General features: G+C 42.2%; 2 pseudogenes across 2 annotated transcripts; one reads left to right on the top strand and one right to left on the bottom strand.

The window, feature by feature from the left end:
• Window positions 1–8,048: 8,048 nt before the first annotated feature.
• LOC307048613 (dipeptidase 2-like) lies at window positions 8,049–11,966 on the top strand (annotated as a pseudogene). The gene is made up of 8 exons: window positions 8,049–8,188; window positions 8,288–8,471; window positions 8,798–8,924; window positions 9,229–9,358; window positions 9,580–9,721; window positions 10,866–10,934; window positions 11,055–11,228; window positions 11,601–11,966. The product of its transcript is annotated as a dipeptidase 2-like (transcript).
• An 11,713-nt stretch (window positions 11,967–23,679) lies between these two features.
• On the bottom strand, window positions 23,680–52,440 carry LOC307048614 (3-hydroxyisobutyrate dehydrogenase, mitochondrial-like; annotated as a pseudogene). The gene is made up of 4 exons: window positions 52,407–52,440; window positions 51,886–52,018; window positions 40,179–40,242; window positions 23,680–24,721 (listed from the first exon to the last, which is right to left on the bottom strand). The product of its transcript is annotated as a 3-hydroxyisobutyrate dehydrogenase, mitochondrial-like (transcript).
• Between the last annotated feature and the right edge of the window lie 19,649 nt (window positions 52,441–72,089).

Here is a 72,089-nt window from a genome sequence, read left to right on the forward strand (position 1 = left end):
CTTAGAGTGGTAGGCCAGGAACCCAAGGTGGAGTTTTTTCCCTCTAAGTTACTTTCATTGATGCCACCCTGAAAAAATTTGGAGGCAGTATTTTTTGAAATAGCTTTATCTCAGTAACCCTTTAGAAATGCTTCAGGGTATGGGGAACATAACTGTCAAAATGTTCAAGCAACTCCTGTTGATTTAAGTATAATTGATCAGGAGCAATACAGGAAAGAGCTGGGTACAAAGACAAAAGGCGTGAGGCTACTTCATGTATTGTTTTTGGCTTATTGTACAAAACAGAGAAAGTCTCATACACTCACGCAGCCAAGGTCCCCTACTGTTCTCTCATTTTAGTAGAAATAAAAGAGAGCTAGTTTCTCAGTAGCATCATTCTATCCTTAAGTGGGTACACAGTGATATTCTAATGGTCTCTGGAGCAGAGAGTAATTCCGTGGCAGCTCTGACCTCCAGTCACTGGGTTCTCTGTAACTTAGTCTTTCATGGCCAATGACTATAATCATTATTTTGATTTATATTTAGCATCTCAAAATTGAAAGGATTCCATGGACAACAAAACAGGAAGTGATTTCATGAAGTGTTTTAGTATGGATAAAATAATAAACTATAAAAATACAAATCATCACTAAAGCTTTTTCCTTCCGGAGAAGTATATTCAGAAATTAATGTAAGCATCTAAGGTGCGCATGTGTGTTTTTTCACCCTTGATCGTGTGTGTGTGTGTGCATTCCACTGCTACAGGAGACATGCAAAATAATATCAGATTTGCTACTATATGAAATACTGCTTTCTCCCAAGAACTGTGTGCTCGCAGGGTTCGTTCGGGAAGGTGAGTGCCCTACCACCACATCACAGTCATATCTCATCACCTTCGGTGGGAATAGTTTACACTTTAACCTCACATACAAGCTTATTAAATTAGTATTACTCATCAGAACTTGCTTATTAATAAAACAAGCTGAATTAGCCACTACAGAATCATATTTGGAAATTCAATGACAATTTTACATTTTTAATAAAGGCTCAGAAATATTATTGCAGAGCAGGTGGTACAGAAAACTGTGGTCAAATTTGACATTCATTAATCATTGAAGTGTGGAATGTGACAGGTGAAAATTGATATTGATTTCTTTCCTCTAATATTTGGAAGAGTTCTAAAAGGTAAATCAAATGAGATAACAAGACATATCAAGTCTCACTGATTTCTTTGATCACCTCCTCCCCACATATCACTCCTTCGCCTGCCATGTTTTGAATAATTCAATGCCCATAGTCTTTCCAGTCCAGTGCATTATAAGACACACTCAAGCAGTTTCAATCATATTAGACTGAAAGCTGAACTTTTTATGAAGGATTATTTAAAACCAAATGCGTCTTGAGCCCAACAGCCTTTGAAACCAAACAATCCTGGGAGTTCAGTAAGGAAATGTCAACACTGTGGAGAACTTTTGGATTCAGAAAATTCAGTAATCCTATTTGATGTATGTTAACCATATCAATATTAACAACCTTCTGCTGGATTTCAGCACTGATTTGAGAGCTGAGTTACTACTGGTCTTGTATTTTACCTAGTTGTGAAAGCACTGAGAGAGTTGTTCTTGGGTTGAACTTGACCTGCCTCTGGGAATGCTCTCTGTTCTATCCATCTTGAAAAGCTTTATTCAAGTGCATTTCTCTGCCTTCCTTATTCTCATCTGTACCCCTTGGGAAAACGAAAGATGCTCAAATATAGATGTGAACACTGCAGATGCTCTGTTTGGCAATGGTGTCTTTCAGCTTCCCAATAAAAAATTATATTGCTGACCACCCATTTGACTGAAAAGTGACTCATTTTACTGACAGATATCTGGATTGAGATGCCAAAAGAAATAGGTCATTTCACATTTCCTTTTGAAGTCATAGCTTTGTGCTGCAACACTACTTGTTCAAAAGTTAGATCATCAAGGTTCCTTCCTATGACCTCCAAATAATTAATCAAAATGTTCTTCAATAGGCTATATAAAAAGCAAGCAGAATATTCCTAATTATCAATCTTTCTCTTGAGTCATATAGTTCTTGTAATTTCAAGGAAGAGAAACTCAAATGGAAAGTGTTACAATAGCCAAGCATACCAGCACTGTTATCTAACCATTCAGCAATTTTCTCTGCCAAGTAACTGTGAATCTTAGACTACAGAGAATGTCTTTTTAATTAATTAAGATTCTCTTTTGAGTTAAAAAATGGTCACAATTTTAAAAGTAAAATTAAAGAAAAAACACAAAGTAGACCCTCTGAGATATTTCCATTAGGCATTATATATATATATATATATATATATATATATATATATATATATATATATACACACACATATATAAATGCATTGGGATAAATCTCCATCTTCTGTGTCAGTCGGACATAGGTCCATTTTCTTAGGAATAGGGAACTCCTTTCACAATGGAAGTGGGGAAATTTGTTAAACCATCCTTCTTGAAAATAATTCCATGAAGCCGCCATTTAAGGTTGTCTGGATCTTGGTTCCTTCTAGCAATCTACTACTCCAACAGTGTGTAGTTCATCAAATTCAGATCTTTCTGAAGCCAGGCTAGAAAAACAGAGTGAGCTGGATGACTGAGGTAACTGACCAAAAAGGAGGAGGAAGAGGAGCAAAACAATTTCCCAATTTCATTTTTTTCCCATATTCTCTGTGCTTTACAACGGGAAAAATATTGGGGTCTGAGTTCCTTTGATTCTTAGTCATTGTTGGTTCAAAGTCAGAGAAAAAAAAGAGGTAAAAATGAAAATAAGGAGTCCAGAATTCCGTTAGCTCTGTTGCATGCAATATCACAACATCAAAGCCCTTCCCAAATGAAGGGATAAACTTTAAAAATATAGCCCAGGGCTTCCCTGGTGGCGCAGTGGTTGAGAGTCCGCCTGCCAATGCAGGGGACACGGGTTCGTGCCCTGGTCCGGGAAAATCCCACATGCCGCGGAGCGGCTGTGCCCATGAACCATGGCCACTGAGCCTGTGCGTCTGGAGCCTGTGCTCCGCAAGGGAGAGGCCACAACAGTGAGAGGCCCGCGTACCGAAAAACAATATATATATATATATATATATATATATATATATATATATATATATATATATATATAGACCAATGATTTCAATCTAAAAAAGTAAACACTAAAAATATATTTAAGAAATCCAGCAAACACACTAACCACACTCAAAGCAAAGGAAGGCTTATAGCTTACCAAATGACAGTTGCTGTCTACGAGAGAGAGAAAGAGAATACTCCAAAATTCTACCTGACCTCGCAAAGCTCAGCACAGCAACTATTCTTCTTTCCTAACATGAAGGCATAATTTGAATAAAACTTGCCAAAATGTCATCCGCTGCCTCCAGAAGCAGATTAAAGAACGGAGTGTCCAGAAATCCGGATGAAGAAAAGAGTTTAGAGAAGACCCTTCTCCTGTCAGTGGACAACCAGGGTTTATCTGGGTAATAAAATGATAATAGGCCTTTTTGTCTTCTTCTTTTTATAATTTATACATTTAAATTTCAGTTAACATTTAAAAAATATCCAATCAGAATGACAGGCATTTCCAGAAGTATGAGTTTTTTTCATCCATTAAACGAATGTCCCATCTTTGCTTTTTCAGGGTCGGCAACAGGGAGTCCCCTCTTCCCTCCTAAAGAAGGTTCTCTTTCATTGCCACACTATCAAAGCTGCACCAAATGTGGTTCCTTCCTGTGGGCCTGATCAGGCTAAGGGCAGAGTTGTCTCTTTCCTTCTCTGAGCTGGACCAAATCATCTTAGTAACACCTCTCTACACTGTTTACCATGATTTTCACAGGGGCTGCTGCTGAGCCTTTATCTCATCCTTTCATGGTGGAGAGAGAGAGGATTCTAATGACTTTTACTTCTAGGGGAGAGGGGACTGTAGTGATTATGTTGTCATTTTGTATTATGTCCTTTTGTCATGAATTTGTTTTCCATTTCATGTTAAAATGGGCCCACCATTCCCACTTTGTGAGGTCATTCAGCACCCGCATTTTGCACCTTTAACATCTCAGTATCACTCGGAAACGTTTGAAATGGCATGAGCTTGTCCTCACATTCCTATCAGCTGTAAACCCGGAGCCCCGACATGAACCTAACCATTGAGCAGAACACCTCTCCACTACCTGTGTAACACTGCGAAGGCCCCTTAACCTCTTGGTTTTTTTAAGTCCTCAGTTGTAAAAATTTCAGGGTGCTAGGAATTTATATTTGGGGCAGGACAAGGTCGAGAAGAGTGTGTCTTTGCTTTTATTCTTCCAAACTGGAATGTCTTCCCTCTCTTCCCCATGGGTCCAAATCTCACTTGTCCTTCAGGCCCACTGCAAAGGAGCCTTCCCTGATTCCCCAGTCCACACAAATCTCTGCCTCTTAGGGTAAGTGCCATACAACCTAGCTTTCTCTTGCGTTAATCTTGCCTCTCAAGCCAATCACAGAATGTGGGTCTCTCTTGCCCTCCTGTGGCCCCTGGGGCTGTGCCAGACCACCAGCACGCCCCACCTGGGGTGTCTACTAGACTAGGGCATTGGTGGGGAGGCCCAGGTGTGAGGGGCCAGGCAGAGTACCTCTGCCTCTACCCTGTTCTCCTCCAAAAAACTGCCCCTCCTCCTGACGCCTGCCCCTCAAGTCACAGGTTCCATATATGACCTCACTGGGAAGTGATGCCCTCACAGGCCTTCTCACAGTATCCATGGCAGGGTAACTATGCAAAAGTGCTGCCCTCAGAGAAACTTCCCTACCCTGGAGAGAACTTCTTTCCTTGGAGAAAGTTCTCCACCAGAGAACTTGGTTGTCTGAGAATGTCTGATCAGATCTTCTATATTTACTCTAACCTGTCCTCTGTTTCCTGGGAGGGCAGTGCAGCAGGTACACCAAGACCAGGCATCTGTACAAGAGGCATGGTGTACACACAACCTCCCCTGGCTGCCACATGTTCCTGAGGGGCTTGAACACCACATACACCTCAGCACACCACATACACCTCAGCACTCTCCCAGCTCTAAGGAATACCAGTGACCTGGGACACCTTCAGGGACCCACAGGGCTCACTGCTGAGGACAAGTGAAAGGTCATCCCTGGACAAGTGTGCAGGAAGTTTCTGATCTTTATAAATGTAGCTTTCCCCTTTGGGCTACAGGATGCTTCCATTCAGACCCTTTCCTGAATGGCCTCTTAGCAAAAGACAAGTGCATTTTTGTTGGCAAATGGTAAATGGAGCAGTTTGAGGAAGAGGGCCACAATTAGAAGCACACCTTCAAACCCAGGCACCTCTGTGCTGTCATGCAGACATCTCTATCGGTCCCCTCAGACACATCCCGTACTGAGTTGCTGAGTACTCGGGGACAGGGTGGTGCCATATTGATGGGAAGACCAGAAGAATGAAGGGGGGGGTGATGAAGTGCTAATGAGACTGGAGGGCTGAGGAGATGGTGTCCCAGGAGGCTGGGTTGATGTGAGCCTAGACTTGGTACCCAGACCCCGGTTCTGAGTCTCCTGATCACTCTGCCTCAGTATTTGGTCTTGTTCTAATCTAGATAAAAGTATCAGAGGGCTAGAGTTCAGTGTGGCTGAAACAGGCCGTATAAATGGGGCCCAAGAGGGGTTGCCAAAGTGGGAGGGGTTCTTAACCAATTTATATTAGATTATTCCTTTCCAAAACTTGAAAGACATTTCCATTAAAGCCTCAGAAGTGACAGACTGCAAGAAATGTTTTCTCTGTTGTGGAAGGGAGAGATGGAGAGGTTCATGATTGCATTTCGTTTGGGTTCTACTGTTTTCCCTGGAAACGGTGAAGAGACTTCCTCATCTGCTGCAGCCGTAGGCTCTAGGGATTGCTTTTGCAGCCAGTGTCCCTTCTCTAGGGACTCATAGAGGTGATGGGCCAAGGTTGTGTTCTGGATATCAAGTAGATGAAAGGTCTTCAGCCAGAAACTGAGAGAGACATGAGAGAGGGAAACTCTGGCAGGAGACTGTGCACAGCAGAAGAGACTGATCAGTTCTGATTTTCTCCTTTGGCCCCGCCAGCAAAGGTGGAAGCAGAGAAGCCCGTCCCCAGATGTGTTCTGAAAAGAAAGTGCTCTCCGGAAATGTCGGACAAAGACCTGGGTAGCCCCAGATCACAAATCCGGCGATAGTAGCATGGTACCAGGAGGCAGACCCCACAGAATCTTGCAGGTGAGACATCCTGAAAAGAGGGCAATGGTTTAACTGCGTAAGGTAGTGAATGCCTCTTACTGCAATGACCCCCAACCCCACCCAATTGCCCAATGCCACAGATTAGAACATGCATCGTTCTCTCTGAGCCTTCCCCAGCCAGGAGCCTCCTTCTACACTAAATGGCCATAAGCCAAGAGCCTCAGAAACTGAGGTTTGTAATGAGAGTCTGCTCTGAACATCCCAGGGCAGAAGCTGGCCTGGAAGAAAACCTGAGGCTCCTCTGCTCAATCCTCAGGGGCCCCTTTGTGAGCTGAAGAAAGAAAAGTCTACACTCGGTGAGCCAAGGAGGATGCAGGAGCAGAGACAGGGTGCAGAGAAGCCTTAGCAGTCTACCACGTGGGCTCCTGCCCTGAGCCATTCTCAGCGGCCACAAGCACAAACCAAGGGGGAGCTGGGCTTTTTGAAACGGAAAGCAGCAATCTCTGGCTTCCCAAAGAGCCTCCTGCCTGGGGTCTGAGGAGGCAGGATACAGAGACCCAGGTAGACCTGCTCCCTGAAGCAACAACAGGATGGAGAGTCAAGCAGCACGCACCCTGCCCCGAGGTTCACATGCTCCTTTATTGCCAGCCCTTTCTGTCACCAGTGGGGTCCCTTACTGCTCAATAAAATGTTTATGTATAACAGATTTCTAGGGTGGCCAGTGCTCAGATTTAGGTCACTACCCCTGTGCTAGGCACTAATACCACCCGGGAAAGGTTCCAAAGGTGGAACAGCTCCAGGGGGTTCCAGGGATCAGAGCAAAAACTTGACAGGGTGGGGATGAAGGAGTTTGGGCACAGTCCCTAAAGCATCTCTGTGGTTGAGCTTCTGTGAGAAGGCACATCCCCAGTGTGTGTGTGTGTGTGTGTGTGTGTGTGTTGAGGAGAGGGGGTCTCTAGAGGAGGCAGCTAGGGGGAGGGCCTGAGGCTGGAAATGGGGAATGGCGTGCGGCCTCTGAGTAAGCACAGGCACTTAAGCCCTTGAGCTTTCTGGGAAAGCTAGAGCCACAAGGGCCACGAGATAAGGCAAGTGTAGCAGCAGAACCCAGGTGCCAGGTCTTTCCTCAGAACCTATACTTCTCCACGAGACCGGGCCTTCCACGCTGAGGTAGGAGGGATCCTGGCCAGAAGGTCAGCCAGCAGCTCTGGGAGGAAGGTTGCTGCGGTGGGGGCTCTGCTGCCATGGAAATCACTTCATTTCCTTCCACTCAAATAGCCTGCTGACTGGGTTCCTGCTCTGTTGAGTAAAAGGGTCGCTGACTCTCCCCAGAAGGTCGTTCAGTTCACATCCCCAAAGTCCTTCTATTCAGGCCCTGGGGAGGTGTAGAGACTCCTGAGGGCGCTCTTTCCTGAGGCTGGCTGACAGAAGTGGGGGAGGTTCCTGATAGTTCCCAGGCGCTGGTTGAAGTCCCCAGAGAATGGTCATGCAGGTTGGGGAGTCAAGTAGGTGGAGAGAGAAGGTCGGGGGCAGAGGACCCCTTCCTGAATCCAGAGCTCACATGGTTACCCACCCCCATTTCCAGAAACTATCTCTTCCCCCACACAAGCCCTCATGGCCCAGTCCCGGGAAACCGGGAGCCCAGAGCACTTGTGGCCACAGAGACACTGGCACGCAGCCCTCAGGGTGGGCGGGGCCGGCTGCAGGCAGATGGGGACAAGGTGTGCTCCCGGGAGGCCTCGGGCTGAAGGTGGCCCTCTGAGAGAAGCACCCCAGCTTGGACAGGAAGGTTACAGGCGGGGGAGAGCAACCTAGGGCGCCCCCTCGGAGCAGTGGGAGTGGGAAGAGGGGCAGGGGTGGAGGGAACCCGCGATGGGAGGTGAGTGGGCTCTCCACAGAGGCCAGCTTAGCCCGCGGGAGCTGCCTCTGAGCAGGGAGCCGGAGGGCATTGCTGCTCTGTGGCTGCTGGGCTTCCCGGATCGTGGCTCTCTGCACACAGGTCGCAGGGTCCTGTGACTCTGTATCCCCTCCCTCAACCCGTCCCCCTCGCGAGGCCGCGCCACTGGGTGCCCTGTGTCGACAGGCAGAACCCCATTGCCCGCCCCTCTCAGACCCGCCTCTGCCCACCTCGAAGGTCCCCGCGCACTCAGCCAGCGGCCTCTGCTGTGTCTGCTGCTCCTGCTGTGTCTGCTGCTGTGGCTGGTAACCCGTGAAGACCACGCCGGGCACCTCCAGCACCCCAAGTCCACGGGAGCGCACGCGGGCCCTGATGCGGGACTTCCCGCTTGTGGACGGGTGGCTGCAGTGTGTGCGGGCTGCTGGGGGCCGCTGGGGGCCTAGCCTGGCCCCGGGCAGGGCAGGAGGTCCGGAGCATGCAGAGCTAGTGGGGAGGCTTCCTCACACCACCCCTGGATGTCCTCTCCATCATCTATGGATGCCCTTCCCCTTCTCTGTCATCCCCTCCCTGGTGGGAACCCCTCAGCCCACGCCTCAGCTGCTCCTAGTATAGTCTGTGTGACAGTGTGAGGTGGGGGACCCACAGGCTGGCCCAGGCCAGGCAATGTGTCCTGCCTGATCCCAAGACCTAAGGAGCCCACCCATTTGCCTTGACCTCCCTCCAGCCACAACGACATGCCCCTGGTCCTGAGGCAGTTTTACCACCACGGGCTACAGGATGTTAATCTGCACAATTTCAGCCATGGCCAGACCAGCTTGGACAGGCTGAAAAATGATCTCGTGGGTGCCCAGGTACCAAAGGGACACACAAGGTGCCACCATGGCTGCTGGGGAATGGGGGGCAGTTTGGGGGCCTCAGAGACCACAGGTTAGTCACATTGGAACTAAGTTACCATAGTGACCTAGAAAGTGCCATGCCATGGATGCTGGGGGCTACAGGGGTCACAGTGAGCCAACCTGATGGGCATCCAAGTACCACAGAAAAAGCAACGCATTACATGTGACTTCTGGGCACAGTGAGTGTTGTGCCAGCTGAGGAGGCTATGAGAAGCCCAAGGAGCTCCAAAGCCCAAACTAAGCCCTTGCCTTCCCTCAGTTCTGGTGAGCCTATGTCCCATGCCGGACCCACGAACGCGATGCTGTGCGCCTCACTCTGGAGCAAGTTCACCTCATCTGCCTCATGTGTGTCTCCTATTCTGAGCTGGAGCTTGTGAACTCAGTTAAAGGTAGACGGGGACTTCCCTGGTAGTCCAGAGGTGAAGACTCCACGCTTCCACTGCAGGGGGCTCGGTTTTGATCCCCGGTGGGGAAACTAAGAGCCCTCATGCTGCGCGGCACGGCCAAGAAAACAAAAAAAAAGGTAAACAGACTGGTGGTGGTAGGTGTTAGGGACTTCAGTTAGCTACCCCTGCCTCTGAAAATGATCCTCTGACCTACCTGCCCCCAGCTCTCAACAATACCCGGGAGTTGGCTAGCCTCATTGGTGTGGAGGGCGGCCACTCACTGGACAGTAGGCTCTCCACCTTGCGTACCTTCTATGCGCTGGGTGTGCGCTACATGACACTCACCCGCACCTGCAACACGCCCTGGTGAGCACAGTGCAGATGGTAAGGGCCCAGTGAGGCAGTGATCTGCCCAAGATCACGCTGGGGCCCAAAGCAAGTTTACCCCTGAGATACGGCCCTGAACCTGGGGACGGGAGGGGAATGGAGGTTTGCAGAACAAGACTGAATCCACAGAAGGGCCCTCCTACTGCCAGACACAGCCCAGTCAGGGGGGGATGGCCAAGGGACCGCGGGCCCCGGGCCCTGAAGCCTCCGGGGCGGTGTCCCTGTGAGCATCGTGTGGGATCTGGGGTGGGGCGCTAAGCGCCGAAGGGATTGCTGGGTCCCGCCCACCCTAGGCTGTGAGGTCGCCGCCCCCTCCGCCATGCCCCGGTACCCGAGGCCTCCGTTACCCTGCCAGGGCGGGCGGCGGGGCGCTGCCGGGGCGGGTTGGCTGCGGGGCTGGCGGTAAGGCACAAGCGCCAGCGAAGCTGGGCCTCAAGAGGCAGCCCGCGGCCCCCGCCCCCGTCTACGGCCATACCACCCTGAACGCGCCCGATCTCGTCTGATCTCGGAAGCTAAGCAGGGTCGGGCCTGGTTAGTACTTGGATGGGAGACGGCCTGGGAATACCGGGTGCTGTGGGCAATTTGCCTCCCGCTGCGGCTCCGCCTTCTCCTTTAGTCGCCCGCGGCGGTGGCCGCCAGCTCCGCCCCCCGCCGGGCACCGCTGCAGGCCCCACCTCCTCCGGCCCCTCCCACCACAGCGCGCCAGAGGGGGCGCTCCATGCGGCCAGAAGGCGGCCCTGCAAGGCGGCCGCACCCCAGACGCTCCGCGGGTGGCTGGCCTGGACACAAACTCCACCGCGGGCCCGGGTGCCATCCGTGCGGACCGCGAGCCCCTCGACCTGCATCTGACCGCCCCCACCAGCGCCCAGCCCGGCGCCGCCACCTGTCCGCCGGTGTGGTTCTCCACAGCTCCCTCCGGATAAAGGCCCCCATCCGCCGTTTCGCCACGGCCGGGGGCGGGAGCGGGAGTGGGGGCCGGGGCCGCTTCCCCGGGCCTGCCGGCCACTAGGGCGGGTGGTAGGTGTAGACGGTTGCAGGTGTAGACGGTTCGACAGAACCTCTTTCTACGCTCCTGTAGCCAAGTCATGGCCACCAGTCAAACTGCATCCTGGCTATCCTGCAGGGCAGAGAGCTCAGCAAAGGTATCCACCCCTTCTACAGCAATGTCAGTCGGCTCACCGGCTTTGGCGAGGTAAGGACCTGGCTTCCATACCCTGCCCCACATGAATGTACAGCCCCGCCTGTTCCCTACAGATAAATACACACAAGATAAATGCAGCCCTCATGCCCTCTCCCCATCCTGTCCCTGCAGAAGGTGGTGGCAGTAATGAACCACCTGGGCATGATGGTGGACTTGGCCCATATCTCGGATGCTGTGGCACGGCGAGCCCTAGAAGTGTCACAGGCACCTGTCATCTCCCACTCAGCTGCCCGGGGTATGTGCAAGAACACTCGCAATGTTCCTGATGATATCCTGCAGCTTCTGGTGAGAGACTGCCCTGGCCCTCAAACCTAAAGCAAGAGATTCAAACCAGGAGCCCTTGAACCTGAGCCTCTTCTCCCTCCATTTCCTCAAACACCAGGTTAAATATCTTCTGCCCCCAAAACCCACGGTCCACAGCCCCTGAACTCTTGAGCCCCAGGTGGGGGTCTAGGTGGTAAGATACTCCTCCAAACCCGGAAACCCAGGGCCAAAACACCACCCAGACCAGGGCTGCGGCTCCTCCATTCACACAAACCCAGAGAGGAGATGACTCTGACCTCAAAGCCAGGGCTGAACACCTTCCTCACAGGGGCCGAGAGAGTGAACAGGCTGTGCTGGGGGCCAAGCTGACTGTCCACCGGTCCGCCCCTGCAGAAGAAGAACGGTGGCATCGTGATGGTGCCCTTGTCTGAGCGGGTGCTGCAGTGCAACCCGTTAGCCAACGTGTCTACTGTGGCAGGTGAGCCTCACCCTGGGCTCTCTGAAAACTCGGATTTGGAGCTGAAGCTGGGTCCAAATTTAGGGAGGACTTCAGAAGAGCCCCAGTGGTTTGACCCACCTGTTGGCGATAGGTACAGCACCCAAAAACCCAAGAATGGACAGTACACAGCACCTTGGTGCCATGTGGAACTGGGGCCACAGAATCAAAACTGCGATACGGATGGGTATCAGGGAGGCTGTCAGACACTGCTTTATGTCAAAAACATAAAGAAAATATCCACTATCAGAACCATTGTTTGACTGACTTTTTTTCACATCTTTCTGACAAAATTCGTGAAGTTGTGAGTACCACAAGCGTCATTACACTTCTGTTCAAGATGTAATCTCTGGCTCACAATCATTGTTTAGCTTCTGTATATTGCAGTGTACATGAAGGTCTGTATTCGTCTGGTTGGGCTGTTATAGTGAAATACTATAGACTGAATGACTTAAACAGCAGAAATTTATTTTCTCACAGTTCTGGAGGTTGGAAGTCCAAGATTAAGGTATTGAATACCATAAGAATTGGTTTCTGGTGAGAACAATCTTCCTGGCTTGCTGATGGCTGTCTTCTTGCAGTGTCCTCACACGGTCTTTCCTCTACGAGCAGAGGGAGAGAGATCTCTGGAATCTATTCCCCTCCTTATAAGGACACCATCAGTCCCTGTCAGATTATTACCCCACCCTTATGACTTCAGTTAACTTCAGTTACCTCCCTAAAGGACCTATCTCCTATCTTCTACAGTCAAATTAGGAGGGGCTTCAACATATAATTTTTGGGGGGACACAATTCAGTCCATAACAACAACTTAAGATAGCTTTCTCTGATTTTCAGTCTTTCACTAATACCTCCCTCTTTGTCTACGAATTATTCAAGATTCCTTAATTAAATGTTTTTTAATTTTCTTAAATTATCCCTTCCCTTTAAATGCTGTCTTCACTTCTTAATTGGCATTTCTTGCAAATGAAGGCACCTTTCCTCACAATATATTGATTACTCTCCCCACTGTAACACAGCGTCTTCTCCCATGACTTTCCTGAAATGGTTTCACTTTTGTTCATAAAAGTTTAGTCATCCAATCAGACGGTTTATTTTCAGTTCCCATAGCATTTTGCCTTTGGGAAACAACTGACTCCATTAAATGGTGCTTCTTTTAAAACTACCTTCCTTTATGTTTTATAGCAATCTTAGGATTTCTGTTGGCACACCACCTAGCTTCTTTCTGATCATTCTTTTTATTTCAATTTTTCAGTTGTTTCTCTCCTCACTCCTTAGCGTTAGATACTACATACAGTTGGCCTTCTTCTCATCTCTTATATACTCTCTCTCTTACTCCAGCAGCTTTGTTTACCATTTAATATATTATCTGCCAGGCGCCTTCCATCTGTTACCAACATCCCTCCCTCTGTCTTTGTCATTTCAGCCTTCGCTATGCTCTCTGAGCTCTCACAGGCAGATCTACTGAACACAGGAATCTCAGTGGAAAATACGAGTACGTTATTTCTCTACTAAGTAAAGCCTTTACAGATCACATGGTCCTGATCCATCTTGCAGCCACGTCATCTGGACTATTTGACCTCCCATGTCACAATAGCAGAGGACCAGACAAGAGGGACACTGGCTCCTAATGACCTCAGCTCAGAAGTGATACACTTGATTCTGCTTCTTTGCCACTGGCCACAACGAATCAAAGGAAAACAGTTGAACTACAAAGGAGGATGAAAAATGTAGATAAGCACATAGGATATTTGATGAGCGCTATCTCGAGGTGACATCACCTCCCATCAAACTTTTATTTCACAGAGCAAACACAGACTATAAAGCAAAAACACCCCTAACTAACTTTTTCTCTTTACGTACAAGAATAGCTTTTCGACATAGTTTATGAATACCTATTCTCACTTCCTCAGTATCTTCCATTCATTTTCCCACCTCATTGGGATTGTTAAGGTTTTCCTCTTTAGCGATTTTATTTTGGCCCCCTCCCATTAAAAAGCTGCCCCCTCCCATTAAAAATTACTCTTGCTTGATGCCAAGTAATTCTCTAGTTACCTTTTCTCTCTTCCTAATTTCACAGTGCAGTTTATCAAAAATTGTATTTATTCTCATTGTCTGTATTTTCTTATCTTTATGTACCTCGTGACTCACACAATTTTGCTCTTTTCTTCTTACTTATCTGCACTGGAATTGCATTCACCAACATTTAATTTGTGATTAAATTGAGTGAATGTTGTTTGGTCATTCTGTCACCTTTCAGCAATATTTGATTTTGTTGATCAAACTTGTCATCTCAGAAACATCTTTCACCTTAACAACAGTAGCATCTTAACCTGCTACTTCTTCCTCCTGCCTCTGGACATCCTTATCTCTTTCACTGGGCACTCTCACTTTGCCCTCTGCCAAGAGATGTGTATTTCTCAGAAGCTCTCCTCTGCCCTTGACAGATGGTCTCATCTACTCTTGTGATTCCAGCCACCATATATATCACAGATCTTGACCTAAAACTTACATATCTCTCTCCTGAGTCTCTTACAAACTTAACTAATTGCCAACTGAACAACTCTGCCCAAATATAACATGGACACTTAAAATTAATTATGTGATGTTACTGAACGATTAATTTTACCTTCAATACTTACTTCCACTATTCATCTCTCTACATCATTTATACCACCACTATTTGTACACTTGTCCAAGTTGGATACTGGGGGAACACTGAAGACTCTGGACTCTGACAACCCTCAGAATGGGGGAAAATAGTTGCAAACGAAGCAACTGACAAGGGATTCATCTCCAAAAAATATAAACATAAATAAATTTGTCAAATATATAATCAACTCAAGCAGATCAATATCAAAAAAACAAATACCGTATAATATCACTTATATGTGGAACCTGGAAATATGGTACAGATGAACTTAATCGCAAAGCAGAAATAGAGACACAGATGTAGAGAAGAAACACATGGATACCAAGGCGGGGGGAAGGGGGGATCAATCTGGAGATTTGGATTGACATATATACACCAGTATGTGTAAAATAGATAACTAATGATAAACTATGGTATAGCACAGGGAACGCTACTCAATGCTCTCTGGTGACCTAAATGGTTAGAAATATTAAAAAGAGGGAATATATGTATAGGTATAACTGATACACTTTGCTGTACAGCAGAAACTACCACAACATTGTAAAGCAACTATACTCTAATAAAAATTAATTTAAAGGAATAATAAAACTCTGGACTCTGTATAATCATCCCTCACCTTCACAATTAATTCAGTAACCAAGTACTCTCTAACCTAAATTCCTACTATCTCTCAATATTGTCTACTTTTATTCAAGCCTCTTGCAACTACTTGGTTCTGAGCTACATTTTCTCTTATTTATGGAACATAAACAGTCTCTTAACTTTTAACAGAATAAATCTTTTAACAGAATAAATATTCATTGAGTACCTACAACACTGGTAAATAAGGACATTGTTCACATGCAGTTTACAATGTAGTAGGGGCAATGAACTATAAAATAGAACTATACCTCTCATAGGTAACTGGACAGACAAGTTTTATAAGAACACGTAGAAAGGGAATTTAATCTCTAATGGAAGTCATGAAAAGCCAGAGATTCAATGTATATTTTGAAACTTATATGATGAGAGTGCATTAACCGAGGATTGAATGAGTAAAGTATGATACAAATTGATGACATTACCTGGAGAAAGTTCAGCATTAAGAGAAGTCTAACCCTGAAGTCTACTGAGTATTGCTGAAAATTTATGGAAGAAGGAGATGCTAAGTAAGGATAGAGAAAGCAGATGAGGGTGGACTAGTAGGCAAGAGCACAGTGCTTGAAGCCTTTTCCCCAAAATTAAAGAGAAGCTATCCAAGAGCTCTAAGCCGTTGAGTGAAATTTAGGTTGCAATGCAGAGAATAAACAAGGCAGAAATAATACTGGAGTCAGGGAAAAAGTGAACTGGGATGTTACATCCGAGTAAGAAATGTAAAAGATATGACAATGGACATAGAGAAGAATGGACATATGTGTGTGTGTGTGTGTGTGTGTGTATATATACATATATATATATATATATATATATATAGTATAATTATGACAACTCTTAGGGATTGTTCCAGAGTTTAAGGGAGGGGAGAAGAGTAAAGAATGACTATCAGTTTCTTGCTTGGTTAATTGGGTTAAAACAGTTTGCAATAAAAAAGATTTAGCTTAAGTCATTTAATCATTTTAAGTGCATTCTGAATCCTATACAAATAAGTTTCAGAAATTTAAGAAAATTGTGTTTCCTTAAGTTTTGCATATCTTTTGTTATTCCATGTAAATTCCCTTCTTTTTCATATGATTAAAGAAAAGTTATGAAAAAAATAAGAGAGAAATGAGAGAAAATAAGATCTTATGAAAAATTATGAATGATCTTTATCTGTTTTGTGCTTACTGTAATTTCTTATTGTTTATCTCTCTATATACATATTCTGAGATATCTTCTCAGACCTGCTGAATCAATCTGTGAGGAGTAAGTTTAACTAATCACTCAGATGAACCTAAAATTGGTTCATCTACAGGAATAACCAACATAAGAGAGTAGTCATGGTAGTCTCAAAATTAGAGAAGACTTCCCAATTATTCTCATTATGTCAAAGAGAGAATATGAGCAGGTACTTCAAGTATCCGAACTTCATATGATTAGATTCTGCAAAAGCATTTTAAATAGAAAAAATACATAGAAGAAAGGTTAAGACAAAACTTCCCCAGGATAAAATGGATCCCATATTTTCACCAGATGCCTTTACTTAGGAAAAAGAAATGTTAAAGAATTGTAACAGTATCCAACCTGGAAAACAAAATACAGAAATTTTCACCACTAAGCCTGAGCTCTGTACAACTCTGATTTAGTGTTTTTTCAAGCCTTACACAGCAGTCTCTATTTTTAAAATATTTATAAGTAACCCATTTTGTAGGAAAACACCTAACTTTCATCATAAGAATTATGACACTTTATACTTTTATTCCAGCCTAACTTTTATACTCTATTTTCTACCATTTGGCAACTTATACCCTACGCTCTAGTCAAAAAAATCTCATTTACAATCACTTAAACATATTGTGTTGGTTCTCAAGTCCAGGATGTTCCTTCTGCCTGGTATGCCCCTGACCTTCTCTCCACGTGGAACATTCCTACTGACATTCAAAACCTAATTCCAAACCCCCTCATTGTTGGCATTCTCTTTAATATCCCCTAGCAGGGTTAGTGACTCCAAGTTCTGTTTTACAAAGTTACATTTTTATGATCTATTTATTTAATAGCCTCTCCCTATTTGATTGTAATGAGTTGTTTATGCATCTCTCACACTCTCTTTTGAGTTCCTCTGGCCTTTATTTTTTCTTTTATCTCTTACCCATAAGCACAGTGCTTGCCCCATAGTACGTGCTCAACGTGTTGGCTGAGTGAAAAAAGACACCTTTTAGCTCTAATCATTTGTGAAATTTCATTTAAAATGACATCAGATTACCCTTTGTTTCCTAACTTAATTTCTAGTACTATAGAATATACACTCAGAACACTGTCAGTGGCCTACAGAAACAGTGTTCTCACTGGACTTCATGCATATAGTCAACCCCCTTATAACTTCCTCTGGCATACAACAGCCAGACACGTTATTAAAAAAAAAAGATGTACCAACCCCTCACCTATTGGAAAACTTCCAGAAGCTCTCCATTCCTTATTGTATCTTTTCTACTTGATTTTTCAAATACCTCTGTCTTACTTCATCTATTCAGAACTGGCTTTTCTACCTTTGCTTTCATTTTCAATTTCATTCATATCATTATCTGCACTTACCCATAGAACCTAAGCATATTTAAGTTTCTTATGCAAGTTTCCTCACTAGAGGTCAAAGGGGCAAGGACTATTGTGATAAAATATTAAATAAATAGATGACAGGACTTTGTTCTATTGGTCTGGGAAAATTACTACCTGAAACAAAAGCATTCTGGAAACTGAAGGGATCAGACCAGTCAGCTTTGTTTACTTCAGACTCAAATCAATGTCTTGTCTTTACCTGAGCTCTGGTTACATTTAGAAAAAAGTACTGTAAATACAGTGAATGAGCAGGGCCACTATCTGAGACGTGTCTGGGTCCTTAGTATAGTTACTGGGGGAATGGTAAGCATTGGTCAATGTTTGCTGATTGATAACTCAACAGATCTGGTTAAGCCTCACCATCAGAATTCCAGATTTTTTAACAAGCTTCTCAGTCTTTTCAACCCAAAGAAAAAACTAAAGAAAACCAGATGACAAGAATTTCAAATTGTAAAATATCCCGATTGTCAAATTTAAATAGGGATAGCCTGTGCAATGGAGAGGCTGGCTGGTGCCAATTTCACATTTTGTTCTCTAGTGTCTGGACGAAGCCTGCTCTGCCAGTGAGCTGACAGGTCAAGAGCACTCCAGCTTCCACAGACACCCGAGAACTTTCTATTTTTCATGGTCTTCCTACCTTACCTAAGGGAAGGACTATATTCACAATGAAAAGAGTTATGATTCATCACCAGTAGAGAGATTCTTCCACTTTCTGGGTGCCCACATTAAAAGTCTGGTATAGTCAACACTCCCTCTAACATAGATCATGTATTGAAATGAGAAAACTATCACCTAATATGGCCAGAGAGGTGAAGGGACTTGGCCCAGCTGAGCCCAGGAGACACCTCTAATTCAAAACCTCAACCATTTAACGTAGTGATTGTGATCAAGGAGACTTACAGCACATAAGAGATTCAAAAAGCATATTAATCCACCTCTGGCAACACTGCCAGTTTAAAAGAATGATTAACCTGCTCTCCCACTTGATTCAACCTGGCTATGTATTATACCACTCTAAATGCTAGCAGACTCTATGCTTATGGCTTCCATTAGGTAGCACTTAGTATACATGAAAACTTTCTTCAAGAAGTAATTACTTTTGAAACCATAAACATTTCAGTTGGGAAAAGTGAAAAACAAAGGAGGTGCAAGTAAAGGGAAGTAGGAAAAAATAAGAAAATACCCTCAAATATAAACATGTTGATTCAAAAAGTAATTTAATGGGGATTTAAATGATACTAGGTGAGCATTTATTCTGTTTCTGCTTTAAATAAAGCATTCTGTTCTATTTGTTAGGTGTTGTACTTGTTTAGTATCTAATGTCTGTTAAAAACCTCTCGAAAGAGATGTATTCATTCTGGTATCCTAAGCACCTATCTGGATGAAAAGCACAAGCAATGGGAAGTCATGGGGCATAATGGACCTTGCAAAGGCTCTGAAATCCATCTCTTACTTATGGTCTTTGAGACTCAGCCTCCTCCTCTATGTAGTGTTCATAAAACTTAGTGGAGATAGAACACTAGGGACACAGAAGGTCAAAGGAGGTATTTACTACGACTTTCCAAATATCTTCCTTTAGGAAAACAAATATATTTTATTTGCAATGAGGCTTTCTTGTGAATTTTATTCTTCTAAAGAAGAATATTTTTAGTGAACAATTGATTCATTTGCTTCCCTGTGCTACTTTATTGACAACACTCAGGTAGGGGTGGTTTTCTCTCAAGCAGTTACCTCCATGTGATTTGTATATCAGACCTTCCTAAAAGCATGTTTTCCTGCTCTTTCGTTCCACCCCATCCCAGCTCTACTTCAAATATTGTGATCCTCTATTAAAATGCACAGAACCCTGGGAAAATAAGGAGAAGCAAAATGTTTGTCACTGCCAGCTCTGGTATGCATATATCAGAGGCTAAATTATAACTGATGAAGACAGAAATGGGACCCATATCTGTCTGACTTCAGAAACCAGAAGTGTAGCTACTACAAGCTGATCAATTGGAATTTAGATCAAGGCCTAGAGTGGAGAGGAGTCTTCTGATCAGAAGGGGAAAGTAAACAAAGGGCAGCATTTAATTATTTAATAATAAGTAAGAGAATGACTAGGGTGTTTTTACAGAACAGGATATAATATTGAAATAAAATCCCCCAAAGTGACACAGAAACATAATGCAATCCTCTTAAGCTACAACCCTTCCTAAACCAAACCATACCATTCTCTTCACAAAGCCTGGAAAGTCAAAAGAAAGGGTATACTGATCTGCATCACACTGGCATTAGAAGCAGATCTAGTTTTAATGAAGTTTTACTTCATGGATTGAAGTTTCCCCCAAAAAAGGGTAAGCTTTTTTCTCAAGAAACATCACTGTGTAATAATCAAGGAGCCAGGGATGGTGGTATTAATTGTTCTAAATACAGGGATTTGTTTTGCAGAAAGGAGTACCAATCAGAAAGAGAACTGACCAATAATTACTTAACAAAACTGCTTCAGAAGTAGATTTCTAAATCTACTTTTAGATTGATAGTTAGAAAAATCTTACTAAGCTTATTCATTTAGAGGAAATCTGTGCAAGCCTCTGAAACCAAGAGGTATTGTATCAAAAGAGATAAGGTCACTAGACACTTATGTAAGACTTCTTCCTCAAATGGCCACCATATAGTCATTTCTGACTATTACATTACCAAGAAGTAACAATGCACCTTTAGGAAACTAGTATGAAAGAAAAACATAATAAATTTTTTTGCAGGTGACTCTTTGATCTCATAGGTGTGTGTTAATTTTCCAAAGTTGGGACTGGATCCTGCCTTTACAAAATGCTCCTTGAAATATCACATTGAAAATCTTCTCTTTTACTCCTTATTGTAAACACTGTATATGTTTTTAAGAAGACCAATAAAAAATATGGACTATGGGGCTTCCCTGGTGGCACAGTGGTTGAGAGTCCGCCTGCTGATGCAGGGGACATGGGTTCGTGCCCTGGTCTGGGAAGATCCCACATGCCACGGAGCAGCTGGGCCCGTGAGCAAGGGCCTCTGAGACTGAGTGTGCGGAGCCTGTGCTCCACAAGGGGAGAGGCCACAGCAGTGAGAGGCTCGTGTACTGCAAAAAAAAAAAAAAAAAAAAAAAAAATATATATATATATATATATATATATAGAGAGAGAGAGAGAGAGAGAGAGAGACAGAGAGAGACAGAGAGAGACAGAGAGAGACAGAGAGAGAGAGAGACTATGAAATTATTTTTCCAGTAGTGAAATTGTGGAGAATACATCTTGCATTTCTACTGTATTCCCGCAAAAAGAGGAAGTTCTTTTCCACAAAGGCTCTCATCAATGTTAACTCTGGGAGAGAAGTATTTGTAGTTGTCTCATGCTTTGTGGTGAGAGACTCACACTTTTTCCCCTGTCTCTATTGTGGGAAACAGGGCACACTTTGGGCTGAGAATTCATGCTGTGGTCGGAAAAGAAAGAAACAAAAAATACCCTCATTAACACTGTTCTTTAACAAGTTCAGCGAATGGGCTTCAGGCATTCTAAACAGCAGCAATTAAAAAATAACTTTAGATTTCATACATTTCTTCCAGTAGGATGAAAAGCTGAGGTATGTTAACTTTAATTTTATGGTTTGGGTGAATACCGAGTTCGATTACTCCCTGTCAAAGCAGAAATCGGCCTCTTACAGGGAATAAGTGCTAATTAAGCAAAACAGAGTAAGCATGTTATATGAAGTATATTTGATTCTTTCCTGTGCACTTTGGCTGCACAAGCTCTAACCACAGTTTCCGGAGGGACCATCAGTGCTCCCTAAGAATGCCAATGCAGTGATCCGTCCAGTTAGTGGGGTGCAGAGACCAGTCAGAATGCTGATGCTTTCCACAAAGGAGATGGGGCTAGGGAGGCAAATGCAATCAGGGAGTATTAGCTCTGTCTTGTGTGCCTGCTACAAAACCGTGTCCTCTCAAGACTGCTCTATCCCTTCTTTGCTTTATACGTGTAAGTTTGTATATGTAAGCTTTACAAGTCTCTCCTAAGAGAAAACTGAAAATGCCCAGGAAAAAGACAAAACTGCTTCAACAGAGAAAGGTCTCTCTGTTCCAGTTGAAGAGGATATGGAGTTAATAACAGGAAACATCCATCCCCTGAAACTGTATGAAACATGGATGCTTCCACAATTTACTCAAGGTCTCACTGACCAGGCTATAAGTAATTTTAATTATTATTTATGATTATGGTTGATAAAAAGTCTCAGTGGTATGCTAAAAATCTTTAACACTTGTTGACCTTTTTTCTTGATAGCTTTCCTCCTCCCAGGCTCCAGCCAACAGTAGCAGTAACAGATATCCAGATCTTAAGAGGATAGAAGTATAATGGTGCGCTGAATATGGAAAGGAAGAACCAGTAATGGTTCCTATACATTCATAACGCGAATCAGCATCAAACTAAGCTTCCCCAACAAGAAGCTGACAGCAAATAGTTTCTCCTCTTAATGAATTGAGGAAACAACTTTGAAGTTATCCGTAGCCACCGCTTCTGAAGCGACCAGTAGCTTTGCAACTATTAGTTTACTTGTATTAGATTAATTTATATTAGAGTTTATTTAATGCAATTGCTCACAAATTTTAAACCATTTTGTAGAGTAGTGTTCTGTATCTGTTTAAATGAAATGCTTTCCTAAGCTCAAAATCAGTGTTTTTATGTTGTGTAAATTATGAAATTACTGTGGAATATCTGGTAAACTTGATAGGAAACCCCAGATGTCAGCACTTTGCTGGGCAAGATTTAAAGTGGCCCACACCATTAGCCCTCATCAGGAGCAGTAGCAGTGGGCTAAGTCATAAGGGCACGCCCATCCATTACACTCACCCAGGATACTGTGAGTGAGAAACAAAGGGCAGTCAGACAGGGACCTCTCTGCTCAGATTCCACTGCCAAGAAATGGCCTAAGTCAGCTCTTGTTGTTGAAGAAAATAACCCTTAAGGAATCAGACTGAATCCTATTTTAAGTTTTAGAGGAAGAAGGGTACTATTTAAACATTGATGAAATGTGCCTCTCTTTTTTTATCAGCATAGAAATTTATTTGAATTCAAAAGAATATGGTTATATTTAGCATAGTGTAATAATTATCTAAAGCACATATCATCGTTGGCTCTGAAACAGTTCTAAAGATGTCATTCTTTTGAAGTCAAAAAATATGCAGTAAAAATGGAGAAGGAAGCAAAAATATGAAAAAAACAAGTTTGCTGAGTATGGGAAGTTGTTACAAGAGGGGCACAACAAGATAATGTAACAGAGTCCAAATTACATAACATGCAGCAAGGAGTTCTCTTGCTTTAACAACTCCTAGAAAATAAACCAGTAATCTCAATGCAAGAATATCACCACTGGGTTATTTAACAGGACAAATTTTCTGAGGGACACAGGTAGTAATTCACTATACTTCCCCTTTCTCTAATATCTTTTCTCACACCAATTTCTTTTCTTTCCTCGAGGATAGATTTTATCCTGTTGAAAACAATTTTAGTTTTATTTGTAAAGTGGAGTAAATAATATCCTGAGTGAAGTAGGCAGCGTTTTAGCTGAAGATGCTCAGGAATCAAACTTTTGAAAAAGGCCAATCAGCTAGCTAGCTAGCAGTTACCATCAGTGGCTTGCAGAAAAAAAAAATTACAGATGATATGTTTGCTAAATCGATAAAAAGAATAAGCAGTTTAGAATGGGTGAAAAATCCCAGGATCTATTGTGACCTAGACCAGAGGTGCCTAACCTTTTTGGAACCAGGGACCGGTTTCCTGGAAGCAAATTTTTCCAGGGAGGGGGGGCGGGGTGTGTGAGGTTCAGGCGGTAATGTGAGCCATAGGGAGCAGCAGATGAAGCTTAGCTGGCTTGCTTGCGACTCACCTCCTGCTGTGCAGCCCGGTTCCTAAGAGGCTGTGGACTGGTACCCGTCCAAGGCCAAGCGGTTGGGGACCCCTGACCTAGACACTCAAAAGCAGACAGTTGACCTCTGATTAAGCCTATTTTCCTGTGGAGTGAGCCATAAGAGGCTGCAAGACACAGTTTGGTTTCAATGTTTCAGTGTTCACAGCCAGAGGGCAAACTCAGAATGTCTCCTCCTCTTGCAAAAACTGAACCACGGATGAGAAGTCTTTTTTTTTTGAGTAGCCCTTCACGCACAACATCCCTGCAGATCTGATGGGCTTGACTGCCCAGAAGGACTGGGCTCTTCGTGCTGGTAGCAGAGTCTCATGCTAATCCCAGATCCTTAGCCATGAGTGTTGCTCCGAATCCGCCCTGATAGTAATTAGCCAAGGGAACTCCATCCATCACCCCAGGTACAGGATTATAAGTGTCACTTGACCAACATTGTCCTGAGCTCGTATTTAGGATTTTAGCCAAGAGTTTTGGGTCAAACCCTAACCTGAGTCCCAGATTCATAGCTTCAGCAGTTCCAATCCTACTAATAGCTAACAGCAAGTTTTTGCAGATCTTCGAAGCCTGGCCAGTCCCAACAGCTCCACGATGTACCACATGGGAGCCCATGCACCACAGCAGCTCAACCCCTCCCATCCTAAGTGTGAGGTTGCCAGATCGAGCCATTCCCACACTACCAGAAACAGGGGCATCCGTGAAAACCGCTCCCATTTTCTCAACTTCTTTGGCCAATTCTCTGAAAACCATAGGATCAACAGTACTGGAATCTATTAATAGTGAGTCTTTCTTCACTTTTTTTTGAATTCCATTTGCTCCACAATAAGCTTCTAGTGCATTGATGCATTGTAATAATTCTGTCACCTTTTTCGGCTACATCCCCTGCAGAAGACACTACCGGGTTCATCTGCATCTAGAAGCTCTTTGCATGAATCAGGGAACACATCAACAACAGTGAGTGGCTAGCCATGTTTCATGAGCTCTTTTGCCACTGGACTCCCCACGTTGCCCACTCCAATGAATCCAACTGGAGTCTTGGAAGCTACTGACCTAGAACACAGTGCTGCAAGGCTGGCCACCACTGGCTGCTGCAGACGACTCCCTGTACCGGAGGCCGGAGGTGACTCCACGGAGATGGAAGGAGGCTGCCACGCTGCCCGCGCCCCTCCTTCCCACGGTGACCTCCTCGACTCCCGGCTCACCCACTGGCTGCTATAGGGTGCGTGATGCGGAGGGCCGGCTCGGCTGTGGCGATTCTTAATACCTCTTTGGTACTAGGTTACACATACAATTTCACCTAGTGAGCGATTTAACAGAAGGAATTTTTTTCTACGGCATTTTTGTGGCACAGCAGATAGAAGCGAGGTCACTATTTCTTTGAAAAACTGAATTAAAAATTTATAGAAAGTCATGATTCATTCTACAAATATGCTGAGTCAAAGAAACGTGAAAATTGATGCGATGGAGGAAGAGCGCTAGACTTCCCTGATGCTCAACTGGCACCTTTCTTCTGGTGTCAGAACATGGTTGTGTAACTCCTTTAATCCCAGTGGATTTTCCAAAAATTCCAGAATCTTCAGATTTTGGTAGCCCCTGTTTACTGCCTTTGCCCCCCCCATGCCAAACCCCACCCCACCCCGCACACATTTATTTTTTACCAGTTGTCCTCCGGGGTGTTTTTCTTTATATAGTTATTGCAGCAGTTTGTTAGACTACTGACCCCCAGTGCAAATGCCCCTCCCCCCGTTTTCTCACCCTGTGTAGTTTTGTTCACCTTGACCTGGGCTTGGTCACGTGACTTGCTTTGGCCCAGTGGCATATCAAGAGCTGAAGCTTGGAGAGTACTCGTGCTTTAGGGCTTGTCCTCATGGAAACCTGACATGTTAGGAAGCCTGGCTAACCTAGTGGAGACCAGGCACAGGCCACAGCCAGCACCAATGGCCAGACATGTGAAAGCAACCAGCCCCAGTCCAGCAACCAGATGATGGCAGCCTCAGTAGTCACCTCAGGTGAAAGCAAGATAGATCCACCCAGGAGATCCCAGCCCATTCTGCTGATTCACAAATTGTGAGGAGATAAAGTGCCTGCTGTTTTAAACCACCAAGCTTAGAAGTAGTTCATCACACAGGAAGCGATATAACTATCTTCACTGTTAGATTATCTTCCCATTTTATACCATGTTTCCCCTCAAACGACTGTTCCTTTATCCAAGATTCTAGAAAAGAAATAACAACTGATGAGGCTGATAGAGCCTTAACATTTTTTATAAGTTTTGCAAACTTTTAAAATAACTAGGTTAATAAGATCAATATTTATTTGATCACAAAATTATTTTCTTCAGTTGCCTTAAGAAGTAATGCAGAATTGTACTAAGTTTATACATTTGGAGGCTCTAAAAATGTGTTATTCCTTGGATTCAAGTCCTAGTGTACTTTATGTGGGCATTCACGTTTGCAAAATGATTCCAGGAAAGTTGCGATTTCATTTTACAACTTTGGCCTAAGGAGTCTTATGATATTTTACCTGAGAAAAATAACACATTAATTCCACTTTCAGCTATTAAACCCATGGCTTCCTGTATTTTCTAAATTCCCTATCAGTGAAGAAGACTATGTATAGCATACAAGACTGTCATGATTAGGAGGAAGGTAGTACAGAAAGAGCCCATCAAATTAGGCATTGCCCAGTCATGTCAGTATACTAACGTGGCGAGCCACAGGCAGCCTGAAGCCTGGAAAAAAGACAGATACAATGTAATGATTATCCTAAGGATCTGGATAATGATTCCTATGATTTTGTTTTAAATATTAATGGCAGAGGATTCTGGGGAAATGGTGGTGGCTACAGAGAAGATTTTTATCCCTGAATATGCCACCCCTCCCCTAAATACACAACCCCCCACCCCCACAAAGAAGAAAGAAAAGCATCGAGGATAGCAAGATCAAAAACCCACAGAGAACATCTACAACAAGGTGTCCACATGAACTGCAACATACAGCCAGGTAGGAACAAATCAACAACAGGAAAAAGACCTACATATGTGTATCCCAAGGTGTGTGGGAGGAAGATGAGGGAAGGACTCTCTCTCTCTTTCAGGAGAGCCAAAGGTTACTATGGTTCACGAACTCACTGAGATTGAAAAACTCACTGAGAACAGCGGCAGACACCGGGATTGAATGTTGCAGGCTCCACTTTGCAGCTGAGTGCAAGAACTTTGCAATGTTCTGAGGATGCCAAGTGTTCTGGGGTCTGTGAAACCTTGACACCTATCAAACCAAAGCACCATTCCAGAACAAATCCCCATACTCAACAAGGACAGGAAAGAGGAGGCCTGGGTAAATGGGCATAGGAGGGCCGAGGAGGAAGACTTTAGAAATTTTAAGGTCATTTTTAAAAATTATGTTGTGGGGCTTCCCTGGTGGCACAGTGGTTGAGAGTCCACCTGCCGATGCAGGGGATACGGGGTTCGTGCCCCGGTCTGGGAAGATCCCACATGCCACGGAGCGGCTGGGTCCGTGCGCCATGGCCGCTGAGCCTGCGCACCCAGAGCCTGTGCTCCGCAACGGGAGAGGCCACAGCAGTGAGAAGCCCGCATACTGCAAAAAATAAATAAATAAATAAATAAATAAAATTATGTTGTGAAAATAATAGAAGATAGTGAGCCCTGGAGTTCTGAAGCTAGTAATTATATTCTGATCTATGTTTCCCTCCTAAAGTGGAAACTTATTTCATTTAAAAATGAGTGACAGAAGAGTATTCCATTCACATCCTGTAGAAAATCAGTGAGAAAAAAAAAGAAAAAAGAAGGGTGAAAAGAAAGTTTCAGCAAATCCTGAAAATGTGACAGAAAGACACGTCCACAGAACAAATGAAATTTATTGCCTGATATTGTGGAAAAAGTAAAAGAAATTTTAAAAGGAATAGAAACTGGTTTTAAGAAAAACATAAAAGAAATTAGAAAAATTCAGAAATGAAGTGATTGGAGAATAGCTAGATTTGAAAAGGTGAAAAATTCAGTAAGTTATTTGTTTAAAAAAATCATGTCTCGAGAGAAGGTTAAACTAGAAGGAACACAAGTTTGAATAAACACAGTGGATAATGTCTCCTTGGAGAAACAGCTGATTTCAAATCCAGCATAAGAAACGAACAAGATGTTCCTGTTACATCTTGTCATACAAGACAGCTGGGAAGACTTCAAAGACTACTGTGGTTGTGTGGAAAGGACTCAGGAGCCAACTTGAACAGGATCCGTGAACCTAAGAGGGGACAATCTCTGCATCGATATTTATAAAAACCTCACTGAAAACAACAACAAAGAAAGAAAATACCTCATTAGTCATCTTTGGAAGAGTCAACCTTTCTCTCTCTTGTTTTTTCTTTTTTTGTAAAACTGGTAAATAAAATAAAAGAAACATTTATTCTTCCTTTCCTAATTAAACTGTAACTCAGGGCAACCAAGTAGTTGATGAAATAATGTTCTAGCTAGTAAATGAATAATAATCTAGTTAGTAGAATATCACCAATTTGGTACCCTTAATAAATTAATGGATCTAGACATTGATCATTAATGGCTGCAACGTCACAGTAAGACAGACACTTTATAGTTCCTTTTGGAATTCATCAATATTATCTATGAAGTAAACTTGACAAAAAAATCACACCTGAATTATGTCAGTGCTCTAGATCTATCTACCAACTGACAGTAAATACATGGGCCAAAGGAGCATGATAAATATATAAGCAGAAAGGGGATGCAATCAGCATAATCCAGACAGTTGGGAACCCTACTGGATGAATGCTTTGAATTCAATGACAAATACTTGCAAGAAAAATGAGCAAATTGAGCTCTTTTAAACCTATACTTTAAAAGAAATTGTGTTTGGATCAGCAATCAAATAAATAATGGTTATTAAAATAAAAATACATTTATAGGACAATCAAGGAAACATGAACTGACTGGCTATTTGTTGATATTAAGGAATCATTATTATTTGCGGATGTGTGATAATGACATAGTTGAGCTTAAAAAGGGCAGTTCTTGCATTTTAGAAATATGTATACTGACGTTTTCACTGAGAAAAAGAAATCTGGGATTTGCTTTAAAATTGCTGGGGATTATGGTGGTAGTAGTAAGAGAGGGTATAGAGAAAATATATTGGCCTGAAATTGATATTTGATGAGAACAATTGATGAAAGTTTCTACTTCTTTCTTTTTACTTCTGTAGATGTTTGAAATTTTCCATACTAAAACATGTTTTATAAATGTAGATGGCTTGCAATTTGCTCTTCTGAGCTCTCAGAAGGCAAAAAGCCATTCTTAAATTAGGAGCTTTCTTCTCTAGCCAAGAATTCTAATGATAATTTTGTCCCAACTGGCCAGTGCACTCAGATTGCTCTGAGATCTGTTGGTGGAAAAAAAAATCAGCACAAACAATAAAGAGGCTCTTTAGTCTTAGAAGAAAACAACAAAGAGTAAAGGCTGCTGCTAGGTCTGGGGCAATAGTGTAGTTACCAGTATAAGACAAAATATTAGTTTCTTCCAAAATCCACTTGTTACTACTGTGTATACTTTTGCAGCAAAGTATCTTTTCTACATTGTCAGCATTAAAATAAATTTACTATTTAGGTAGCATTTAAATTATCATATACTCAAAGCCTAGAAAGAATCCCCTAGGCTGAAATGACATTAAATCTTATTTTGGCCATTGCAGTGTATTCTCCAGTCTTACTTGCTTTGTCTATCACTGTCGTAAAAAGGTGTGAGGAGATCTGCCAATATTAATGCCAGGATTCAAAATGAGTTCTTTGTAGCTTGCTTCCTTCAGGATCTTCTGCCCTCAGACCCATGTATTTACTTAATGCCTCAGATTATTGTATATGTCACATCTTTCCAACTAGAAGACAAGCTCCTTTAAGGGCAGTGACTAGTCTCATCAACATCGAATTTACTCCAACACCAGTGCTTTCAAAATGTGTGTTGCTTAGTATATGTCTGATCGTAAGAAGTTATAGAAACAATTCTACTCTAACTAAATAATAATGATACTATTACTACTATTTCTACTACTACTGCTAATAAAATGTATGAAATAGAGTATAAATGGGAAAATAAAGATCACACTGGAAATCCCAGACTATAAAATCAATGAGCCCAAAGCCACTGGCCAATCCATCGACTGTAAAGAGTTACTTGTGAATTGGTCAACATTTAAATGCATAATTGAGAGAAGGGTTAAAACAAATTTTATTACCAAAAAACACAATTTTTATACCTACAATTTTTGAGCTCAACTAACCTGTAGTTTTAACAGAAATAGATGAGATTCAAAGTATTCATTCAGTTTCCTAAGTGATCCATTCCCTATCTTTCCTTATGAAACAATCAGTTATAACTCTAATAATTTGTCAAGGATTCACCAATCTCTACTTCCTTTATTTTCCAAGGTTTGGTATCCTTACAGAATCAAGTCCTTTGGCGGAATTTAATAGTTTCAAAATCCCTCATCAATATTATTCACTGGGATAAAATAATATGAAAATTTAACAAACACTGACTATGTGCTGAGAAATGATCCTTCAGTGATTCACTCAAGGTGGAGACTAGCATTCAGGCTACACCTGAGGTAGAATTTGAATTCCAAAGTGGACCTTTAAACCACAGCTCATCTGCTCTTTTTAAAACCATCAGAAAGAAGCCTGTTGCCTGACCTCTGAGATTCTGCAAAGAGACCATATTTAGATCTTTTGTCTCTTTTAACTTCCCTAGTCCCCTTCTCTACTTTCAGAATAGTGATTCCCAGATAAGTACAATGAGTTCAAACAGTGTGGTTAAAGGGGTAATTAGTCTGCTCTGCAGCCAAGTTACTCACAGAATAAATAAGTTGGCTTTCACAGTTGTTAGCTTCTTCCTGGGCTTTGTTTAGAGGGGTCTCAGCTCAAGCAAGCAACCTGTCAGCAGCCTGAAATAACTCTGTGGAAATCTAATGGCATATATGTAAAATATGTCTATGAAACCTTTTATTCAATCTTAGGTGCATAATTTTACTACTTCTTTAGGCCTGGAAAAGGATATTCAGCTACAAAAGGACAGAAAAGAAAATGTGTATAATACCTCATGCCCTCCTCACACCCTAGAACCTTATTTTACCCCTGTTTCATCAGAAAATGATGTATACTGTAAGAAACATTTTTAAAATTATTTGATCAAATATTTAAGTGCACTAAGTCTCTGTATTTATTAAAGCAAATATAGTTACCTTTCTGTCCCTTTCTAAAAGAAAGCAAAGGATACAGTTCTTTTTTCTTAAGACTCAGGGTTTATGGATATTAATTATTACACTATATTGACACCCAGACATGTTTATAGGAGGCTTTTGAGACATACAGACCTATTTATTCCCATACCAAATGGCACTTCTTTTTCCTCTGCCTTCTGCTTGTATTTTTTCTGTTGCGATTATATCCTACTGAGGCTGCTACATGTCTTTGTTTGATTTGAGGTTCTGAAGGTAAGACTGTATAGTCTCCTTTTTACAGAATAATAATGGGTTTTATGACTGTTTGCCTTCAGAAGCCTCTTTTTCCACTCATTCTCATTTCATATCTATGGTGAGGTGTCTAAAACAGATGAGTTAGTTCTGAACTGGTGATATATAAATCAATTATTATTTGATTCATATTCAAAGCAGCTCCTCCTAAAATAGCGGCCTTCCTGCCTGTGGGATGTAGTCTAACCTACTGCCTGGATCTACACCCACCAACATCCATATTTTGTCTATTGTTACCTTGGACACTTGTAGGAACTGAGTGAGTTTCTGTTTCTATACTGTCCATTGACAGACAAATGAATAAAGAAAATATGGCACATATGTAGAATGGAATGTTATTCAGCCTTAAAAAAATAAGGGAGTCTTGCCATTTGCAACAACTTGGATGAACCTTGAGGGCATTATGCTAAGTGAAATAAATCAGAGAGAAAGACAGACACTGCATAATCTCACTGTTACGTTTAATCTAAAAAAGCTGCACTCACAGAAACCGAGTAGAATGGTGGCCATCAAGGGCTGGGGAGTGGAGGAAATGGGGAGTTGTTGGTCGAAGGGTATAACCTTCCGGTTATAAGATGAATAAATCCTGGGAGTCTGATGTACAGCATGGTGACTATAGTTAACAACACTCTACTGCATACTCAAAAGTTTCTGAGATAGTAGATCTTACATGTTCTCATCACACACACACACACACACACACACACACACAAAAGGTAATTGATTGTGTAAGGTCATAGATGTGTTAACTAACCTTATTGTGGTAATCACTTTGCAATATATACATGTATCAAATTATGATGTTGTACACCTTAAACTTATACAGTGTTATATGTCAATTATATCTCAATAAAACTGGAAAGAAGAAAAACATTCACATGGAGAAGGGTGAGGCTGGTAGAAAAAAGCCACTGCCTTGAGCAGTACCGAGGTGGGCGGAAAGCCATGGGCCTCTATTAGCACTGCTGGGTAGGTTCTGTTCCCACGTGTGGGGAGGGGGTAGGACAGCACAGCTGTGATCCTTATTGCAGACCCTAGGCAGCCTCAGGCAACTTTTCAAAGTTAGATGCTGAAAACCAATAAATGAAATTATAAGGAAGAATTACATAAATGCCTTTATTCTACTTCTGGTCCTCTTGGCAACTTTTTCCATCTAAAAGCTGCACCCTGCAGTTCTCAAAGCAGGAACATTAACATGGATCAGAAATTTCCAAACTTTTCATCATCAACCCCTACACCAAAAGAAAAGTTGAAATTTTATGACCCCTAGTATATGAAGTATCTTGTGTGTTTTTAATATTTATCAAGAGAACATTTAACAGTTACCTACTATGTGCCAAGAGAAAATAAAAATAAGACACAGACTTTCAATGCAGACTTTGTTCCGGTATTATTCTTCGTTTTGACTTCAGTATAAGAACTATTGAGCTATTTGCTGTCCCAGTAAGGGGATAAGCAGACGATTACAGAATCCTGTGATCTCTTCCCAAGTTTGCAACTATAGGGTTGGTCCTAGAATTGCTCAATAACTTTGTATTTTGATTTAAGGGGAAACTAAAAGACCTTCCTGTCCCAAAGTAACTCTGCTTTGTGGAGACTGGAGGTGCCCTGCAATTGACTCAAGATACTGTTTATTTGTTTAAACAGTTCAATGAGTAGTTTCTATTTAACAAGTGAGCACAACTTTTCACAACAGTACCTACCCCATGACATAGCTCAGACGAAAACTCTGAGGGAAAGGAAAACTATATGGGCAAAAAGTCCAGGTTCCATCCACTGTACATGGGATATTGATAGGCCTGTAAAACTTACAGAGGTACCTGGAGGTACCCAGGAGCCCTGGGTATTTAGTATACAGATCAGCAAAGGATGGTGGAAAATAAGACGACACCAGGTCAGGGGACAAATTAAGCAGGTGAAGCTGGTCCTTTATACTCTTTTCCCTTCTGATACACCACTGCTCTGTCATGTCCAGAATATGTTCTGTATCCTCAGTAGACCTACACACACACACACACACGCGCGCGTAGCACACAAACATGCACGCATGCATGCATGTACACATACATGGACTTCCCAGTCTTCTCAGTTAAAATTCAGCTTGTAGTAACTAAAGAAAATTTATAATGCTCTATATTTTATAGATTTTAAAAATACTTGCACTTTAAGAGAAAACTTTTAATGTCTGAAAATCCCTTCTCACGAAGGAAGTTATTTCTGATATTGGAGGTTGACAGTTTCACAGAGAAAACTTCAGGAGCACAGAGATATGCCTGACCCTCTCCCCACGCACCATCTGGGGAGAATTCACCAACACAGAGGCTCAACCCCTCTGCTAAGTCAAAATCAAGTATACCAACATCATTATTTCACAGAGACTACCCTACCTCATGTTAGGCATTCATATGTATTTTATTTGTTGAAGAGAGGAAGAAGATATAAAGGAGGGAATCATCCGAAATTACAGAGGACAGCATTTATGTCAATATAGATATTTAAATTTAAGGTAAAATTAAATGATAATTTGAAATTATATGTGGAGTTTTATTTACTAAAGAATATTTTGGAAAGTTCAACTCCTATTTTCACTTATATTTTCAGGGAAGGTATTTGGTCCAAATGAAGAATACCTTCAATTATTGTTCTTTTATTGCAAGCAAAAAAGGATTTATACTTCTTTTCATGAAATATGGTTGTTTGACAACAGAAGGATAAATATTTTATATTTTTAGAAACAACAGTCAGGCTACTGATATTCTTAATTAGTTTTAATAAATCTGAATGCTTCTTATCATCTACTCTTTAGCTTGTACCTGAGGAGTTGAATACCTCTGGGAAGATACGTGCTCCAGACCCGTAAATATGCAGTTCACAGAGCCCACCACCACAGGGCAATAAAGAAGTCAAATCTTGAAACCATGGAGTGAAAATAGTGGGAGTTTAAATAAAAGCAACATTTCACAGTATGCTTTTCTGACCAACGTTATATCTAATAACTTAATGGATTGTATGTACATGGATTCTGAAAAGTCAGCAGCACACTTCACTGGTCAATTTCTATGATAAGGGGAACGTAATTGGAGTGTAGAAAAACAGTATACTTACATCTTAAAATTCCACCCCTACAGAATCTACTACTCACTATTGAAACATGGTAAGAAGAATAGCTTTCTGTGTCTCAGTCACCAGTTAACATTTTCAAGAGTAGAATTTATCTTCCTATCATGCTCAAATACACAGGAAAAATGCATATCTAGGACAATGGATAAACTCTATATGACATGTGAAAATAATTATTCAAATGGAAAAAGTAAAAGATCTACAAGGAACAGTTTTATATGCATTAGTGTGGATATATACATAAAGAGGCTCTAAGAAACATAAAAATCACTTCCAGGAAGTAATTTTAGGTAGAAGAGAATTAACATGGATGAGGAAGAAAAGAGAGTTGGTTTTAAGATAGTTTCATTTACTTGTTTTTTTGTGTTTATTTATTTGTTTTATTTATTTGGTCTTTGGAATATAAGGAAACAGTGGCTTTCACATCTGTATCCCAGTGGAACAAAGGGACCGAGGTCTATACTGGAGCCCAGCCACTGTTTGACTATCTTGTAATAATACTGGTGAAATACAGCCAAATCATTTGAACTACAAGCATCCTCTCTGACAATAATCTTACGACATCAACATTATAAATTAAAGAAAGGAAAGAGAGAATACTGTTTTCTTTAGAGAGAAAATACAGATTCTGGATCAAATCAATAATGTCAGCAAACCTCATGGGTATAAAACATTCTGCTGCCTATCATTTAGATCATGCCTCTAGAAGAGGGAAACTGGGTGATAATTTCCCCAGATTTTATATTTAATTCAAATATTTTAGGTAAGAGGCATCTCTAGTAAAGCACTGTATCATTGATTTTTTCCAACAGGATAGCTCACAGGAGTTCCTCTTTCCTTCTCAAATACATATGGGGAAATGGAACTGGGTGTGCGTTAGAGGAACTATCTAAATAGAGCATAGTAATCAACAGTTTTTTTAAAAATAGAAATTTCTATTTAAATTGTTTCCAGAGACAGAAACACACAGAGACAATTCCATGTGACAACAGTGGAAGAGACCAGAGTGATGCAGCTGCATATCAAAAAATGCCAACACCACTGATTGATGGCCACCACCAGAATCTGGTTAAGACAAAGAAGGATCCTCCCCTCGAGGCGTCAGAAAGAACATGGCCCTCTCAACACTCTGAGTTTGATCTTCTGGCCTCTAGAGCTGTGATAAAATAAATTTCTGTTCTTTTAAGCTAACAAGTTTGTGGTATCTTGTTATGGTAGCCCTAGAGATAACAGTATTTGATTCCTGAGATGGCAACTGTATTCTGACTATGTAACGACTATTCCAAGATGATCAACAGACACAAAGATAAAGAAAGGCAAAACTGAGACTAAGCCCAGTTCTTTTTATTCCCAGAATAATAAATGATTTTTTAATTAATTTAGATCTCTTTGTCTAACCCCTCTGCTTTTCAAAAGACTATGTGAGACCAATCAAGTATTAATATGTTATACTTTCATTCTAATTCATCTCAAATTATTTCTAATTCCCCTTATGAGTTCTTACTTGACCCATGAATTATTTAGGAATATACTGTTTCATTTCCATTTGTGATTTTCAACAAATTTCTTTCTGTTAACGATTTCTTATTGCATTCTGTTGTCATCTGAGAGCACTCTTTGTATTGTTTATATCCTTTAAAATGTACTGAAATTTGTTTTATGGCCTAGCGTATAGTATATCCATGTGCATTTGAAAAGAATGTATATTCTGATGCTGTTGGGTGGAATGTTTTATAGATGGCTGTTAGGTCTAGTTGATTGATAATGTTGTGCAAGTTTTTTTTTTATTTTCTTGTTGATTTTCTGTCTGTTCTGCTATTGAAAGAAAGGTATTAAAGCATCCAACTATTATTGTAGAACTGTCTGTTTCTCTTTTCCGTTGTGTTGATTTTGCTTCATTGTATTTTGAAGTTCTGTTGTTAGGTGCATATAAGTTTATAATTATTATACATTCTAGATGGTATAATCATTTTATCAGTTTAAAATATCTTTGTCTCTAGTAAAAATTTTCATCTTAAAATATATTTTTTTCTGATATTTTCTTAGCCACTCCAGTTTTGTTGTTGTTGTCTTGTTTTGTTGTGTTGTTACTGTTATGGTATATCTATTCCAACCCTTTTACACTTCACCTATATATTTTCTTGACTCTAAAGTGGGTCACTTTCTTGTTGATGTTATATACATATATAACTGTATATTACATTCAAAAACTACATATATAATAACAAATTATGGCAGACTTTGAACTGGACCTTTTATTTTTTTCGGTACACGGGCCTCTCACTGTTGTGGGCTCTCCCGTTGCAGAGCACAGGCTCCGGACACGCAGGCTCAGCGGCCATGGCTCACGGGCCTAGCCGCTCCGCGGCATGTGGGATCTTCCCAAACCGGGGCACGAACCCGTGTCCTCTGCATCGGCAGGCGGACTCTCAACCACTGCGCCACCAGGGAAGCCCTGAACTTCACCTTTAAATGAGTATGATTTAGACAGTAGAGCTTCCCTACCAAATGCAAATAACTCACTTGAACTCTCTTTTTTGTAAAGGACAGACCAATTCTTCCAAGGGGAATTCTTGAACTCATTAGATATGTGATATTCATTATAATTAGTTGCATTTAACACCACAGAAAGGACTTGATCAAAGGCTATTTTACTCTTTTCTTCCTCACTGGATGATTAGCTAGGTTCATTTTTAAATGGAAGATATACTCTAGATATTTCAATGTAGGGCATCTCTTCCTTTCAAATCTCAGAAAGAAAGGTGTGCTTCAGTTTCCCTGCAGAAAGCTCTAGTATCTTGCCCCCCTTTTGAAAGAGGAACGAATCCTTCTTTCTCTATTCTTCTTTGTCTTCTTCCCTTCATCAGCAATGAGCCTCTTTATCATTTTTGTCAGCCCAAAGAATAATTTTTCTCTTTCCAGGCCATTCAAAAATTGTACACTACAAAGTAAACGGAAAGAGCTTTATTTATAAAAAGAAAACAGCTATGACATTAGTTCTTAAAGAGTATAAAATTTTGATCCCTCATTCCAACAAAAAGTCTTGTTAGCATTTAGGGTTCAATGAGAGGCAATACACAAAAATGTTTTGGTGACTCATTTGACATCTTTACTAATAGGTTTGAATTCATACTGGTGAATATCAGACATATTTGTGTTAGGCAATTAAAATTAAATTATATCTAGACGTCTTTTAAATTACCATATTAACATTAACAAGTAATCTTAGAACTCATCTTGAAAGTAAAAGGTACTTTTATACTTTATAATGAAAACATCAATAAAATGTGCCTTTATGCAGAGAAAATGTAATTATAATACCAATTAATGTTAACTGGTCACTTTTTTATTGAAGTAGAGTTGACATACAATATTATGTTAGCTTCAAGTGTTCAACATAGTGATCCAACATCTAAATACATTTGAATTGGTCACCATGATAAGTCTAGTAACCATATATCACCATACAAAATTATTACAGTATTATTGACTATATTCCTTATGCGGTAGATTGCATCCCCAAGACATTTATTTTATAACTGGAGATTTGTACCACTTAATCCCCTTCACCTATTTCTCTCAGTCCCCTATCCCTCTTCCCCTCTAGTAATCACCAGTTTGTTCTCTGTATCTACAAGTTTGTTTCTGTTTTGTTTTCTTTGCTTTATTTTTTTAGATTTCACATATAAGTGAAATCATACAGTATTTGTTCTCCTCTGTCTGACTTATTTCACTTAGCGCACCTAGTACTCTAGGTCAATCCATGTTGTTGCAAGTGAAGATATTTCATTCTTTTTTAGGACTAAGTAATATTTCATTATATATATGTGTATATATACACCACATCTTCTTTATCCATTCATCTATTTATGGACACTAGTTTCTTCCATATCTTGGCTATTATAAGTAATGCTCCAATGAACAGAGGGGTGCATACATCCTTTCTTATTAGTGTTTTTGTTTTCTTTGGATAGATACTCAGAAGCTGAATTGTTTCATCATATGGTAATTCTATTTTTAACATTTGGGGGAACCTCTGTACTGTTTTCCATAGTGGCTGCACCAATTTACATTCCCACTAACAGTGCACAAGGGTTCCCTTTTTGATGATGGCCATTCGGACAGGTGTAAGGTGATATCTCACTGTGGTTTTGATTTGCATTTCCCAGATGATTAGTGATATTGAGCATCTTTTCATGTGTCTTTTGGTCATTTGTATGTATTCCCAAAGCAATGTAACCCCGATCAAAATACCAATGGTATTTTTCACAGAATTAGAACAAATAATCCTAAAATTTGTATAGAATCATCCAAACAAACAAACAAAAAACCTCCAATAACCAAAGCTATATTGAGAAAGAAAAACAAAGCTGGTGGTATGACATGCACTGATCTCAGACTATACTGCAAAGCTATAGTAATCAAAACAGTATGGTATTAGCATAACAACAGACACACAGATCAGTGGAATAGAATAGAGAGCCCAGAAATGAACCCACAGTTATGTGATCAATTAATCTACAACAAAGGAGGCAAGAACATACAATGAAATAAAGACAATAAATGGTGTTAGGAAAATTGGACAACTACTTGCAAAAGAGTGAAACTGAATTATTTCCTTACACTATACATAAACATAAATTTAAAATGGATTGAAGACTCACATTTAAGACCTGAAACCATAAAACCCCTAGGAAAAATACACTGATATTGGTCTTAGCAATATTTTTTTGGGGTCTATCTCCTCAGGCATGGCCAACAGAAGTAAAATTAAACAAGTGTGATTATATCAAACTGAAAACCTTTTGCAGAGAGGAGAAAACCATCACAAAATGAAAAGGTAACTTACTGAATGAAAGATTTTTTCAAATGATATATCTGATAAGGAGTTAATATCCAAATTATCTAAAGAAATCATATAATTTAATATCAAACCCCCCCAGATATTCCAATTTAAAAATGGGCAGAGAACCTGAACTGGTTACTTTTTAAAGTGTGTGATACAGTACTTAGATGCATTCTTTTTTCATTAGCCTTGAATATCAATACTCTTAACGTCTCCGTTTATAAATGAAGAAATCAAGGAATGGAGAGATAAATGACTTGTCTAAGGTACAAAGCTTATTACAAAAAAGATTATACTAAACCAGACCTCTGATTCAGATTCCTATACTTTAATCATTATGGCTTACTGCAGAAGATTAGAGACAGAATTTGACATTGAAAGCTTAGATTCCAGTTTTTAATGAGACTTCTTCACCATGCCTTTATGTCTAAGGGAAAAAATTCTGGTCTGTACTGCCATTAATGATAATACTGCTTTAGAGAAATGTTCTGGAGGGAAAGGATGTTATTCAAATTTATTTTTAAAGTTTTTTTTTGGTTTGACTTTGTTTCTTAATTTTCTCATGCTAGGATGGGAGGGCAAACCAAACCTAAACTAACAATACCAACTATACGTGTGTGCGTGTGAGTGTGCCTGTACTTATAAGTATGAAAATACAACTTACAAGAAAAGGCAAGGCCAGAATCTATAAGGCTAAGGATTTCGACTTTATCTTAGATGCAAGAGAAAGCAATTAAATGAAAAGACAGTTGTGTAGATACTAGGCTGTTCAAGTAGAGCAAAGGAGAAATGGTAGTGGCTAAGATGGTGGCAATGAAGATGAAGAGAAACATTATATATGTGATGAGAGAGAGAGAGAGAGAGAGAGAGAGAGAGATGAGATTCCAGAGAACCTAATGATGCAGTCTATGCAGAAAGCGAAGAAAAGGAAGGAACTGAGGATCATTCCCAGGTTTTTGCATTGAGTTACTTTTTGTGTGAATCATGGCACCATTCACTGAGGAAGAAAAGATTTGCAGGATGGGACAGTTTGGAAGAAGGAATAATTGAAGTTTCATTTTAGACATCTTAGTTGTAGAGACGTCAAGCAGTGTTCCTCATATTTCTCCAAAGAAAAGAATCACCTGGGGATCTTATTGCACATATGGATTATCACCTTTTCTGCTACAACTTCTGGTTTGCTAGTCTGAGTTGAACACAAAGTACTGGATTTTCTCACACTGCAGAAGAAAAAAAACACACTGAAGGAGGTGGGAAAGAGCTAACCTAAGTAACTTTGGAAAACAGTATTTTAATATACTGTAATTAACCATGCACAATATATACTGAAAAGCTAAAGACAAAGAGAAATGTACACAAATATTGAACTTGTTAGTAAATTTATTTTTCACACGTGTACAGGTTAATGATTTTTAAATATTTTATGTGTATTCCAGAACTGAGCAAATGACTAAATAGACTGCAAATAATGAGAATCAGGTTTCTAACTGTTAAAGAGTGACAAATAAGGAAAGGGTAAGGGAGGCTAGAATAAACCCTGTGGTGTTGGATTGGAATCAAGGTATCAATTTGAATTCATATATCAATTTGAAGTTATATATATATATGTAGATAGACAGATGATAGATAATGTGTGTGTGCACACGTGTGTGTGTATACACACACACCCAGATAGATAATATGAAAATAGAGATACTTGTATATTTTTATGTATTCATATATAGATTTTTAGCTCTCTCTGCTGAAAACACAATGAGGTAGCTTGGATAGTGATAAATCCACCTCATACCAAGATTCTGGTTTCTGAATACCATTATTAATGCAAGGAACAAGAACTCCATGGAGAAATGACTGATTCAAGGCTGAGACAGAGGAAAGTAAAAGATGGGTCTGGAGCATTTTGTGGTGTCAGAAAGTAAGATATTACTCCAAAAATTGTATGGCCATGTAGGAAAAATATAGGAGACAGCTGGAAGGAGTACCACTGACCAAATATGGAACACTTTGAGAAACAAAACTATTAATGATAGTAATAAATTTTAACCCGTAGAATAAAATAAATATCCACAAGTTCACACTAATGTATGTATACATATGAACAAATAACCAGATACATACATAAATGAACAAGAAGAACAGCTCTTTCTTATACTCAAATTATAGTTAATAAATGTAGAGGGAATGATGGGAATAGAAAATGAACAATCATCAAACACCACAGTAACTGGTGGAGTCAAAAATTATTGATGGATGCTAAAATTAGTATGGGAAAATTAAACAAGAAGCAGAATATTTGAACAATCTCAAATAATTACAAAGGGAAAAATAGTGATTTCGCAGCTATCATTATAACTAAGTCATCAAAGTTAGCATCCCCAGTAGTGAGACATACAGATTTGTTTGTACCTCTAATATGTACTGAAAATGGCATAATATCTCTCCTGAAGTGTTCTTGTCAAGAAATTCATATCCTCAGTCTAACTATGAGAAAATATCAAACAAACCCTATTTGAGAAAAATTCTACAAAATGACTGGATAAGATTTTCCATTAGTTCAAGGTCATAACAGACAAAAAAAGACTGAGGAACTATCCTAGATTAGAGAAGAATGGGGAGATATGACAAGCAAATGCAATAAGGGATCCTAGATTTGAATCTGGACCACAAGACGATAGGCAATATTTGAATACGAGTCTATAAATTGTTAGTAGCATTGTGACAATGTAAACTTTCTGCTTTCAATAATTATACTCTAGTAATATAAAATGTTAACATTTGGGGAAGCTGAGTAAAGGGTATATGGGAACTCATACTGCTATGTTTGAAGTTTTTTGATAAAGAAGATTTGATAACACAGTTTTATAAAAACTTAGTTTGGACATTTCTGAACCTCTTTTTTGTTTCCTTATGGAAGAAAGTTGCTTGTTTAGGGCTAATACTAATTCAATGGGGGTAAGATTTACACAGGACCAACCCTAACATTCATAGTGTGTGGCACAGGAAACAACTTTGAATGGCCATTTCAAGGAACAATATACTTAAGTGTATACAGTGAGTAAAATGGATGAACTACACAAATTAATGAGTTGAAAAACCATAGAATCATAGAATTTTCTCACTGTAAAGGCTCTTACTTTCATAACTTTTCATAACTTTTCAGTTCCTATGGGTAAATACCAAAGAGCATGATTACTAGATCACTGTATGGTAAAAGTACGTTTATTTTGTAGGCAACTGCTAAGTATCCTGCTAGCCACAAATGAGAATTCCAATTGTTCTGCATTATCACCAACTTCGGTATTTCAGTTTTGGGATTTTAGCCATTTAAATAGGTGTGTAGTGGTATCTCATTATTGTTCTAATTCAAAATTCACTGATGACATGGAATGTGTAGCATCTTTTCATATGCTTATTTGCCATGTGTCTATTTTCTTTGTTTAACCATAGTAGTTTTGTTGTTTTTTTTTAACCAAGGCCTGCTAACTCTTGTCCTCCTGTGTCTATTTATGTTGTCTTTTTTCTTTCTTTCTTCTTTTTTTGAACTTTTGATCATTTAGTCTTTTTCCTGGTTATGTCCAATTATTTTTTATACTAAAATTGGGCTTAACTTATTTTAGGAAACTATAAAGATACCTCCACATTCTGCATGTTGTTATCTTTCTCTTGAAAAGATTTACTTTGGCCCATGGCAGACAGTTACTATAGGGACTGGAAACCTTAGTCCATTCTCAGTTTGAGCTCATTCAAAGCCGTTTTTCAGTCTGTGTGAAGGTTGGTCTATTTCTGTCTTGTCCTTCCTCTATGGGTGTTGCCCTTTGGGATTACCATGTGAAAGTTTGGATTCTCCCTATTCCCAACTACCCTTGTATTTGTTAGGCTTTAAATGTAATGGTTCCCGCAGCCCTGTGAGACTAAAGATACACTTAGCTTGTCATTCCATTAGTTGTTGCCTTTAGCTTGAGCTGTTGCCCATTGGCTTCTGTGGTTACAGTCTTTTGAAATCTTTGGCTTTTCAGCTCCTAGGCTGTATGAGCTGAATCAGCAAATGCCCCAAGGACAAAAGCTGCACCAAGTGTCAAGCTTGCGTCTGTGTTTCCCTTCTCTCCACAACTTGGCCCACATGTCTTGGTGTCTCTCTAACATTCAGATGCCAGTGAACAGATGTTTCCTTACTTTATCCAGCTTTTCTAAAATTTCTTTAGACTTCACCTGATCTTATGTTATTATTGAACTATCATCTCAATTACCCCTAGGAAGAAAATTTGCAATTTTATGTTTTATTTTTTTATTTTCTATATTACCTCAGTTTCTGTAGAGATCTTTTACCTCACTGTTCGGTCTAGTTCCTGTGTTAGCAGTAAGATGGAGATAAGGTGGAGGCTAAGAATACTGGGGGGAAATCACTGATGAATGATATGTCTCGTTCTTTTTGTTTTTTCCTCTCCTTATTTATTACTCTGGCAGCCTACACCTGCCTTTCTTCATTTGACCCAGTTGCCCAAATAAGAAACCCACTCTGGTAAAGACCTGACTTTACTCTCATCAATGTCTGCATGTTAGGATTAGCTCGATGATGAACACCATGCCAGAGTTCTTTGTGTGAGACTTTTGCAGACTTTTGTTAGCCCTTTAGTTTGCCTCTTGCAAACGCTGCTCAGATTGTTGAGGTTTTCTAAGATTCTGTAGGTCAAACCTCTCTACCTGCATACCAGATGAGCCCTTCTCTCTTTCCTGACTTCACTTGTGGGAGGTTAGCCCTCGGTTCTTCTTTTTCCCCATCCAATCATAATTGTTCATGAATTCCAAAAGGCCCTCAAAATATCTGTCATCCCTTTCTCTCTTCTCTTTTTTATCAACACTCTTAAATATTAACCATATATTTGCATACCTCTTTCTTACTTACAGTGGAATATTGGAAGGCTCAATCGTTAAGTGTGAGCCCCACCAAATTAGGACTCATACAACACTCTCCTCCAGGCCAAAACTTTTGATAGCCACTGGGTTTTTTTATACTATCTTATATGTATCTAAATTTGTAATGATTTAGTTAATTCCTGAGTTACGTGACAATAAGAAATCAGTCAAATTAGCACTACAGAAGTGCAGCTTAGACCTAGGGACCAGAACCAAGGACCACAAAAACCTGTTAACCAATAAGTTTCACTTGTACTTCATGTTTAACAACTGCTGAGGGTGAATGGGAAGTGAGGGAAAAAGAGTTTAACTTCATATCACAGAAACTTGCACTAAAATGAAGAGGAAAATGACCCAGTTCCTGGTTCAAGTCACTGTAATCTGCTTCAATAAATAATAACAGCACACAAGGAAAACAAACACTATATGATAGGAACAATGGATAATTAATTACCAGATCAGGGAGGACAGATTACACTTGCTATGGGATTTCATTAAAGAAGGATTCCAAAAAGTACTGGCTTCTTCTAAGAAGACTTCTCAGAACAGGTAGCATTTAAACTGAGTCTTGAACAAGTATATAGAGGGTAGGGAACAGGCCTTCCGGGCAGGGAACAGGCACAGTGTCAGGAATGGCACAAAGGCCTTATGGAATAGGGGACAAAACTGGCTGAACACAGGAGTGCTACGTGTTGGGGAATATGGCGGAAGGCTGGCTGAGGTTGGTTAAATGAAACATAATTAGACGGAAGAGAAAGTAGGTGGAAAGACACATGGAAGACTGTGGAAAGCCCCTGAAGATGGAGGTCAGCATAATAATATGAAGAACTCAGTGGTACTTTGACACTGTATGAATGTCTAGGTTTAAAAAATCAGGAAAACACAATAAAAGAATAAACTACTGATATAATGATATGTAACCAGAGGCCAGATACCAAAGAATACACACTGTGTCTTTCCATGTATGTCATATATGGTGATAGATAGAGGTCAGCTTAGGTGTTGCCCTGGGAGAGTATGGAACAGAAAGAAGTAACAGAGAACCGTGTAGGGTGTAGAAATATTTTATAATATCTTGGTCTGGTGTTGGATACATGGGTGCATAGAGATGTAAAAATTCAGTTATTAGCAATGCAGTTAACCTACTAGAGTTTTTTTTAATGTATGCGTACATAAAAAAAACTCTAGTAGGTTAATTAGGCTGTCAGTTGTATGAAGTAAATTTTGGTCAAGGAATAGCCAAGATAGTAATGCAGTAATAAGTTATAAATGCACTCACTGTGCTCTAGAATGTCACAATTGGAATACAAGAAATATGTGTAAGAAAAAAGACAAATATTCAATATTGATGGTTGGATGAGCTGAATAAGTTAGATCACTCTACTTTCAATTTAAGAACTTGGCCAGTGTTTGGATACCTTTGAACAAAGAAAAAAAAGAAATACAATTTTTATTACGCACATGCTATGTATCAATCCCTGACTTATATTTTGACACATATAAACATGGGAAATATTGCACCTTGTAACTGAGACAATGAAGATGAGTGAGGTAGCTGGTTTTGACACTAGAGGCTGAGAAAACCATCAGCCCATAATCGTAAGTAGTCTGAAGTCGGAGGAAAAGAATCAAGAGGAAATAGGGGTAAGTGCCAGGAGCTTCTGGAAACTACATCAGAGATGAAGACTCCAGGATTGTTGAGCTTTCTAGGAGTCCCAATGACTCAGGTAAAAACAGAGGGCTTAAAACTGAATCCTGGGGATATATGTATGCATATAGCTGATTCACTTTGTTATACAGCAGAAACTAACACAACACTGTAAAGCAATTATACTCCAATAAAAGATGTAAAAAAAAAAAACAAAAAAACTGACTCCTGCAAAGTAACAATTGTTAGGCCAAACAGTAAAGAATTATAAGAAAAATAATCACATGCCTGTCCCAACAGAGAAATATCCTAAGCTCCATCTCACCATTTCTCTGATTGGCCTTTCACAAAATACAGTCCCATCAGCTGAATATAGGTTTGTCAAGTAACTGTGAGTAAGACTGAATTAAACAAAAATAAATCAATTCCTTCCTCCAAAACTTTTCAGAGTATGTAATGTAACAAAGTGCAACTTGAATTTCAGGTCGGGATGTAGAGTACGGCTCTTCCCAAATGCTTCTGTCTCGTAACTACATTAACATCATCTAAAACCAGTGTTCTGCAGGACAGAGATTGTGAAACGCTGCTCTCATCATGTAAGATATCAAGTCCTTCTGAAAATCCATTCTTCCTTCTGCCCTTTCTCGTGTTGTCCCTGTCACCCGGAATGTCTGTCCTAAGCTCCACCTGCCAAAACCCTACCCATTTTTAGGATCCAAGAGATAATAAGAGGCTTAAATTACTGAAAGGCAGAGAAAGAAATCCCTTCCTAGGGATCTACATTTCCTTCCTAGGGAAAAGAAAAATTGTAAAGTATACCACAGTGACCTTAAGTCTGTGAATGTAAGTATGTTGTGTTACTTTGAGTTCTGTAAAAGTCAATGTGCTACAATATACATGGATATGAATGTTTGATCTCTTACAAGTAGAACTTGCTGATAACTTTCATCATGAGCGAGGTTAATGATTAAGGGAGCCATTGTATTTGGCTCAGCCCTTATAACTAGGGAATATTAAAATTGGAAAGGTCCCTAGATATTAGCAAATCTATCCACCTCATATTCTAAGTAAGGAAACTGAGACCTTCATAGATTGGATATTTATATTAACAAAGGAAAAGGATATAAGATCGGCAGAACTACCTTTTAGATTAAGAATTTTGAGATTTTTATACACTACTAGGACATTATGTCCACTGATATTGAGACAATGTGTTTCTTAGTCATCATTTTCTATTGCAGTGACCAAGCGAGGTGGCAGTCAGTAGTTGTACAAAGGGAAAAAGAAAACTTTGGAAACTCCCAATTTATATACAAAGGGATATTCATCATTCATGTTATTTAAGCTAACTGGATGCAGTTTATCAGCTACATTGAGGAATGGTGAAGTGAAGTGTCTATACAATTAACATGTTAGTTTGTGTCATGACCTCCCTGTTGTTCAAGTGAGTTAACGGTTAGCACTCAACTAGGCACTTAAGAGTCCATTATAAATCTGGACTAAACGTTTATCTGTGGCATCTTTATTCTTCTTTGGTGCCCTTAGGCAGAATTAGCCCCCTTATGTTTTGATAAATTCAAGTATTAAACAGGGCTAAGGTTTCACAAGTTCTTTGGCCTAAACATGGGGGTAAGGGAGACCCATGAGCTGGAGTACTTCTAGATTTAAGAATGGTCAGATTGAGGAAGAAGAGTCTTATGCCAGAGGTGAAAGAAGACTGAGTATAATTACCTATTTTTAAAAATTCTAACCCTTTTCAATGTTCTAAAGTGATCAGGAAGTACATGGGTATGCTAGGAAGTAAGGGAGTCAAGCAACAATATTCTCTAAGAGTTTGTGGATGGCAATGAAGAGGAAAGTAAGATAGAGACAATCCTAGAAAAGGTTTTGGTTGGCCATAATAATGAAGTCAGAAGGAGAAGAAGAAGAAGAAGAAGAAGAATGACACATGCAATGGGAAAGAGAAAGCGAGAATAGAGAAGCAAAAGGGAGAGTAGAAAAATGAGACAAATTTGGAGGAGGAAATGAGGAAGAAAACTGGGTGAAAGAAGGAAGCACTGATGGTAGACCACTTGACACTCAAACATTAACACGATGCACATTTAAGATGTGTCATCCATGGCCATGGTCATTACCCTCAAATAGTTTACAGTACGTGTTTCAGAGACATTTATAAATTGAAAATGCCATTAAAATAAGTGCCAGGGTATAAGTATTCATGGAATTGTATGGGAGAATAAAAAGTCCCCCGTCAAAGAGCCTTCTGAGACATCGGAAAAAAAGGAAAAACCTAAAAAGCATAAGACTCTTCCTATTTTCATTTCCAATATACATCCCAATCTTGATGATCAATCAGCGATTTAAATATCAACTATAAACACAGTATTTTATGAGCTGCTATGCAGTATACTATACTAGAGCAATAGAACAGAGAGGACCTCAAACCCTCTGTTCCCTCAAATTCAAAGGCACGCTTCCTGACCCCTCCAGACCACTACTGGACACAGGGAACACACACTAATGTTTCAGGACCCCAACCAGCAGTCACCTGCTTTGTGATTACTTCCATGACACACCCTCACTAACACCACTGACTTTCCTGCTCCTACGGGACATAACATATATTTCCTATTTTAACACATACCACAGTGCATTATGATTGCAGGTAGATGTTGTAACAACTTGAAAGAGAATGACGACTTTTTTTCTCTTTACATCTCATTATTTCCCTACTCATAATATTTCTTGAAGAGAAACCATAAAAATATAAACAAACACAAAAAACAGATAATATACAAAACGTGTGCTTTGCACCTTAACACAAACTTAAGTAAAATTAATTCTGACAGTATCCGGCATGACAAACTTCCATGGTACAAATGAGAATGGACCAAGGTTTGAGCAGGTACAGGAGACCATCCAGGCATGAACAACACCAAAGAAAGGTAGACAGGAAGTAACATGGTGTGTAGGAAATCACGAGACCAGTCTGATGGGAAGAGACTTAAACAAGACTGAAACTCACTTTCTAAACCTCCATCTCCAATTGGACGATTCGCAAGACACAGGTGCACCAAAGTGGCCCAATATTCAATCCCTTTAATGGCGAGGAACACTTTAAAATTTTATGGCTTTAGTTTGCCCAAAAGCAACTATCAAATGTTGGCAGGACACAATGAAGGCTTACCTTTGTTAACATAGTTAAGTCTCTCTCTCTCACAACTAGCCCACTTGGATCCACGTTCCTTAGCGCACCCGAAGCACTTACACAGCATTGATGAGCTTTACACAACTGGAAGGCCACATCTTTATTTCTTATTGCAGGAACACAACATCTGGAAACTTTATTTCTATCGGAAGCTAAAGCAAAATTATTGTAAAATGAGTCATTTAAACCATACATTTTATCACCGTTAAAAAGCATCTGCTCTGTGCTAAGGATTAGAAATGACTCCTGTTCTTAAAGCCTCATTAAGGACGAAGATCTATAAACTCAAAATTTCAATCACATGAGATAAAGAACCATAACCTTTAAGCACAGAAGTGCCTATGGAGGCCAAAAGTTATATCTAAGTGACGGCTTCATGATAACCCTGAAGCAGAATCTAGAAAGATGAGGCTATGCAGAGTTGGAGCAGGAGGTGCATTAACTGCACAGGGAGCACCTGTGCAAAGACACTCGCGCCTGACACCTGCTGGGCACTGTAAATACTGCAGGTGGGGATGACTAAAGACCAGGAGTCCAAGTGTGAGAAGAGACAGAAATGAAAATAGAGATGTTGGCCCAAGCAAGCCTGGGAGAGAGCATGGCTTGTATCCCACAGGTGATGAGGCCTGGGGCTACAACTGGCTGAGTAAGGGTGCCTCCGCTGATTAGAAAAAGGCTCCCCGCCGCTGAAGGACCAATTAGACAAAGGGAGTGATCACAAAAAGCTCCCCTTCCTCAGGGCCAAAGAGCCCCAGGAGGCTTGGCAAAGCACAGTTCAGATTACAGGCCTCTGTGCAGAGCACATGCTGGGCGGCTAGTATGCACTAACTCTGTGTGGGCAAGCCATTAGCAGCATTATTTTAGGCATATCTTGTCATGTTAGAAGATCACTCAACCCGAGTAGGCAGATGAACTTAGAGGAACTGAGACCAGGGGCCGCAAAACCACCCAGGAGTTTCTACCATAGTCGGGGCAAAATGTAATGTGGATGAAGAAGCAAATTTAGGAGGAGGCCAAAATTTACAAGCTAGACCCACTGGATGAAAGTCATAAAGAAAGTTCAGTGAAGGAATTCTGAAGAGAATGGGCTCTGCATTTTTCTTACAATCAATGTAAAATATTAGGCAAAATTAAGTACAGTGGCCTTTAAGGTCCCTTCCAGCTCTAATTTCTTTTGACTTCTAACTTATTACTCTGGTTAAGTAAAGTCCCTTCAGAGGTACAGAACAGTTCCTACACCTGAATGGGATGCAAAGAATAATCTGACTTCTCTTCACCAGGGGATGAGTTGAACTGTCCTTGCAGAAGAGGTAACACATGGTGAGAACCCCAGATCCTAGAAAAGGGCCAGGCACACGATAAGTATTCAGCTTTTTGAAAACAAATGAACAATCATTTCCTCTCCTACATCTTCACACCCTTTCTCTGCTGGCTGCTTTCTTTCAGCTTATAAACTTCCTCAATATACCCACTTAAAAAGCCCTCAGACCTATGATTCTTTGGATCTTGTTGTGGGTAACCTAAGTCTCTACCATGCCTTCAAACACCTGTCCTCCCAAAAAGCCCAGATCTGAACCTTGGGCCCAGACCCGTCTACCAGGCCCCTCTAAAGCACTGAAGATGAAGTAAGATCCTCTCCCCACCCCCAATCCCTTCCTACTGTGCTCTGTATCTCTCAAAAAGATGCAGCTGTAAACTGTCACCCACGCTTGCTGCCCTCCCTTTTCTAACTGGTCACCAGGCCCCACCCATTCTCTCTCAGATCTGCAAAATCCAGTCCAACCTTTTATAACTTAAGTCGGAACCTTAGATGACAATTCACCCTGCACTCAATCAAGTGCCTTGCACATGGAGGTCCGAGTGAGTCTCTAAACCACAAGTCCATCTCACTCTTCTTTAGGGTTTCCCACAGCCTTCAGGATAAACATCTAAACTTCTGACAGGACAAACAAGGCCCCCTTCTCTTGGGCCCCACTAAGTTTCCAGTATCAACTCTCATTTCTTTCCCAAACCCTGAGTTCCAGTCCTATACCTTAGTTTTGCCATATTTTCTTATATTTCTCAAACTTTGACACACACTGCTCCCTCCTGCCACCCCAGTAGCTTCTACATATCCTTAGAAAGGATGGCACCTCCTCCAAGAAGCCTACCCTGAACTTTCCCTTCCACGATTCTGTGCTCTGCAAAGGGGAAAGGTGGGGGGGGGAGGGATACATTGGGAGTTTGGGATTAACATAGACACACGACTCTATATCAAATAGATCATCAACAAGGACCTACTGCATAGCACAGGGAACTCTACTCCATATCCTGTAACAAACTGTGCGGGAAAAGAATCTGAAAAAGAATGGATATATGAATAACTAAATCACTTTGCTGTACACCTGAAACTAACACAATATTGTACATCAAATAACCTCCAATATAAAATAATAATTAAATTTTAAAAAAAGATTCTGTGCTCTGTAGCACCAGAACTCACTTCTTCCACAGCACTGACTACTGTGCTTGTGTTTACCTGCCGCCCAGTAGAAGGGGAGATTACCTAGGGCAGAAACATCGTCTCCAGCAGCCCTTGGTTCTGACAACTCATTCAAGTGCCAGGCTACTTTACACACATAACCTGCTTAATTAATTCTAAGAACCCACAGAAAGAGTGGTTTTTAATGTCATTTTACAAGTGTGGGGATTGCAGTTCAAAAGTAACCTGCCCAGGCCACAGACAGCATAAGCCCTGGAATTCAAACTCTAAGCTGCCTTCACACCAGTGCTCTTTCCACTATATGATACGACTACTGAAAAGCAGATTTTTTTTTTCCTGAGCCCTGTTTTAATGGAAAGGAAATGAAGCTGGGATATACCAATTTCCTAATCGCTTTGGCGTGTACTAGGTAAAGTCGTTCAACAGACCAGGTAACATCTGTGGAACAATTAACGATGCTCCAAACTGTCCTAAGTGTTCTACATTGTAGGGTCTACAAGCATTAACACAGTGCGACCTTGTAACCTCCAGAGAGAGTGAGTCCTGTTCAGCCCATGCTACAGATGAGAACACTGAGACCTAGAAACCTTAAGGCACTCGGCCGGGGTCACCGAGCCGGCAGGAGTCCTAGGCCGCACGCCGCATCTAGCGCACGCACACCCGGGCACTGGGCACCGGTTCTAGTGCCCACCCTCCACCTTGCACCATCTAAAACCCCGCTTCGCAGCGCCCACACGAGAGCCCCTGGAAGCGGGAAGTACAAAGCTGTCTCAGCTATCTCAAACAGATGAACCAGTTTGCAGGGCAGAAGTTGAGACACAGATGTAGAGAACAAACATATGGACACCAAGGGAGGAAAGCCGGGGGGGGGTGGGGATGGTGGTGTGCTGAACTGGGCGAGTCGGATTGACATGTATACACTGATGTGTATAAAATTGATGACTAATAAGAACATGCTGTATAAAAAAATAAAATAAAATTCAAAAATCATAAAAAAAAGAATACTGTCTACTGTCCTCCACGCCCCCTGGAACACTCACTGTAAATATCCAGGAGGTGCTTGCAGAATGAATGAATCAATGAACAAACAAGCTCACTCATTTCAAACGTGCAGTCACATGCATAATCTGACCTTCTGAGAAGTTAAGCTTCTGGAAGGAGCCCATTTTCTTAATGTATTCAGCATCGAGTCATCACAAAATATGAACTCTTATAAAGTACTGCCCCCTCACTTCCCATGAGAAAGCAAAATTCCTCAGCAGGGAAATGGGAGGGTAGCAGACATTACCCGCAAACTTTAGGAAGGCTGCGGCTCGCTGAGCACTTCACTAGGGCCCCTGACCGCCTGCCTGGTAGTAGGACAGACACACCAGGAATGGCTGCTGACCGGCACAAAGAGCGCCCGGCCACGCAGGCAGCACACCCCGCACCCTGCCAAGCGAGGTCTGACCAGCAAGGGAAAGACGCTCTCCACTGCAGAACCGCCCACCACTAGAAAGCCAGGTCCTGCCAGGGCCTGGACACACGAGGCCTTCCTTACAAGGGTTACAAATCTGTGGCCTTGCTCTGCCTCGAATAAAAGACAGTGACGGGGACAACGTGACCATCTCCAGATGAACTTCCAACTTCGTTTCAAGTGCCTGGGTGCTGGGTCACAGTGGATTTCTAAACTCTTCCAATATTCAAAAATACCAATTTCTAAGATGCAGAAGGGTTGTTAAACATACACTTAGCACAGACCCCAGTCCCACTCCTGAGTATTTTCTCAAGTGAGGTAAAAACCCAAGTTCACATGGAAAACTGCCCTGGGATGTTTACAGCAGCTTTATTCCTGATCCCCTCCAAACTGGAAACATCCCACAAGTCCTGCCACCCGCAGGCGAATGGACAAACGGAAAATGGAATACAACACAGCCAGAAAAAGGAGTGGCTTCTCATACCCGCAACAACAGGGATGACGGACTTCCCCGGTGGTCCAGTGGTTAAGACTCCACGCTCCCAATGCAGGGGGCCCGGGGTCCATCCCTGCTCAGGGAACTAGATCCCCCACGCCGCAACTGAAACATACTGCACGCGGCAATGAAGATCCCATGTGCCGCAACTAAGACCCAGCACAGCCAAGTAAATAACTAACTAAATAAATATTTAAAACAACAACAACAAAAAGACAAACCCGGGAGGAATCTCGCATAGGTTTTGCTGAGCCAAAGCAGCCAGAATCAAAAAGCTACATGCTGTTGTTCCGTTTATCTGACTTTCTGGAAAAGCCAAAACCTTAGGGACAGAGAGGAGATTAGTGGCCAAGAGGCTACAGGCACCCTGGCGCCAAAGGGCAGCAAATGGGATGACAGGATTGCTCTGCCGCCTGATGGCGATCAAAACTCCTACAACTGTGCACTACAAGTGAACTACGCTTCACAGCTACTAAGGACACACAAATTATTACATTTTGAAAAATGCGCCGGCCAGCCATCCCGTGCATGACAAGTGCAGTAAGAGGGGCGGGGAGGCGAGGCAAGTGGATCAGCTGGAGTTCTGAAGGTTCTCCCCACTTTCAGTTTCCCTCCCCTGGCATGTCTCCCCGCCCTGCCCACTGCTGCTCAGGCCGCCCACCCGGGCCACCTGGAGTTACCCAACCGGAAAAGCCAGAGCCCAGGCTCAGCCACGCCTCCGGGCACAGGAAGAACAAAAATAGAAAGCGCCAGTGCGCAGTGGAGGGCTGGAAACCCTCGGACCTCAGATAACTGTGGAGAACCGGGGCTCGGAGTCAACATCGGCTCCCAGGCGGGCCCAGCGTCCCGACCCCGACCCCGGCCGCGACACAGTTTCCACAAAACTGACACACACGGAGCCCGCGCGAGGGGCGGGTCGCGCGGGCTTCCCCGCCGGGTCGCCTGGAGGCCGGTCCCCAGCAAGCCCAGCGCACGAAAGGGCGCCCCAAAGGCGCCGGCCCAAGGCGCCCGCTGCGCTTTCCCTCTGGAAGGTGGGCTGCGGGGCCCAAGCGTAAACCCTGACACAAGGTACACGCGCACCACGCCGCCACGGGGGACGAGAGGCCGGGCGCCCACCTGGCCGGACACCCTCCGTTTCTGGAATCACCGGACGCCTGTGTAAATTTCCCTTTGGCGTGTCATTTTCCAAAGGCCACTCAAGATCAGGGGACAGAATGCCTCCTCTCCAAGTGTCCTGCCTGCCCACCCACTCAAGATCAGAGGGACAAAATGCCTAACTAAAACAAAACAAAACAGAAACACAAAAAACTGGAGAGAGGGAGGAAAGGGTGCCCTCAAAAATAAAAAAAAACTAAGCACGTTGACAGCGCTAAGAATAAACTACCAGGAAAAAGAATCCCTACATGTCAGATCCTAAAGTACAGAAGGGCAAGCCCGCCGACAGTCCAGGCCCGGGGGGACCGGGGTCCCCAGCCCTGCAGAGCCAACCGCAGACCGGCTCGGGCGCCCCTCGGAAGCGCGGGGTCCCCGCGGCCGAGTCTGCGCCCCGGCCGGCGCCGGCTCCCCTCTGCCCACCCTGCGCGCGGGGGCTGGAAACGGCCGTCGAAAACCACGGCGGGGCGGGAAGGGGCGCTCCAAAGAAGGTCTGGCGACTCGAGTCGCTCCGTTTCTCGGTGGGCTCAGCGCGCGCCGTGGGGAAGAGGGGCGGGGGTCCGGGAGGAGGAGACGGGTGGCACTTACGTAGACCGGCAGCGGCCACGGGCAGACGGCGGGCTCGGCCCCCACGAGCGACTCCAGCCTCAGCTCCAGCTTCTCTCCCGTGTCTTCGCGCACGGCCCCCGCACCGTGCTAGTCTGGCGGTTGGGGGAGGGGCGCGGCGCAGCCGGCGGGGGCGGGGCAGGCGGGCAGGCCTGCGGCTGAGGGGAGGGGGCCTGGCCTGGGCCTCAGCCTCCGCCGCCACGCTCCCGTCCGGCCCCCGGCTCCCTCTTTGTGGTCACAGGCCCGGAGCCTCCAGCGCTGCTGCGAACTCGGGCCGGCGTGAGACGAGCACAATGAGCCGGGGACCCAGCCGAAACACTCGCGGCGCACGCGGCCCAGCCCGTGGACTCGCCCGCTCTCTCTCACGCACGCACGCACGCACGCACGTCTTCGGCTGCCCCCGGCCACCCCCACGGGCCCGAAGTGGGGACCCGAGGAGAGCCCTCGGGGCCTGGGGTGGAGGGTTCGACTCCCGCCCTTGACGTACCGTGACACACCCCTCCCCCCAATAAGACTATAATTCCTCATTAAATATGACAGCCGGAATCCCGGCTTCTGTTCACAAAAATGCCGTGTATTTAGCCTATGCTAGGCACCAGACCGCGGACGCTCAGTACTGGCAAAAAAGGAAATGCCCTGCCCTCATGGCACTGCCATTTTAATTGGAATAGTAGTGACAATGGTCAAGGGAGAAAATAAAGTGTCATCGTCGCCACGGGGATGGTTAATCTCATGTGCGCACTGCGTGGGGCCCCGGCAACCACAAACATTATTCCAGATGTGGTCCGGAAGGTATTTTTCAGAAGAGATTAACACTGAAATTTGTCCACTTTGCGTAAAGGAGATTGTCAATGCCGCGGCGTGGGTGGGCCTCGTCCATCAGTTGAAGGACTGGAGAGAAAAATGAGGTTCCCTAGAAAGAGGGAACTGTTCCTCCAATGGCCTTGGGACATCAGCTCTTCCTTGTGTCTCCAGCCCAGAGTCCTGCCCTGACTTGCCTGCCTCACGGTCACATGAGTCAACTCCTTAAAACAAAACTATATATGTAAAAATACTGAATATATACAAGCCTATTAATTTGTATATGTGTGTATACATATTTTATATATATATATACACGTTTATATGTGCGTGCGTTTGTAGTATATATGTACTATATACAGTATACATACAAGCCTATATATGTTTGTGTATATATTGTATACATGTATGTATGTATATATATAGTATACATATTATAAATGTGAACATGCTGTATATATACACACACCATATATTGATATATGGTGTGTGTATATATACAGTATATGTACACTGTATGTATGTATGTATACAGTGTCTATTTATATATAGGTGGGTATATATGTTGTATACCTGTATGTGTATATGTTGTATAGGTATTATATGTATATATGTATATACTATATATAGACACACTTGCATATGTTTTTATGTGTGTATGTACATGTGCATATTTACATATAGGTGTGTATGTGTGTGTATACATTGTGTATATATCTTATATGATATATGTATGTATATATACGATGAACTTATATATACAGTACATATGTATTTTTATGCTACATGCTTTTATATGTAGGTGTATATGTGTGCCTATATGTATGTACGTGTATGTATTGCATATATTATATATGTATGTATACTGTATATATACACACCTAAATATCTTTGTATGTGTGTATATATGTATGATATATATGTACCTAGGTGTGTCTATTGCATATGTTATATGTATGTGTACATACTGTATATATACAAACTATGCATTTTATATGTGTGTATGTATAGTGTATATCTATATGTGTATTGTATGTGTGTATATGTGTGTATACATACTGTATACATATGTGGGTATACATACAAACGATGTATTTTATATATGTGTGTATATATGTATGTGTGTATTGTATATACTATATGTGTATATGTCTGTATGCATACTGCATATATACACAGCTGTATATTTTTGTATGCGCATACATATATACATGTGTGTGTATATACACACACACACACCCTATGGATTCTGTTTGTCTGGAGAACCCTCACTGATACGGACACTTATGACAATTGAGCACCTGCCCTTTGCCAGCCAGGGAGCCAAACACTTGTCTTTTCGGTGTCTGCCTTAAGTGTCACAAGTCCCGGGAGGGAAGGTGATGCCGCTCCTACCAGTTGAGGTGCCTCAGGGTCAGAGAGGTGCACAGCGCGGGGGGCTGGAGCCTGGTGGAGCCCAGGTGGAGTTCTAGCAGCAGTACAGCCTAGCAGTCCCACTTCCCCGGGTGCTTCTCACAAAGACGCCGAGGGAGAGACAGGGTCTGAAAGAGGGGATGAGGAAGCTTCCATGGGTCCGCAAGCCCAGACCAAGGCTGACTCGTCAAGGGTGTTAGAGGTCAGCACTGTGGTTTCCCTGGGGGTGGGGTTACACAGAGCCATTCCCATTCTGAAAAAGTATCGATTCTGCTCTTGTTTGTATGTTTACCCCCCTCCCCCAAATATTTTAAAAACAGATTCTCTTGGCTGCTGGGAGCACACATGGGGAAGTTGTGTGTGAGGGGGTGTGATCCAGGGGACAGGGAGGATAAGCCCCCCACTCGTAGGGCCAGGAGTGGCTCAGCTTTGTGAGCTAAGGGTGGCCCACGAGGTCCCAGAGAGAAGGGTCCCTACTCCGTCCCTGCTCCGTGCACCCCATTCCCAGCCTGAGAAGCCCAGAGCCACCCCCCAACACACCAGGGAGAAGAGCCAGTCACCCTGGCTCCCAGGCTGCGGCTCCAAGGCTCTGGGCGCTAGGAGCTATTTTCAGCTTTCATGCCCTAGGACACGGCCAGAGCTATTGTCTCCGGAAACTCTCTGTCTGTCTCTCACCCGCCCTCCCTGCCTCCCTCCTCCGCCTCTTCCCCTCCCGCTCCAGCTGTCCTGCCCTCCACCCTGCATTTCTACACAGGATGGCTCACAGACAGCTGCTCCCCGTGTCCACCTGCCACCATTCGATGGATGTCAAAGCAAGCCCTGGGGACTTCCCTGGAGGTCCAGCGATTAAGACTCCGAGCTTCCAATGCAGGGGGTGCGGGTTCGATCCCTGGTCAGGGAAATAAAATCCCACATGGCGCACGGCACGGCCAAAAAAATAAATGAATAAAAAATAAAGTTATAGTGATGAAACAGCCCTAGTGGTGCAAGGATGGGATGTATAGCTCTATGGTATAGAATAAAGGTCCAGAAAAAGATATATGAGAACTTGATATGACAGAAAGTGGGGAAATTAAGGAGTTTTCAATAAATGGCATTCGGACAATTGCATACCCATGTGGGAAAAAGTAAATTAGAAAAAAAAAAAAAGCAAGCCCTGGTCAGGTGTGACCTTGGGCCCAGGGCCATTGGCACACGTTGTCGTGTGGGATGTTCTTCCTTAGACTCCTCCCTCCCTCCTGTGTCACTTTCCCCGCCAGGTAAAGAACTCTGCCTGGTCAATAAGACCCTAGAGGTCCTTGGCCACTGCTATTGCAGTTGGAATTGTTACTGTGTTTACATAGGGTGACCAACACCCGCCCCCAGTTTGCCCAGGACCGCTCAGGTTTGAGCGCTGGAACTGTGGGGAAACCCTTATTCCCGGGGAACCCCAGAAGGCTGGTCAGCCTATTTAGCACGGATCTCTCACTTGATCTCCCAACCCCCGAGAGCCAGAAAGGGAATCTCCCCCCTCCTTCCATTGTAACCTTCATTCATTCATCCACTCATCCCTTTATTCAACTCCTTTATTCAGCAAATATTTATGAAGCATCTACTACACATCAGACACTCCTCTAGGTGCTGGGGACAGTAAACTGAGAAGGTGTGATTTATTACATGGGGATGATGTCTCGGAGACCACTGCAGGGCAGGGGAGCTGGGAGAGGGAAGGGGCAGTTCTAAATGCAGGCTCTGATGGGATTGGGGCAGACCTTGCCCTGGGACAGGCTGGTTGCTTCAACACAGCTGTCCTCACCCAGGGCCATCCTGCCCCTGCCTCACCCAGTTCTTCGGTCATGTCTGGGGAAAATCTGTGGTGGTCACAACTGGGTGGGAGAGGACCCTGGAATCAAGTGGGTGGGGCCAGGGATGCTGCTAAACCCCACAAAGTGCCCAGGAAGGGCCCCCAGCAGAGGATGACCCACCCCAAATAACCCCAGTGCCGTGGGGGAGACCCTTCACTAATATTATTCAGACCCGCTGGTGCCCCTAGATTCCTGCACAGGCAGGGACTCTAACCGGGTCACCTCTGTATCCCGAGGTGACCTAGAGTGGGGCAGCCAGGAGGGCTGAGTATCGGGGGTGAAATGACAAATCTCTGTGCCCACTCTCCCCGCCGCACCCCAGGGTCGATGGCCTCTATCTCCTCCCTGTGCAGGTAGCTTTTCCCTGAGCCATTTCTTCTTGTCAAGGTCCCTTTCGCAGGTTGGGTTCCCCAAAGATGATGTTGAGAGCAAGGATTGGAGTGCAGGTGGTTGATGTGAGACGTGCAGAGAACAGATACAGCTGCCATAGGGTCCCGCAATTCCACTCCTGGGCATAGATCCGGAGAAAATTCTAATTCAAAAATATACATACACCCCTGGGATTTCCCTGGTGGCCCAGTGTTTAAGACTCCGTGCTTCCAGTGCAGGGAGCATGGGTTCCATCTCTGGCCAGGGAACTAATATCCCACATGCCTTGTGACAAGAAAAAAAGAAAGAAAAAAAGAAAGAAAGAAAGAAAAAGAAAGAAAGAAAGAAAAGATACATGCACCCCAATGTTCATTGCAGCACTATTTACAATAGCCAAGACATGGACGCTACATAAATGTCCACTGATGGATGAATGGATGAAGAAGATGTGGTACATATATACCATGGAATATTATTCAGCCATAAAAAGAATGAAATAATGCTATTTGCAGCAACATCGTGGATGGACTAGAGATTATCATACTAAGTGAAGTAAGTCAGAAGAGAAAGACAAATATATGATCTCACTTATATGTGAAATCTAAAATATGACACAAATGAACTTGTCTACGAAACAAAAACAGACTCACAGACACAGAGAACAGACTGATACTGGTTTGGGTCTCTCAGGGCCTTGGTGGTTTTATCAGTTTATCAAGCCTCTCATGAACCATGCTGAGTCTGAAGAGTTACTACGATACAATTTGATTTTACAGCACTATCCCCAGAATTTAAAAACAATCTCAAAAGCAAGCCAATCCCCCCACTCCTAGAAGAGTGAAACTAGGCACATTTTTCTTCCCAGAATCCAGCACAGAATTTGACCAAAGAACATAGCAGAAACTCAATGGCATTTGAGAGAAAGAGAAAGTCTCTTTGGTTTTAGCCTCACTAGGATGTCCATTAGTCTATGCCATTTCTTTGAAATTTCTGACCTGCGAACTTCGAACCAGGAGGAATCTTTTAGCCTGACGTTGATTTGTCACTATGAATTTGCCATGTGCAGTGCACAGCCCTGAGCATCTATCACACGTGGACTCTTGAGCTATCCTTCCTCTTTGATGACCTTGTGGTTCATACTGCAGTACTGAACTCATTATGGGTTCTGTCTAGTGACATTACACCTCCAGTTCTGAGGCGTAGATTTCACAGTCCTATGCTGCCATGGCCATTTTCACTGCCTCCTGCTATGGAACTGCCTAGACCAAAGGCAGCTGCCTTTAAGAGAACATTTCTTTCTCCAACATAATTGACAAATCCAGTGTCAGCTTGGGTCCACATGTAAGGGGAGTCACTTGAGCCTACGGTAGACCATATGTGTCAATGCCGACAAGTTCTATAAAACATGTTTTCCTTACAATTGAGTCTTTGTCTCAGTCAAGCCTGCTTGGGAAAAACTGTACATGAAGGGTAAGGCAAGGTGGACAGCTGCCTGAGATTTTTCTGCCCTGTAAACTCCTACACTCTCAAGTCAAGTGCCAGGTAAAGGTCTCTGTACACTAAAGACCCTCCAGGTGCCTTATTCATTCCACTCCAGGTATTGCTCAGTCACCTGCAACTCCCTAATGCCCCTTTCTTTATGTCAGATCATTACTTAAGTGGCTCGAAAGAAACAGCCACTCTCCCACACCATAAGCTGCAGCCATCAGCCAAAATCAAAGTAGCTTACGGCTGGTATAGTGGGTTGGATGGTGGCCCCCCAAAGGATATATCCATGTCCTCATCCTTGACGGTTGCCTCATTTGAAAAAAAAAGGTTTTTGCAAATGTCATTAAGGATCTTGAGATGGGATTTCCATTCTATATTATCTGGATGGGCCCTAAATAGAATGACAATTGTCCTTATTATACAAGAAGGGCAGAGGGACATTTGAGACAGACAAAAGAGAAGATACAGACACAGAAAGGGGGTGATGTGAAGACAGAGACAAAGACTGAGTGATGCGGCCTCAAGCCAAGGAAGCTGGCCACCACCAGAAGCTGAAAGAGGCAAGGGATAGAATCTCCCCTAAAGCATCTGTAGGGAGAGCAGCCTTGCTGACACCTTGATATCAGACTTCTGGCCTCTACAACTGTGAGATAGTATATTTCTATTGTGTTAAGCCTCCAAGTTTGTGGTAGTCTGTTACAATAAGCACGGGAGAATAATACAGCATGTCTTAAACCTTTTCTAGGCTTCAGAAGTTTACTGCACAAACTTAAATATTTTCAAACAGTCAAAGGTCCCAACATCCCACCATACATTAAAGACCAAGGCACTGGACTACCTTCCTTGGCAGTACCAAAATATTTTCCACATGGACATTTTCCTCTCCAAAATGTCTGCTCCTTTCTTTTTATTTCTCAGTATTCCCAGGTAATGCACCAAATGTTAGGGTCTTTTAATTACCTTTCAGCAACTACAATGCCTTAATTCCATTTGGTTTGGCATAAAGTAGAAAATAAGACAAAAGATGGAGGGCCGAATATTCCTGTTACTGTTGATAACCCTGGCTTGAGAATCCAGTTTGAATGAAATGATCACATAACTGAACCCCAGAATGGGGCAGATTTACTAACTAGTAATACACAGAATGAGAGAAACAGAAGACACTCACTCACACTCTCAAGGGAGAGAACAGAATTAGTCAAGGCAAGCATGCACGCTTAATTCTTTTCAAGCTTTCAATATAAGTCACTTGTTCACCCTGGGGCAGAGTCAGTAACGAAGCAGCGCTAAAAGGACACTACGAGCTCTCTTGACAGGACTAAAACATCAGGAGCAGGAAAGGAACATTCCCTCACTCCCCACCACCACCACCCCCAGCAGTAAAAAATGATCATCCACATTGACAATGTAAAAGAAATCAGAAGCTACGTTAACTCTGATTTACTCTTAGTATACCAACAGCTAATCAGGAGCCTTGAGCAAAAGCATCTTGATTGGGCTTCCCTGGTGGCGCAGTGGTCCGGGAAGATCCCACATGCCTCAGAGCGGCTGGGCCTGTGAGCCATGGCCGCTAAGCCTGCACTTCCGGAGCCTGTGCTCCGCAAGCGGAGAGACCACAACAGTGAGAGGCCCACGTACCGCAAAAAAAAAAAAAACCATCTTGATTAGCTGCTAATAAAACTCTTCAGAAGCAGAACCCTCCACATGCAGCAAAGGGAAGATGCAGACCTGTATGCTTCAGGATTTTCTCACCAAAACCCCACACAGTTTGTTTACTATTCCAGCCAAGTGTGGCCTAGCCCTACCCTTATCCCTGTTTTTCTTGGTGTAGTAATAAAGAAACATAGATGGAAATAAAGAACAGCTATCAGGTAGAAAGATATAAAATAGTGGGGAAAATAATATAAGTGAAGTCAAGTACCACCACCATTTACTAGCAGTGAACTTTCAGCACCAACATTAATATTTTTTCCTGTTATATCTGTAAATGATAATAACTAATATGTACATAACAATTTTCAATTTAATCAAATCTCATTTTTATAACTAACTACTTCACAACAAGTAACATGCTAAGGCAACATCAATAGATGAAAAAATGTAGTCCCTGGCCCCAGGGAATGTTGCCCAGGAGAAGACAGAGATATGTAAAAAATACAATTACAATACAGTGTAGTGAGTGCAGCAATCAGGCATGCAGAAGTGCAAGGGAAGCAAAAAGGAGCGTGTGATCACAACACTAAAAAGAAGACTGCACAAAAGACATAATATGTAAACTGAGGTTTGAAAAATGAAGTGGGTTTCCCAGGTGCCCCATAGGGAGAAAGGAATTCTTGGAGGAGGGAAAAACATAAAAGAAGACAGTGAGTTGTTCATATAATCCAGAAGTGAAGTAGGCAATGGCAGGAGAAATGATTGGACACAGGCATCATGAATACTTGCATGTCTGCATTTTAGCAAGTCCATACTAAAGGAAACTTTGAGGATCAACTTGGGGGTGGGGGGCCACGGGGGGACAGAACTAGTTATTCCTGCAAGAAACATTGGAACCAGTTTCTACCAACCCACCAAAATAACGACTTCAAAGGCAACATGGTATCACAGAAAGGGCTTGTTTCTTTGTTTGTTTGTTTTTAGTTCAATAGACCTCACTTAAAATTCTGAATCCACAATGCACTTGCTTTGGGATCTTGAACAACACTCATAACCTCTGCAAGTTTCAGTGTAGTAAGTTTATGTGATTACCTTCATCTGTAACATCCCTGCGTTGCAATCTTAATGGAAACTCAAGTTCAGGTCAAAGACAAGTTTCTCTGTGACTTCTCCTCTGAATTGATTCAAAAGCCGTCTCTCCCATCCTCATTTGGCTTCTCTTATGGAATCTCATAAGAACTTCTATGACCACTTTGGGTTTTTGTTGTTGTTGTTGTCTGTTCGTTTGTTTGTTTTTTAATGGAAGAATAGTTGATTTACAATGTTGTGTTACTTTCAGGTGTACAGCACAGTGATTCCTTTTTCACATTCTTTTCCCTTATAAGTTATTACAAAATAGTGAGTAGAGTTCCCTGTGCCATAGAGGAGATCCTTGTTGTGTCTATTCTATTCCTTCTTTGAATGACCGTAGCACTGGTTGTCTGTATCATTTTTATGTCTCTGGTTGCTTTGTGACTGAAAATGAAAATTTTCTATTTGTTCATGCCCTGGTCCTTCCTTAAAACTGTGTGCCTTTATCTATTTCATATTTATTGACTACATCTTAGACACCGTGTTAACTGCTGGGTCTACATGTTAGTAAAATATAGACCTTCCTGCTCAAAAGGTCACAGTATTTGTGGGAAAACAAAAAAATGAACAACCTATGTCTCAAAGAGCTTTGTACTTCCCAAAGAGAACACACCTAGTAGGTACAATAAATACATGTATCATATGTAATTGTATAAATAGTTAATGGGATTAAAAACTAGAGATAACTGCTTTTCGATTCTGAGGAAATGATGATTATATTTCACCAGGAGCTCAATACCACTCTGAGAATGAGGGCTTAACCCCTGACCTGACTCACTGCATTGCTTTCCTATATAAAAATACACAAGTCTGTACATATGCTCTAGAAAAAGGCTTATCTGGCATGAATTTCAGGTAGCAAGAAGAAAACTTCAAGAGGTTCAGAGAAGCATCCAGAAGCTCACATGATTATCTGGCACTAATACAACTTGCTTGACAGGAAAATAGAGCTGTAAATCTCACAAAATTAGATGATCTTTGAAGAATTTCAAAACCTCTTGCTATTAATTGGAAACCCTAGAAGAATAGCTTCTTTGAAAATGGACTGATAATATGCTTTACAGCTTAATATTCAGCTGCCTAGGTTTTGGCTAAGTGAGCTTCAGGAAAGAAGGAAACTTGTGGTTTAACTCCATTTACTTTGGAACCTCTGGTTCCAAACATCTACTTCTGTGCTCAGTCATCTTATCATCTGTGAAATGGAGGCAACTCTAAGAAAACATAGTTACAGAGATGTTGCACAATTTCATGTGTCATTGTCTTCTTCATTTGTTTCAGAAAACCAATAACATCTAAGCTACTACTGAAAGAGTGCAATGTTACTTGGGGTCATCTAGTGCAGCTCTGTCAGAGTAAAGAAAAGGAAAGGGGCCTAGGATAACTATAATTTTCCCAAGAGGACACTATTATTTTATGGTAAATCTGAGTCAAGAACCCTGATCTCTTTGATGCCATTTCATTGTTCTTTCGTTGGGGTGTGAACAACCCAGAGAAAGAAAGAGAAATAAAATTCCTCTGTGCTGTGTCACTGGTACAGGACGTGACAAGATTGGAATTGGAGAACTACATATTAACAGGTATTTGGGAAATTCTTCAAACTAATTGAGATATACACCAGGTACACAGAAAACAGTATGTTTTCTGAAGATGATTCTGTGGCATGAACAGAACTGGTAACTGAAGGTGTGTGTGTGCTGCAGTTCCAAAGAGGATGGGTGAATTCTTGTTTTCTGGCACCTTCAAGACTCCACCCCAATATACACATTAAAATAAAATTAACATTTGAACTGTGTCATATTTAATTCAGCAAAATATTCCATATATCATTTAAGTTGGACTTACTTTTTAACTTGATTTTTAATTTCTAAAACTCTTTCCAAACACAAAACAGAGGTTGCAAAATGGTATATGGGAAGTTTCAGAGATGAAATAAGCATATTTCATTCAGCATAAAGATGAATATCCAAACAACTTCTTCATTGCTGAAAGTGTCCAAATCCACTGTCTTCATTTTGTAGTCAAGGCTTCCGGAAAAATATGCTAATGGATTCCTAATTACCCAAATGCCCCATATCTGTTTCAGTAAGTATCATTATATATTATGGAAATTTTTCTCAGTGACAGAGAAAGACATCCTGGCTGAGCATCCTCCTGCCTGTGACACAGAGATGATGGTCTCCAGCTACCTTGAAGGCGTTGGAGCCCACTTTACCCGTCACTAATATTAATGGAGGACAAAACTTCATATTCCGTTTGCTCTGTATTTGTTACATCACTTCTTCCCTTCATTAAAATGGATGGCCCATAATTCAGTCTGTAGTGTGTGTATCATTGGAAACTGAACAAATTTTTGTTGGTTTTATTAATGTCATAGGTTTCTAGGGAGGGTCTACTCAATAACTAAGTCTAGTTTCTCAGTTACAAATAAATTATAAAGTAACTTTGAATAAATTAAGTTCATCATAAAGGAAGGATACTGAGAGTTGCTACTACCCCTTCACTGAGGGGCTCTTGTAAAGCGCTAAATAAAGCAACAGAGGTGTATATGCGTGCATATACTTTCAATGATATTTGTACACACTTAAAAAGAACTCTACAGAATGCATTATAAAACTCTTGATGCTATGTGTCCCTAGTTCCCAGCTCTCTCATTCAAACTACTTAAATGGGGCTTCCCTGGTGCCGTAGTGGTTGGGAGTCCACCTGCCAATGCAGGGGACACGGGTTCGTGCCCCAGTCCGGGAAGATCTCACATGCCTCAGAGCGGCTGGGCCCCTGAGCCATGGCCGCTTACCCTGCGTGTCTGGTGCCTGTGCTCCGCAACAGGAGAGGCCACAGCAGAGAGACGCCCACGTACCGCAAAAAAAAAAACTACATAAATGAACAAAATCGTATCTATTAGGATAGCTATCAGAGTACTCCAAATACTACTTCTTGCAGTACCCTGTCCCAACCCTTTGCCTTCCTCTTCCCATTAGTCCTCAATTCAGAAACCCCGGAGATTTGTTCATTAATTTATGAACATATTTCTTCATTCAGCCAAGAAAATTGATTGATCCTTTACCAAATGTCGGGCACCATTCTTCAGTATGTTTCATAGGCATGTTCAGGAAACACAGCAGTGATTAACACAGATGAATATACCCTCTCTCGAGCTGAGGGGGGAGACAAAAGTAAAGAAGCAAATATAAAATCATAAGTATAAATATGTAAATAGAAATGAAATAAATGGATGGAATAACTAGTATATCAGGGAAGTGCTGGAGAAAAACAGCAAGCAGGGAAGGGAGATGGAGATTGTTAGCTACTAGGAGGAGGTTGCGATCTGAAACTAAGTGATCCCTGAGGGCTTTCTGGGGAAGATAAAATTTAAGAGGGAGCAAGGAGCATATCTGGGAAGTGAATAGTACAGGTAGAGGGAACAGTCAGATGGAAAGCCAATGAGGCAAGAGTGGGCTTGGAGTAACCAAGGAGCAGAAAGGATGTCAGTGTGTGGAAAACAGAGCGAGCAAAGTGGAGAGGAGGAGGAAACAGTCAGACACGAAACAGAGGCCCACATTTCTAGGGCTGTGGAGGCACTTTGAGGAGTTTGCTTTTTCTGTGAAGAAGCCATTGAAGAGATTTGAGTGACAGGATCTGACTTATGTTTTAACAGGATCTCTCTGGATGCCATGTTGATTAGAGAGTGTAGGAGAGTAAGGACAAGTCCCAGAAGACCAAGAGTTGATTCAAAGAAGTGATTACTCAAACATGGTCCCCCTCCTCAGTGAGGACGCAGAGCAGGAATCGGCAAATAATGGCCACAAATCAAATCAGGCTCTCAGCCTGGATCTGTGGGACTGTGAGCTAATAATGGTTCTCACGTTTAGAAAGCTTGTTGAAGAAGAAAGAGGAGAAGCTACAGAAGCTGTATATGGCCCACAAAGCCTAAGATATTTAAAATCCAGAAAATGCTTTCCAACACCTGATGTAAAGCATGTGGCTCGTAAGAGGTGCTCAACAAAATTTGGAAGAGGGATACATGTGTCAATTAGTTCCTGAAAACATTGTAAAGTGATAGGTGTCAAGAAACATTTATCCATTCACCCTTAACCTTCACAAATGATGCCATTTCCATTGAGCTATTGAAAAATATATTCTGGCTTTCAAAACAATAAACCAGGGGGCATTTTCTCACATAAGCAAGGTCATAAACAACTGTCGAGTAAAGTTGAAATAGCAACAAATCAAATAATAACAGAAAACATTTTTATAGATTTTTAAGCCTGACAAAGCATTTTCATGTTCATTCTCTACTTTAATCCTCAAATCTACTCCATAAGATAGTTATTATTTTCCCATTAGAAATGATCACATATTAAATCTTTAGTGATTGCTCAAGAAAAGCTGAAATCTTGAGTGTCACATCTATTAATGCCAAGGTTGGGTTTTTTCCCATGGGAACATTGGATGCTAAAATCCACAGGGATTTTCAGCTCAAGATGGCAGACAAGGAAACATATTCACTTTCTGTTCCTCCTGAAACCATATTTAAATAAAACTGTAGAAATACCAAAATTAATCAACCAATAAAAGCCAAGGCATTTTGGAAGTCATCCACACAGAAAGATTTCAACACATTTTGAGAAGGCAAACAATGAAATGGAGGAGCCATGAATAAAATAATGAAGAAAAGACTAACGCTAAGTAAGGTCTGTACAAAGCCAGTCAGCTTTTCCTGAGCTCTGGTTATAGTAAAGGGCAGAGGAAAGAAGAGGGGCTGAAAACAAGGAGACAAAAGTCATTTTAGGAAAAAAAACGTCATTTAATGAGCTCCAGGGAACACTCAGCCTGCTGCCATAGTAACTCATGAATTAAAATGGATTCTTGGTAAGCAAGATGAGAAAACAGGGAAGAAACAAAACAAACGAAAATCAAGACATTGTTTCTTACTGAACTCTTCTCAAATGAGATCGAGGAATTAGGGTTCAATGCCACAGCTGTAAATCATTTCTGCTCTTGGAGAAGTTAGAAAGGGCTTGTAATATTTACCCTTTTTTTTCAGACAGAATTTAGGTCTGAGCAAAAGCTTCTTGTGTCCTCCAATCCCAAAGTTTATTGGGGATGGAAGTCCAAATTTGCTGTGACATACCATAAAAAGAATCTCATGAGCAGAGGGTCCAACTAATTTTGGAATATATGAATTATGCCCAGTGTTATTTTCAATAGATTTTGAACAAAAATATATAAACACATTTTGACTGATCTCTAGGATTCTGGGTTCTGAAACTTCTACATGTCACATGTGTGCTACATAACACACAATGTCAGCCCCAGGAGGGAGAAAACACTCCAATGAAGCAAGCCAAAGAAACAAGTTTTAAACAAGGTCAAGTGATGTGTAGACCAGGATTGTTCAATTCTTTCCTGTCATGCTGAAGCTTCCAGCTCCTGAATAACAACACATGTTTCCCTTGTCCTAGACACCCAAGAGTACGTCTCCTCTCTTGGGCATAAGAATCTCTAGAGTTACATATGTGTAATAAAGAGTGGACCCAGCTGGCATATTCACAATGACCAAATTGTGTTGATCGTACTTTAAACCAATACATCGCTCCACGCTGAAGTTGCAATAAATGATATATTTGCTTTCTAGACATGAATGAGACGCCTTGCTCGATATACTCCAGGAAGGCCAGAGAAACTGGCTTCTAATCCATACGGAACAATTCACTGGTGAATTTCTTTCAGGATAGCCCATGATTTATCTAGACTATAATCTTTACATATCTGGATCTTTCAAACTAGACAAAGGGAAAATCCGGCCTTCAAGCCTCAGTTAGAAATGTGGAATGGTGCTATGCTGACAACTGGTGGTCCCTGACCTGTATCTTCTGACATTAGAACACAGTGTGGTGGATGACCAATTCATGCGTTGAACAAAAGAAGACCTCCTACAGGGCAGTGTAGCTGTTCGTTGCAGGTATGGCACTTAGGGCTAAGTACCATAAGGACTACAAGCAAAAAAGAAAAACAAGTAACACATGAAGCATATATGATAAGGACGGACCACAGTCCAGAGCACGAACTCTGGAATCACACAGGCTTGCTTCGAATCCCGGCTAAGCCACTACCATCTGTATACCCTGAAGAACAGTGCAAGGTTTAAATGTTGTTTGACCAAATTTCAAAAAAGAAGTGAAGAAAGAACCTACCTGCCAGGAAGGGACATCGTGGGGTGCAGCATCCAGTCGGATCAGGGCTCTGCATCTCCTGCTCAGAAACCTTCGCCACCTGGCTCATGGTGATGCTGGCAGCTGAGCAGCCCTGGAGAAGGCGATCCTGTCTCCAGGCCTTGCAGAGAAGCTGGGGAGGTCCCCGGAGGAGGTGGCCCACACCCTGGCAAGCTCTGGGTGCCTCCTGCCCTCAGCTCTGAGCAGGCTCTGGCCTCTGGGCCCCGTGGTGGGGAAGGGCTGGCCGATACATACGCACGGCTGAGGGGCCTCCAGAGCCGGTGCCCAGGCAGGGTGAGCTCTGAAGGAGAAGGCTTCCACAGTCCCCAACAGTCTCCGCATGGTGGCCCATCCCGTGCCCAACACCTGCCACCCACAGCGAGAAGACCCAGCCACTAGAAAGTCCAGAAGGGGCCCTGCCCTTTGCCTTTGGGCTGGGGTTTCTCCACCAGCTGGGCTTGCATGTGCCCCCTGCCTCACCCGCTGCCCCGCCCGCCCTTTCTCTGTGACACGTAAAATGGACACGTCACAGAGGCAGGGGAGCCGTCAGGTATAAAAGGAGTGAGAAGCTCTCCCACTGTCACTCTCTGCTCTCAGATCAGGCATGCAGCAGCTCTGATATGGAAGCCATTCCCTCCACCAACAGAAGAGACCTCTCCCCAGCCTCCCGTGATGAGGTCTGTGGAAGTCACAAACTGAAGGTCCAATCAACAAGGATGCTCTGACCTAACAAATAATCTCCCTCATGTGAGGTTTAAGGATTTGGTTTTGGAGCCCCACAAAGAAAAAGTTCCTGCAGATTTGGTATGGAGAAACTCTTCTGAGCAGGGCATTTAAAAGTCTAATTAGTGGCTGCAGGAGGACTGGACGTTGGACGTTCCAGGTGTGAATGCTGGAATTCCAGGTGGGAGCCTGTTTCTGGCCGCAGCCCGGGTCATGCCAGAGGCTAGAGGTAGAAGCCTGGGAGCCAGACACAGCTCAAGGGTGGACTGGATGCTCTCGAGATAAGGCCAGCTAAGAGCTGTGAGCTCACTGAAGTTCAAAAACCGGCTCCCAGACCCCACTCCTCCCTCCCCTCAATCTAGTAAAATTGATGCTCATCTCTGTAGTTTTGGAACATGATGGTAAGAATGCTGGTGCCTCGGGTTCTTGTGCTGGTCCTATCTCAGGCTTGTTTGCTTGCTTCCTTCGCATACTACAGACAGGGCTTTGCATAGAGAAGTGGGCTGGTGGATCACTGTTCTGCAAAGATCCCATTGTGCGACTGGAGCAGGTTACCTTCTCTGAGCCTCAGTGTTCTCATCTGTAAAATAGGCATATCGTTCCTTCTTTTCCTAATAACCAAACAAGTGCTCTTGTACTTTACCTTAAATAAATGTAATTTAAAGATGCCAAGCTTTTCTGACATCACTTCTGTGCATAAATAAAAGTGAAAAAAAGAGAAAGGCATTGGCAATAACTTCATCACAACTGCCACGGTGATTGTAGGACCATCCTGATTTCAGAGTTAGTAAAATGTGAAAAATACAACACCTGTGTACCTCATCTTGCTTAAGAGACAGAACAATTCCCAGCAGCACTAAAAGCCTTGTGTCAACCTCCTTGACCTAGCCTTTCCACCCTAGAGAAAACTGTCCTCAATTTTGTGTTTACTCTTCCCTCATTTTTAGCAACCGTTTTTTTAAAACATGTACCCTATGCAATCCATTGTTTGAGCTTGTCTCAGAATGGTTCCATGACTGGAACTGTATCCCATTCTTTTGATGTTTTTAAAAATCATGAGAAGTTGATCTCTGCTAATCTGTGTAGCTCATTTATGTTTCACTATTGAATATTCCAATCTCATCCTATCCTGCTGTATTAATTCTGCTGAGGGAAATTTGGGCTGTTTCCCATGTTTGGCTGTTAAGTTATTTTTGCTATAAACATTCTCATACTTGTTTCTTAGAACATGTGTGTTTCTCCAGGGTATATACCTGGGCAGGGAAAGGCTCAGTCTAGATGAGGTGCTTGGAGTTCTGATTGCTAGCTCATACTGCTGCCCTTATTTCGGTCCACTGAATAGCCCGAGGGGACATGAGTCCTGTTCTGGCTTTGTTTACAGACCTTCAGGGGGAATAAGCGTTTATAAAAAGAATAGGGGGATAGTGAAGGAGAGCTTCCCAGACCATAGTCTGACTTTGAGCCATGGCCC

The sequence above is a fragment of the Hyperoodon ampullatus genome (assembly GCF_949752795.1).
Source record: "Hyperoodon ampullatus genome assembly, chromosome: 2".
Classification (NCBI taxonomy): Eukaryota; Metazoa; Chordata; class Mammalia; order Artiodactyla; family Ziphiidae; genus Hyperoodon; species Hyperoodon ampullatus.